The 53,623-nt window shown below is 39.5% G+C and overlaps 4 protein-coding genes and 1 long non-coding RNA gene across 13 annotated transcripts; 4 read left to right on the forward strand and 1 right to left on the reverse strand.

The window, feature by feature from the left end:
* The first annotated feature begins 365 nt into the window (after nt 1-365).
* dtwd2 (DTW domain containing 2) lies at nt 366-5,369 on the forward strand. Its single transcript, XM_036529918.1, has 6 exons — nt 366-555; nt 2,568-2,658; nt 3,431-3,525; nt 4,095-4,287; nt 4,524-4,652; nt 5,170-5,369. The coding sequence occupies exons 1-6, from the start codon at nt 368-370 to the stop codon at nt 5,338-5,340; spliced, it is 867 nt and encodes a 288-aa protein (XP_036385811.1). The 5' UTR covers nt 366-367; the 3' UTR covers nt 5,341-5,369.
* A 1,034-nt stretch (nt 5,370-6,403) lies between these two features.
* LOC118777381 lies at nt 6,404-10,078 on the forward strand. Its single transcript, XR_005004960.1, has 4 exons — nt 6,404-6,466; nt 6,616-6,669; nt 9,591-9,690; nt 9,965-10,078. It is a non-coding gene; the product is annotated as an uncharacterized LOC118777381 (long non-coding RNA).
* A 494-nt stretch (nt 10,079-10,572) lies between these two features.
* LOC118777399 (tripartite motif-containing protein 44-like) lies at nt 10,573-21,210 on the forward strand. Of its 9 annotated transcripts, none has more exons than XM_036528239.1 (11): nt 10,591-10,740; nt 11,758-11,811; nt 12,461-12,490; nt 12,776-12,808; nt 14,809-14,841; nt 15,839-15,865; nt 16,135-16,173; nt 16,785-16,892; nt 18,750-18,767; nt 18,945-18,977; nt 20,985-21,210. In XM_036528239.1, the coding sequence occupies exons 1-11, from the start codon at nt 10,689-10,691 to the stop codon at nt 20,996-20,998; spliced, it is 441 nt and encodes a 146-aa protein (XP_036384132.1). In that variant the 5' UTR covers nt 10,591-10,688; the 3' UTR covers nt 20,999-21,210. The 9 variants fall into 9 exon arrangements, with proteins under 9 accessions (XP_036384139.1, XP_036384136.1, XP_036384135.1 ...); XM_036528238.1 differs by having other exon boundaries at nt 10,593-10,740; nt 12,464-12,490; nt 16,782-16,892; XM_036528237.1 differs by having other exon boundaries at nt 10,596-10,740; nt 16,782-16,892.
* A 2,156-nt stretch (nt 21,211-23,366) lies between these two features.
* Nucleotides 23,367-36,484, reverse strand: LOC118777400 (sodium-dependent phosphate transporter 1-B-like). Its single transcript, XM_036528247.1, has 11 exons — nt 36,431-36,484; nt 32,764-33,489; nt 32,265-32,408; nt 31,887-31,972; nt 30,785-30,881; nt 29,549-29,668; nt 26,184-26,405; nt 25,077-25,620; nt 24,725-24,907; nt 24,448-24,532; nt 23,367-24,073 (listed from the first exon to the last, which is right to left on the reverse strand). The coding sequence occupies exons 2-11, from the start codon at nt 33,104-33,106 to the stop codon at nt 23,909-23,911; spliced, it is 1,989 nt and encodes a 662-aa protein (XP_036384140.1). The 5' UTR covers nt 33,107-33,489; nt 36,431-36,484; the 3' UTR covers nt 23,367-23,908.
* A 946-nt stretch (nt 36,485-37,430) lies between these two features.
* Nucleotides 37,431-49,155, forward strand: stard7 (StAR-related lipid transfer (START) domain containing 7). Its single transcript, XM_036529164.1, has 8 exons — nt 37,431-38,747; nt 41,245-41,408; nt 42,279-42,328; nt 42,469-42,579; nt 44,879-44,961; nt 45,060-45,159; nt 45,379-45,463; nt 48,950-49,155. Exons 1-8 carry the CDS (start codon nt 38,287-38,289, stop codon nt 49,126-49,128), a joined length of 1,233 nt encoding a protein of 410 aa, XP_036385057.1. The 5' UTR covers nt 37,431-38,286; the 3' UTR covers nt 49,129-49,155.
* Nucleotides 49,156-53,623: the final 4,468 nt, after the last annotated feature.

The raw sequence follows: 53,623 nt of genomic DNA on the forward strand, positions 1-53,623 counted from the left end.
ATTAAAGATCGATATGAAGGCTTTGTTGGCATTTACAGCAATAACAGGAGATAAATACTTTAATGGTTGTTGTAGATCATTTGGAAGAATTAGCACTTAGGCTACAGTAGAATTCAGATTCGGATTCATTTATTTGGGCATAAGGAATACCAGGGAGTAGATTTTTTACTAACAACGGGGGGGGGGGGGGGGGGGTAGGCTAAGGCAAGGCAGTTTTAATCAGCTGTCCAGTGCTTCGGCGATGAAGACACGTCCTTGACAAAAAATAATTTGTACAGTATCAACAATTAGCACCATCTAGCGTTCACGTGTGTTACAGTGGATGACGTGCGACTGGCGTACCGGCGTTTTTCTTACGCCCGGTGACATGGACACGCAATGTGGGGATCTCTCGGCTCTAAGTATCTCTGACAAGTCTTCTGAAACTCCTGCCGAATCGATTTGCAATGCGAGTACGTGTCGGGGAGAGCATGAGGACAATGCTGGCGGATTTGGGGAATTATCGCAGCTGCCTATTGAAATAAACGAGAGACGTCCCACTTGTTTACGGTGTGGGTAAGTAGAACGTGCTACAGTTGCAGCCCTTAGCTTATAGCTAGCAACCTCCTGTTAGTGGCCAGCTCTGCGTTTGATTTTACACCTTATTGAGGAGAAAGGGGCTGCGTTTCGAACATGAAAGTCAGTACCTGCAACGAATGCAGTCTCAGATGTTGGTCCTCCCCTCTGTTTTGTTAAAGGGGATCTGGAGACGACACATATGCGGTATAAAAGTATCTCATTTAGAAGACTCTTCGGCGGCGCTGGGTATAATCACTGATCTGAGGCCGTGTTTCCGCGTTGTGCCCACCGAGCGTTAAACAGTGTGGAGTAGTAGATGGAACGAGGAGGTGCGGGTTAGAAGCCCAGGAAGTAAAATCGAGTCAGCCTGCACCGCGCATGTCTATTTGCTTTGTGTCCAAAACACTGGGCTTTCCCTTAGAAACTAGTCAGTTGGTAGGCCATTCACTAAATGAAAGTCATTTTTTGTTTAACAAACGTGCTTAATGTCACGACTCTTTTAAAGTGATTTTTTTCCCAAAACCAATTTCCACGCACTATTGGTTTCAATGTTAAATGGACTCTTAACATCACTGGGAAACCACTTTTATTGTCACTTTCTGTGTAGCCAGTTGTATCTTTTTTGCCTTTCCTGTGCATAATTTAAAGTAACTGATTCAACCAATGATACCACACTGGCTAGCTACTGAAACATTGTGGACAGTCTTGAGTTTTGAGAATAAATGAGAACAAGATCAACAGAAAATTTGTACTGCTGCTTGTGTTATATAGTAACAAAAAACACATTCAAAATAGCACCTCATTTTTAAGGGGTAGCTTTTTAAATTGCCATTGATACTGCAATAGTAGAACCGCATGGCAATCAAACAAGCACAAAAGGCAATTTAATCAGATATGCTTATTTAAATGTAAACTTTTGCTCTCCCATGTGGTGGTGTCATTGGATAATCTTGGGACCCTATTAAAATCGCACCCTGCTTAATAGCACATAGACCAGCTGTAAACAGTTAGGCCATTTATACTGACATTTGTGCTTTGCTTTGTGGAGGGATTGCTTTTCCAGTGGTAGAAATCCCATCTTGAGGAGCAACACAACTTGCTAATTTCCTGTTTTTATCAGTTATCCTTAAATGCCCTCCCAGCCTTCTTTTAATCCATTAAGGTCCATAACAACTGGTGCCATGTAAGGGGAAGCAGCATTATTCAGCTGATCAAGTTTGACCAATTGACCAATTACATATATGTCACAAGCTGTTTAAATTTGTAGTAAAGTGATTTCCTGTTAACATTGGTTGTACACTTTAATAAATATTCATGGTGCAAAGAGGAGTGAACAGTTAAGGGAACAGCTATAATTTTTTTAGTTTTGTTTATTTCAGAGATAAATTTAGCCTACATTTAGTCATTGAGCACATGATGTTATCCAGGGTGATTTACAGATTAGTGCATATAACAAGGGTGGATGGAAAGTAGTATAGGTAGGAAAGTCACCCATAAGACAGCTAAAACAGTGTCTTTGTACAAAGCAGTGTTACAGTTAACATACTGTAGAGACAGGGAGTTTGAATATTTAGTGGCTGCTTCTAATTTAGGATAGTGAAGTTAATAGGATATGTCCTGATCACTTGAACTGGCTTGCACCACAGGGGCAACATAGCTTGTATATTCTTGTATATCTTCCCTAGTATGTATTTATGTTTGCATGAGGACATGCTGGTTAATGGCACAATTGCCTTAGTGATGAATCTTTGCTTTGAAACATAAAAGGATAACCAGGAAAACAGGTTGATTTAACATGGTCTACTATAATTTAAGGGTCATTATGCTATTCATCAACAGAGTCAGTCTGTACGTAATCTCTTGTTCCCCCTATTTTTCTTGTCCTTCTAATTGATCTGCTGGTGAGCCACAAGACAGTTTAATAAATCCAGAGTCTGATGTTATGTTCATGTGCATCAGGTGTTTCCTCTAGTTTGTTGCTCAGAATTGTTCTGCTTTCTCCTTTATAGCCGCCCCCAGAAAGTGTGTCTATGCCCGTTTCTGCCAGCATGTCATCTGGAGGTGTCCACAAGTCTTTATATTGTGCAGCATCCTGCAGAAGTGAGTTGGGTCGTGAAAACCACTTGTGAGAATAGAGTAGGGCTAAGGGAGTTGGTTGGGAAAAGGACTCTATCTGTCAGTGTGTCTATAGCGATACGTAGGGTGTATATGTGTGGAACCATGCTAAAATGTTATCAGAGAATTCATTCTGTACACAGTACAAAAGGATTATGTATGGATAAAATTGGTTATACTTTGTAATCCATCCATGAAGTACAAAATGAAGAGAGCTACAGAACAGATGCAGACAGACTGGTGATAGGTGTAGTTATTTCTTTGTTTGTATGTGTGAATCTTATAAAGTTGCCAAACTTTACCCTTCACCGTGTGCAAATACAGCCACCACATCTCAAAGGATATTGTTTGCGGTTTTGCTGAATGGAGCATCGAAACAAATCTAACCCATTTGTGTACCAGACAGCTCACGTAATACTTATCCAGGATGCTTGTACTTTTCCTTGATTTGTTTATCTGAGGAAGTCATACAAATACAGGCACCTATATGTAAATTTCACTGTGTAAATCTTGACAGATACACTATTTAAAAGTAAATTAGAAGCATTGTTTTCAATTTGAGGTTAAGAACCTCACAGAAACAAGCAGGTATTGTAGTAACTGGGTGAAAGTACACCTAGGGCCCTCTAGGGTTTTATTTGCATGCTTCATATTGTGATATGAAGAAGCATAACACAGTGAAGTATAATTATGAAGGCCTCTGCATTTGTTTGCTCCAAGCCTAATCACTGTTTTATCTATGTTTATTTCTTTGGAGGAGAGTCGAGTGCTTCGCACTGTTCCCCTTCTGGCAGCCTGTCTTCCTCCTGAAAAATGCAAAGTCTTTGTAGGAAGGAGATTTAATGAGGAGAGGTAGGTATCATATCATTTTTTGCATTTTTAATCAATACAAATTCAAGAAAAATCTAGATTTAACTGTTGGAGTCCTGTAACCCATTAATTAAAGAACTAATTGATGTTGATAAAGTTGAATATTAAGTTAATTTCTCAAAGGGTTGCTAATGATCAGAACATTGAGTAAATGCATTTAATTGTAAGTTTCTGTGTACATAAACTCGCATCAACCAAATTCACAAAGTGATATCAATGCATGTCTGTAGAATCTGGCCCCTGTGCAAATTGGACAATCCCAGTCCTTAATGACTCGTAATATAAACTGATAAAGAGCCATAAATGTTAGTGAATGCTTAATACATTTTCTCATTTCTTATGTTCTTATTTCTTTATTTTAATGAAATCAAAATAAAGGTCTGAATAATGTCTAAATCATGTAGCTCCTCAGTCAGAATAACCAAAAACATTGAGCAGTACAAATTACCTTAAGCAAACAACCCAGTGAACTTGAAGGATACTTTGCTTGCATTTTTAGAGTTTCATTTAAATTCAGTTTTGGCTAACTTCAACTGTCTTTCCTTTATCAGGAACCCTGAGCTGGCAGCTGTGTGTCAGGACCCCAGAACCCTGATTCTGTATCCAGGTCCCGAAGCGGGGAACTTAGAGGACATGAACGTGGACTTCTCTGCTGCTCCATACAACGTCATCATTATAGACGGGACATGGAGTCAGGCTAAGGACATGTTCCACAGAAATGCTCTCTTTCGCTTGCCCAAGCAGGTGGGTCAGCTTCTCCCTGCATTAATGAGTTATACATATTTGTTCTCTGTGTTCTGTAGTGTTGAAATAGATGCACGATAAAATATATTACACAGGTTGTATGTAATTTTATATGTGTATATTTTCTATTAATGTATTAGAACACAACTGAAATATTTTTCGAAGTTGTTTTTTTTTTTTGGCCCAATCTCCTTTGTCTCATCTGGTGACTTAAAGAGTAAGTTCCACTGTTCCAGGTGCAGCTGAACAGCTCTCCCTCCAGTCAGTACGTGATCCGCACCCAGCCCACCAACATGTGCCTTTCCACGCTGGAGTGCGCGGCTGTCACCTTGGCCATAATGGAGAAGAACAAAGCCATCGAGGAGGTGGGTTGAGCACAGTCAGTTATAGCCAGTCATTTCTCATAATGATCAATATTCATTTTTCATCAATGATTTGTTTTAATCCATTATATCCCTTTGTAAAGTATGCTAACTATTAAACTGTGTGTTATAAGGATGTACAATACCATATTGTTACCTAAGCAACAATACATATATATCAGAATATATCTAACAATTCACTTCAGTATGATACAATATGATTCAATGTAATATGATTCAGCATAACCTTAAAATAATTCTGTGCCTTCAAAGCAATGCAGAGTATCTAAGCATTAGTTTATTATATGCGATTGAAATAACACTTAAAGTTCAACAATAACTAGGATTGTTGTACACACTGTAGTTTAATCCAAGTTGCTGCATTAATATGAATAAAAATAAAAAATAATATATCTATGGTATGGCTTGAAATCATCAACTGAATCATTTGCTAACAGGGCAACTGACATGTAGTGATAAGATCAGAGCTGGAGTTATTTGCTGTGTGTATGTTCCCCAGCTGCTCCTGAGACCCTTGAAGGCCCTCTGCTCCTTCCAGCTGCAGCATGGTGCACAGGTGCATCACAGTAAGGAGCACCTATTGCGGAATGGCATGTACGACAAACCCATGCCCAAGAACAAGCGCAAAATTAAGAGGATGGAGCGGCTCGTCTCCAACCAGAACATTTAGAGAAAAAAGGGGGGTGGGGGGGGGGCAGCCAGGGCAGCTCTGGGCCTCAAGGTACCGGTTACGGGGGGGGCCTTTAAATTTGCATGCTACAGGCATGAGACTGTAAGGACTAATTAAGTCCCATTACCATTTTTATCACATAATTAAGGATTTTGAGAAAACAACACAAACCAGAACCCTCAGGCATTCTCAATGCAACACCTTTACACACAAAAGGGACAAACAATTCACCTCAGAAATCAAATGGTATGCTGACAGGTTAGAGTCACTGATGCTGAAGGATTTGTTACACAGTGTGCTTGTGATGAGAGATATGATGATGATGTTGTACATACTGTAGTTTTTTACCGAATAAAAATCTGTGTAAACACTGTATTCTTTGAATCTGTGAACATCAACCTTAAAATGTAACAGCAACAGTACAGTATTCTGATTATGTGATTGCATTCAGATAAATGCATTTTATTTTAATTGATACAGGTAAATTCACTGGAGCAATGGGAGTATCTGGATGTTTGTAAACAAGACTTCGGTAGAATTACCTTGCATCAATGTGTAGTCATGTTGAATATATATATATATTTTTCATTTAGAACTCCATCCATTTTCCTTTTCTTTGATTATTTGTGTTTTTTTCTTTTGTTTCCAGAAAAAAAGGACAGCTCAACATATCATTAGTTTGCTACATTTGACTATTAAAATTACAGATATATTTTGCTCAGTATAATGGAGCTTCTGCAATTCATGAAACAACAATAGCGTATCTGCCCATAACTACACTACAACTCAATGCTAGCACACAGCAGTTTAGCTTTTTGTTGGATTTATGATTCAGCTCTCAGTCAAATGCAGTGGAAGAAAAAATCCACTTGGTGGTGCTGTGGAACCATAATCAAGGAGCTAGTGTCACATGAATAAGGAAAGGTTATTCATTTTGCAGATACTTAAGTTCACCCATTGGGTGTATCATAATATGCTGGTTGAAGAGCGATGACGCCACTGAGCCATTAACTCCTGGCAAAGATGTATGTCACGCAACTAAAAGGTTGTGAAAGCAGCAAGTGTTCTTTAGTATATGCACTCCTCTGTGAATGCATGATGCTGACACAACATTTCCAAAATCTTGGTATGAATGATGAATACAAGGATGCCTTTGTGCACTAATGACACCATCAGTATTCTTTAAGATACACGCTGAATTTCTTTGTGCTTAGGACATATTGGCAGGTAGTCACTATGTTTATAATAATGACTACAAAATGGACTTCCTCACAGAGGCATCTTCATGCTCTACTATGAGACTGTCTTCCTATACACATGGTAAGAATGGTAAGTACCTCAGGGTTATGATATGTTTTTCGTTTACCACTGCAGCATGTATACTTTCAACATCCTTTCAAGTTTTGTATACAAGTACATGTGTGATTATGTGAATATGTACTTGGACTTTCAGTTGTAATTTTTTGGAATTTTAACTGTCCCACCTACCCCTTTTACAGACAAGCTAAAGCTGTTTACCATCCTGATAGATTTTGGAGTTATACTTCCTCATACATTCACATCTATGTATTTAATTGAATGTAAATTTGCATATTTTATACCTGACATGGGGAGGTGATGAAATGGCTGTTTTGCCTAGCAAACATTGCACTTCTTTTGGTGGGGTGATAGGGAAACCTCTGTGCTCAATAGTGCCCCCATGTTTCTCTCAGGTGCAACAGCACTTTCACAAGTATACTGAAAACACTGCAGTCAACAGCATGGTCAAGAAAAACAATTAATCCTGTTCATAATAAATCTATTTTCTTTCCTTTACACTCACTTTGGGGGTCTGAGAGGTTGCATAAGGTTTATACCAACAGGATGGGACAAATTCTGCAATGTTGAAAAATGCACACAGTCTGTGCTGACAGATAACCATATCTGTGGCCACAGAAACATGTCTGCAAAGGGAGTTTTCTAGAGTTGTTTTTAAAGTCCGGATTCTTTTCTGGAGTGTTTCTCTTCGAAGTTCACAGACTTGGAGATGCAGTTTCATGTTGCCTTATCTCAAACAGTACATCTGAAATGCAAATGGATTATCTTGTAGTGGGGAATTGAAGCAATTGGCATGAAGAAGGAAAGATAGTATGAAAGCACCCCTTTGTTCAATGGAAAGAGAAGGCAGTCAGTTTATTTAATCTTGGTAAAAACAGTTTCAGCACATATACACGGCAAGTCAAGAAATGCTAATGAACATGTATACAGTGGATAACCTTGAAATGAAACCTGTTGAGAGGACAGTTCTGACACTTACTGGAAAGGCTGGGGTGGCAATTTAATATGAAAAGGTCAATTACTTGAATGTAAAACTTGAACAAAATTAGATTTTTTTGGTAAACCAATAAAATGGTGTACCACAAAATTAAAATGGACTTTTGCCATATAAGCAAGCCCGCATTGCTTACTATTACAGAATGGCAATATCATTTGAAAATTTCTTATCCTCTTCTTAAAATGCATACATCATTGGTAGGTTGACAGGTGCACTGTGTAAAAGTAAATTTGAAGCACTGTGTTCAATTTGACACATGGTCGAAGGTTGAGAAGGTCACAGACACAAGCAGGCGTTGCAGTAAATGGATGAAAGTACACCTGGGGCCCTCTTGGTTGTCACATGGAAGCGAAATGCACTGTACAAGTGGTACTCTTAATAGAGGCAGCCATTGATAGCTGTAGTGATGATATTGCATGTATTTGAATGTAGCCACATGTTTTTATGTGCACAATTACTACTTTCACAAGAGACAATGCAAGGAGACACAGCATATCTAATAAACCAGAAGGGAATATTGATGTGTCATACCTTTGGAAACTTGGTGAAAAGTGGTTCAGTAATACCTTAAGTGGGACACAGATGGTCAGGAGCTGGGTTAGGTAGTTTGTACATTCATGCAGTTGACAGTGATCAAATGCTCCTGGAAATAACACCAATATCAAAATGATCTGCATCAGCATGGAAGATGTGTTCATAACAATGGAATATTTGTACTTTGTAGACCATATGTGACTTGGTGGGGTTTTGAGTAATGTGAGTTATGATTTTTATGATGATTAATTATGATCCCTGAGTACTATTTATTTAATATAAATTGTTATTTAAAAGATTGAGTTGTTTTGAATAGTACAACAGAAACAGGAAATAAAATCAAATTAAATGAATGCATTTTTCCACATTTAATTGATTAACAGGGTGTATGGTAGGATGATTGAATTGTCAGTAAAACCACGTTTCACTGAGACTACATGCTTTGTGTACGGTTTACTGTCAAATACTATCAAATGAGTGGACCCATGAACACACACAGAATGAGAGAGTGGTGAAGCTTTAGCAAAACTGCACTTCATTACCAAATGTTTGGCAACTTATTTTCCTATCTCGTATTTCAGGTTTCAGCAGCCACATATTGTATCTATACGCTATACACATGCACTACACTTCACAGGGTGTGTCATCAATGAAATTAGAGAAGCCTCCCACAGCCTACACATACTCCAATCGGCACTTTCTCATGGCCAGTTATACATCCAGCAAACACAGAGGTTCAGAAGGGGTCTCTCATTCAGTCTAGAATGCATTGGTCATTAGGTAGTTAACCACCAGGGAGGAGCAGTTAATTGAAACAAACTGTAAAAGGCACAGACTATGAGAGAGTAGCAAATACAAGTCACAAGACTTTTTACATAATGGTACACAACGGATCCATCAGTGGTTTAAAACATTTTCATTTGTAATGAAGCATTCTATGTGTACTTTTTCAAGCAATTTAAACCCTCTAGCACAACACAAACAGGGGTCCATCTTCATCAGGGGGTTTAGGACAGCCGGTATTACCTGTATTTTGTTTAAAAAAGTAAAAGCCTGAAAATGACAACCTGCCGGCAGGATTACAAGAAGCTATAGGTGGAGGAAGACTGTGACAATTTCCATTTAATGCGTCTGTGAGTGTTTTGAATGCTTTCATTTTAGAAAACGTCAGGTAATATATATGAGTCTAAATTGTTCCATGAATATAGACAGCGATGTTCGTTTTAAAGTTAAGCATTCATGAGTGGCTAATCATGAACAAGCCCAACACCCAAATGCAAATAATGAAACTCATCTATCTGCCTTTCTGCAACAAAGCAAACTTTCTCTGCTCACATCACATTTGCCTACTAACTGCCAGTGCATTTCAAAGAACCCTTTTGCCTCGTTCCATGGCCCACAGTTATCACTTCACGAAGATCACTCAACTTGACTTTATGGTTGTTCCTGTCCTATACCCAGGAAGAGGTTCAAACACATCGGCAGCCTGCTTGTCCTGAAAGGTACTGTGGCATTTTCCTAAATGTACAGGTGATGTGCCTCACCTAATGGAAATTCAGCCCTTTTAGTACGTGTGAACTTCCCCCAGCTTCTATCGGGCATAGTAAGAATCAAACACGGCTCTTAACATGTTTCAAACATTGGATTCACTGAACTCCATGACACAAAGACATTACAGCAATGTATATTCCCAAAATTCTCTCAAAATGTCTCCCCTACTCTTCTTCTCCCATCCTGCCCTCTCAACGTTTGCCTTCCTATTTTTGCATCTTACAGTGCAGCACACCTTCACTGATTTCTTCCCTATATTTTCCTATACTTCTCTATTTGGTTTTAGTCTCTCTCCTTCCCTACAGAATTTTTTTCAGTTGCTCTACTGTTTTTTCTTCAGTTGCGCCACCAAATGAAAACCAACATTTTAGATGCAAGCAAATCGATAAGTCATTGTTTTGCAAACTATTGCAATTTCACCCAGGAAAAATCCACTTTGAGAGCAAAACAAAAGCTTTATGCCAAAATTATGACATCATGTCTCTGTACACAATCAATCGATTGTCCAGTCAAGTCTTGCATTTGAGCGACGAATTACATCCTAAGCATCAAACATTGTTGTTGTTCATGATTAAACCAACATTAACCCATCATTTGTTTCCGAGAACGGAAATGAATCCCCTATTTCCTATAAAAAAATAGAGGCAACCCCCCTCCCCAATCCCCCCCGAAATTCAAATAACAGGGCATCTGACACAAAGGAGCAGTGGACACCGACAACCCAACCGACAATGGCTCCCATTCACAGCACAAATAATGACACAACTGTCCCCTTCGCTGTGACATGGGACCCAGCTGCCGCCAGGTAGGGAGGGACAATGGAACCACGTCTGTCCATGCAAATCATGTGATGGAAGTGGTGCTATAAGAAGCAGCACACAGACGTGTCCTAATTTATCTTTTCAGAAGAGCACCTTGCACCTTGCACACACCCATAGTGCCAAGTACGATGAGAACTAACACGCTATTCATTTTTTTCGCCACTGTGGGACTCCAGGCTGGTAAGACGATTTCATAAACAACTTTTTTTTTAAATTTTGTGGTTTGAATTTGAATTGCTTGACAAAAATTGAGAGAACTTTTCTTTGAAGTATTTCCCAGCTTTTGTATATTTCTTCTATTGCTGTGCACTGAGCTTATGAATTTGCTTGGTCATTAATGTTCACTTTAAACATGGTGGTATGTTGTATTTAAATGTTATATCTCAGTTATCAATGAATGGACTTTCATTTGAAGAATTAAATCAAGGTAGACACAAAAGCATGGTTTAGCTGGGAGGGCGTCACCAATTTGGAAGCATTCATAAATTTGATGTGTTTTAGATTTAGATGTGTTGTAAATTCTTTTTAAACAAGTGAAGACCCAATTTCCAGGAAATGTATATTCAGTGCATCCGTGTCCTCAAACTTTAATTTCCAGGAATATGCTGGCAGTGTTTTAAAATATCTTACCGTAAATAATCTTCTGTCTTATTAAGGACAAAATGACAATGTGGTATGTAAACATCAATCTTAATCAGCTAAGGGAGGCTAAAAGTACAACAATCCATTCAAAAGTATTGGTTGGACTCAATTGCTCTTACATTCTGTTATTTATCAATTGTAATGGCATGGACTGTAGCATCCAATTCAATTTTAAGCAATGATTGCATGATGTGTTCGCTTCCCACTTGAAAAGTAAACAAATAAGTATGAAAAGTATGAATATATTAGGATATTTAACTTAGGCGCTTTAGGAGGAAATCCTTGGATTTAATCAATTTTATCTTTCCCTTACTCAATGTTGCTTTTCCCACACAAACACATATTTACATAATTAATTTTGGAGGTTTCTGAACATGCTGAACTGTATTTGTGAATAAATTAATGATTACGTTTAAAGATGAGGATACGTGTTGGTTGAATTGAGGGGAAAATGTAAGAATGTTTTGCAAACTGATTTCATATCTGTCAACTATTTGAAAATTGAATGTGCTTATGCAAAAACTAGATACATGATGTTACTTTTTCTTCTCCCAGCAATAGCAGCATCAGTGGCATCAGATGAACGAAATGAAGAATTAAGTGATGCAGGTAATTTTATTGTTTGTCTTAGACCTAAAACTTTTTCAAGAACTTTTTCATGGACTCTTAGGAGCACTCTTTAACCTCAATAAACAGTAAAAGTATCACGATGATCAGTTTCTCAGTGTTCATCTATGTCTTCCATACAATTTGACTGAGGTATAAGAAATTGTTACTTTTTTCAAATGAATTCTTCTCTATGACTATGGTTGTTATTATGTTTGCATTTATTGATACCTACACTCGGCTGTTGCATCTGTATTAATGTAATGAAAAAATTGTGTGGGCAGTACATTTACTAACTCTGAAACCTCCAAAATACAAATCTTCCTAATTTATTTCAAAAGAATATTAAAATTGATTTATTAAGATGTTGGTCACTCTGTCTTTCTTTAATTCCCTTTGCAGTTTCTCAGTACAGCAGATCAGACAAAAAAAACAGTATCTGACAGCAGGAGAAACCCTGGAATATATTATGCTGACACAGTTGACTTGTTTGTCAGACTTGCTTAACAGAATAGCCATTGGTTCTTGGTCTAGCTCTCACATATACCCTTAGATCATGTCTGGAAAAAATTGCACTGAATTATGGGATAGGATTGGAATAAACTCATGACATAAACTCTGATTTATATTTTCTTATTCATTGTTCTTCCAGCAGAGGATGTCAGTGAGCTGCAAAAAAGAGGTATTGTATATCACCTGTTCTCATTCTCTTCAGCACCCCCCCCCCCCCCCCCCCCCGCCATCAATGTTCTTTTGTTGTCCTTGCCTTCTTGATCTTCAAGCCATCTATTTGACGGCTCTCAGACACGTTGGACATCGACAATAGTTATTGTTGCACACTTCCAACACCACACTAATGAAGACCTAGGAGATATATGCTAGGCAACAAGAAAATGTGTTGTCTTTTCATTGCAACTATCCATTGTCTCTCTGGAACTAAAACAGTCTTCCATTCCTTTGTCCTCAGATCAGATGGAATTTGATATGGCTGAGATAGAAGGTAAGGAGCCCTGTAAGAAGAAATGCAGAGAGTGGAGCCAAAACTTGGGCCAAGATTTGTGGTGCAAACAGGGCCATGCAGCTAGATGGCATCTGTTGACAAGTAGACAAGATGAAGCATTGCTATGGCATACGTGAATTTGTATTCCTTAATAAGAAAAAAAAAATCAGAAATTAATCAATGTTAATAATTATATAATAATAATTGTATAGTAATGTGAATATGATAATGTAATACAAACAAAAGCAAAGCAAACCCACACAGAAAAAATGAACGTTCACAAGTCAGTGTTATGTAGGGCTTTTATTGATTTTGATGGAGCTCAATGTCACTGTGTTTCCTATAATGTCAGCATGCCCTCTCAAAGCTGCACTGGCAGGAATACATGGTGTCTTTTCCTGGCACAGCATCTGCAGCATGTATTCCCAACAATAATTCAGTAGGGGGTTTTAACTGAGCAAACAGACATACCCACAGCGACAGGACATTAGCCCTAATACCCTTAGCTGATCATGTAGCCAAATGAGGTAACTGCATACACTGCATATCTGATAAATTCATTATCAGGCCACACCTTTGCATATATAGCTAGTCATATACTTTTGTTGTTGTTGTTTAACATAAATTATGTCTTAAAACAGCTCTTATTTAATATATTTTTATTGATTCTTAATATGCAGCTAGATGATGCATGTAAATCTATTATTTGAAACGATCACAACATCATTCATCTATTAATTTAGCATTTTTTATTGATTTACTAATGTCAGTATAGCATAGTAGTAAGGCGCAGGGCTCATAACCAAAAGATTTCTGGTTCAATTCCCCGCTCAGGCACTGCAACTGTAAAATTTCCGTCTGTATAAATGGGTAACATTGTAAAAATTGTAACTTATGTAAGTTATTCTGGATAAGAGTGCCTGTTAAATTACACTTAATGTAATGGTTCATTTGTTTTGTTGTTGTCTCCACAAAAAACACATTTATCAATAGCTTAAAATTATGTGTATTCTTTTTGATTAGATACCAGCCCATGATTTAGGTACTTTCCTTTGTTTCTTATTTTCCAACTGCTGTTTTAGATGAAGGCTACCCCCCCCCCCTCCACAAAGCAACCTTTATGACTTAAGAAAGTGTTTTAAGGCTAACTAAATAACCAATAGTGGGTGTTCAGCTAAGTATAATAGTCACTAACTTGATAGTCAGCCAAAAACAAGTTGTTATAAAATTATATCTAATGATAGTTAATGATAACTGTAACTTTCTGTAAATTTCTGTTGCTAGCCATCTTATTCAAAAACCAGATAAATATACCAGCTAAGCTATCAGCCCATGGTAAATAATATCAAAAACAGTATGAAATATATGCTGTTTAATTGGAAATTATTTTTAATGATTGCATATTAGTGTGAAGCAATAGCTGATTCATTGCAAATGGCATTATCTTGAGAAAACAGGTTCTGTTTTTATTGACTGCATTTGCACCACTGTTAAACAGCAAGCTTACCTTCATCAACTGTTTGAGTCCACTTCCCATTCATGTGTGCAGTCAGACAGACAGGCTTTGACGCACAGACAGAGGGGTCAGTCTGGAGCATTGGCATTCAGGCAGTGACATATTGGCAATGACACGGTTCACGAACAATCAGACATGAAGTATTTTCACAGCAGTAAAAGCAGATTTTAAGTACCTTCATCATAGTTAACAGAATGGTAATTGTATTAACCTGTTAACGCTCATATCAGTGCAATAACCAGTTAATGCTTTTGTATGTAGCTGAACTTTTAGGCAAAATTAAATGTTAAAGCCTTATAAAAACGGGATAAAATAATCATAGAAGTAATGAAAGTATTTTATGCAGGCATTGTACTGCTGTTATAATTCAGCCAATAGGTCATTTACTGCCAGCTATGTCCAGTGTAGTTAGGACAGAAACTGCTACAGTTAGTTATCAATACTTATTGAACATAAACCTCAAAATAGTTTTCTCTGTCTGCAGAGGATCAGAGACTGGAGGATGCTCATTACCTGGGTAAATGCATGTCCTTTTCATCTTATTCTTAGAGAATTTTCAACCATCTATCATTAAACGTCTTGGTATATGTTAATGAACGAATATTGCAGCAAGAACTGCAACAAACTGATCTGTTGTGTGATTTCCATTAAAAGAAAGATGAAGGCATGAGAATTCAGTTGATATTCAGTTTGACATTGCCAGAGATCAAACTGTAAGAGACATGATGTTCCTCCTCACCAACACTAGCTCTGACTGGGGTTAGTGGGTGGGACCCTGGCACAATTTGCCATTTGCTTATGTAATGACCTTCACAACCCAATGAATAGGACCACATAGATCAAGTTCAAGTTACTTCAAAGCCTGTTTTTTATGTGTACAACAGATCTGATTAGTTAAAAGGCACTGGGCTTAAGGTGTGCATCCTTACTTGTCCTGGGGTTTTATTGTTGTTGTTGTTATTATTATTATTATTATTAAGGCTTATTTCATGTGACTAAGATGTCAAGATACATTTTATGGCCACACATCACCACGTGGTTTTCTTTTTACATGAGCAGAGGAAAAGAAGCATGTGGCCACCTTTGTTTTTGCCAGGGCCAGTTTTGCTGGCAGGGACCAGGATGTTCCAGCACATGGCAGGCTTAAAATGCAGTGCCAAGTCTTCGCATTCTCCTTACAAACGCGTTAGCTGCATTCACCTTAGCCACACACGGTGGAAAGCTTTCACCATATGGAGTGTCTGTCCAGAAGTGTGCTCTGAGCTCCCTGAGCGTCACCACAAATAATATTCATGTTGCTATTTGTTATCATTTGTATTCTTCTTCATTAAGTAAGGGTTTTCCTGACAAAATTCCAAATCTGATATTGGAAAGGTATGCAACAGTAGCCCTTGTGTTAAAATGTTTTCAATATTTTCAATTTAATAATGAAACACACTGCCAGTGATCAGCACCTGTCAGAGCACTGGCCATAGTGTTAATTATTTACACATTTATTTACATGTTTCTGACAGAGGCAGTTGGGGATGAATTGACTGAGGGTGAGTAAGGAGTTTGATTGCTGCTGAACTTAAAGAGAAAATCACTTTATAAAGAAATGACATATACAGAGAAACAGTAAGTTTCCTAAGTTGGTATTACATCAAACACATAAACAAGAATGTGCACTGCAGTATAGACTTCTTGTTAACCATTTCTTTCCAGCTTGAAAGAGTGAGTAATTATCTTTTGTGAATACATCCTATGCAGTCCCTTGGGAACAGGACTTAAACCAGTGATTAATTTCTGGCGTAATTCTTGTTTTTGGCAGATGAGGACAGTGAGGCCCAACAAGGAATGGACAACATGGGTAAGAGATCTTTGTAATAGGTAATTGGATTACAGCTTTAAAAAAGGAGAGAACTCAGATCACTTGTCCCTGCTTTACCTAAATCGGGTGAAGGAAGGCTGTGAAGGAGGGCATGGTATAAGCCACTTCAGATTCTTACAATGCAAACTTAATACAATACAAAGTAATCAAATTCAATGTAGACATAGTAAAATACACAGTCCCGTACATAAAGGAACTGTGAAGTAAAACAAACGTCTACCCTAGTAGCATTCATCACCCCCATTGGCAAACAGTGCTGGGTGATTTTGACTTGAGCCTTGAGATGATACTGGGCTTCCATGCATATTTGGGGATCAGATAACCTCTTTGTTGACCTCAACAGATGAAATAAGAGTGGGTTTTGAGTTAATAAGTGATTGTCGTTCAGTATGCACAATGGTGGACAAACCCCTCTTGTGTAAAACAGGTGCATATCTCAAATAAGAATGCACTTATTGTGGTTAAATCCCATGCAAGTCCCACCACTTAATGCAGTTAAATATCACTGAGTAATTCTTAGCATGAGGCTAAGTGAGCATATTATTCGAGAAAGGTCTGGATATGCATAATCTTGTATCTGCTTATAGAAGAAGAGGCAGAGGCAGAAGCAGAGGCAGAGGTAGAGGCAGAAGAAGAATCAGACTCAGAACTGGAATCTGAATCGGAATCGGAATCAGAATCAGATGAAGATGGTCACCGTAAGTAATCTTTTAGTCCTCTCTCTCTGTGAGTTCTCTGAATTTTTTTACACTGCTGCATGGAGGTAAAAGGAAAACCAGAATCGTTGAAAGAGAACATACCACCATTTTGAACTTGACACTTGCAGCCCAGCTGATAATTGATAAATAGTGCACCTGGTGAATATACTTACCTTCAGATGTAGTTCCTTGATTTCATGACTCCACACCACATGTACATTATTAATAGTTGTGACAATTTTTTGGGTGGTAGTCAATTAAGTCTAAAGTCAATTACCATTAGATGGTAATTGACTTTAGGAAGCGCAAATCAGAAATGGAAGACAGGCTGACTACGAATACTTCGAAGCCGAGGTTGACAATAAATTTACATTTGAGGCAAGTTTTAAATCAAAGTATAACAAAATTCAGCAATGACTCTTTTCTTAATAGAAACTGAACCATATCTATCCTGCAGAGTGTTTTCAGTTTTCATCTCATGGGTTATCTGGGAGAAGGCTTGGTTCAGCATTAGAGTAAAGGAGAATGTGTGATCAGGCAGGCAAGTAAAATAATTACAATCAGCAAAGTCTCAGAAGCAGCCCTAGACAAAAACTGCCATATAACAAAGCTGAACAGCTCATAATAGATAGCTATCACCCACACCACACAAAGGTGTACAAAAGTAATAGTCATGGCATGATTGACACTCAGGATTAGGATCGAAAGACATGATCACTTAGTCATTCATGCCACAATTAGAATCGCTAGTGTAGAGTTATAGGAACCATATGAAACATATTTTATTTATATTGATTTATATTTTAAAATATATTTATTTATTTTAACCATTGGTATTTTAATATATCTTGCTTTTATATATCATGGTATGTGCTATGTCTTACATTTTAAAATATGCATGAGAAATCTTTATGAAGGACCAAATAAATTTTCCCCATGAGGGATAGAACAGGCTTATGCTCTTGACTTGATTTGACTTGATAACTCAGGCTGCTTTGTTGGGGAAAATCTGGGTTGGCCTTTTTATTATCCTAATGGTAAATGATACACAATATGGGGCACATTTTCACACAGTGGTTTTTAGACAGTTCCTATGAGATAATTATCATGTGAAAGAGTCTCAGGCATAAAATTTCCTCAGTGTGTATGATTTTTTTTTTAGTTATAACAAACAAGAGGACCACTCTATTATGAATCCAAGGCCACTGAATTGTAACTTTATGAATGAAGCCATTCAAATGACCTTTTTAAAATAAATACATGCACAATTTACTTGTGAACTATTTATGCAGTTAGATTTCTGTCATTGTTACTATCTTAATAGTCGCCCTTGTCCAGATGGACTTACCAGTACAAAGCTCACATTTTTAGAGTGTTATCTGCTTGTACAGCTGGATATTTACTGAAGTATGTCAGATAACTTGCTCAAGGGTACAACAGCAGTGCCCAGATTAGGAAATGAGTCTTCAGTTGTTTGTTTAGGAGTCAGTTTTTTAACCACTATAGAACATTGCCCTTGTACTGTGGAAATGATGATACCTTACTAAGGGGTATAATCATCATATACCATTCGCTATTGTTTCAGTCACATGCCCTTGACCATGTACTGTACCTCAACCCACTCGCCCACAGTGCTACTTTATTACTGTGTATTGCCTCCCTAACTGATAGACCCCACATTTATCTCACCATTCCACAATCTAAACCCATTGTCCTACATTGTCACTTCACTGCTCAAGCTATCACACTTGCAGGTTCACTGTTTGTTGGGTATGGAGCCATTTGACACTGCTCAGACGAGGCAACCAGCCTTCTGACAAATGGTCCATTAATCTTTCTTCTTTTTTTTTTAACCAGCTCATGGGGTTAAGCGAGGTAAGTGTTGAATAATGGTTCCATTTGGTCATTTACTATAGTACAAAGTTCACTTTTAAATGATAGTTTTATAATGGTGGATTACTTTGGGAAAAAAAGTTGAAAGTTACAAAAGTACAGCATTGAAGTAAACAATTTTGGATATATAATTTGATTTGTCTTGTTTTTTGCACTTAGATAATATTGAAGCAGATGAGGAGGAAAACATAGGTAGGTGCCATGTTTCAGTTTTTCTGTCTCCACATAAATGTGATAGTTGACGACATCTATTGCTGGAGACAGTGGAATACTTTCCCTGGCCGATAATCTGCATCTCTGTCAAATATTTTGTAATATGTTGCCTACTGACCTCTCACCCAGTTCTTCAGAAAGCGAACAGCCCGCATACCATAAGGTAACTGACTGAATGTTCAGAGCTGTTCAGAACCTCTGCTATACACTGCATATGCAGTTTGGCACAGTGTGTATCATGTACACAGAGATTACAGTTGGATCAAAACTACAACAATGCTCAGAGCACAAAATGAATGGGAGGGATGTGGAGAAGGCAACAGAACTGCTAAACTGGTCTGTAAATTCTGATCAAATCCAAGGTGAGATATAAGATGCACGGAGAGCATAAACATAGAGATCTGGTGATATCACACCATCACTTCCCCACACATGACCTCAGTGAAGATACAGCCAGGGGAGAAGGCAGCTATCTTAAATGTGATGCCTCCGCTAATCTCCAGTCACAGGGCGGTACTGTACTGTTTGTGCCCTGTGTAAGTATCAATGAATAATGAATGAATGAAAAATGTCTGCATTAACCACTTCTATGTAGGACTTGCAAGTCCAGTTATTCTTCACCTTTTCATGTTGCACATATTGCATTTGTAACTCATTTCCTTACAAGGCTTTGGTCCTATTGCAGTTAACCTCACATGCAATAAACAGTGCCACATGTAATAGAATTATGCAAACAGGAAGGACTTGGTATGTGGTACCAAATGTACTTGCTATTCCTGTACAGATGTGCCACTGTTATTTCTGTGTAAGGAAAGATAACAACCATACAGGGAATGATTGGATAATCAATCATCCAAATTTTTAGATTTCTTTTAATTACCTGGATGCTTTTTTCAGACAATTGTACCTTTGAGGAATTCAGGAAGGCTGAAAAGAAGAATGGCTTGTACCTAAAATAACAGGAACAGAGAAAGTATCTGATAGGGATGCATTTAATAATAGATTTTACCCTGCTGACTGTACCCTGATGAAAGTATGTTACTGCTCACAGTGAAATCCTTTGAATTAAGTTCAACTGCAACAAGATACTTTTAAGTAAATATGCTCAAGGGCTTACTGTCTAAATCACTGCATGGAGGCAGCATACAGGCCACAGACTACATGGCCACACTGTTGTCAAGTTACAAGCACCATCAACACTTAACTCCCCAGAATGTTAGAATGGCATTAGTGCAATGATTGCTTTCAGTACTATACAGAGTACCAACACGACATATCCAATGTGCCACAAACCTTCATCACTGTGTAATGTGAGGAACTATCCAAAGACAAAGAGATATTTAATCTCATAGGTTTTACATTATAAAATTTAAGCCATGATCTACACTTTTTTCTGTTTCTATGCTTCCAATGATTAACAGTACAGGATCAACATAAATTTGCCATTTAGACTGTTGACACCAATCAGCGATGAACACTGTCGTTTCACAAATGCTCTAACCTGGGGTTACCTACATGGCAAGAGACTATTACAACTAGTTTTATACACACCTGAGGGGTCATTGTAATAAAACTTGCACGTCCTTGAAATACTTCCTGGCAGGCTTGGATGTAATCTGATTTGGGTTCGTTTGTACTAAAGAGGGCAAGAACGCCACCTACATAACACTAGCATGCAACCAACTCCCATGGTTTGATGCAGATCTTTACTTGCTGCATTTTCAGTCAATTTTGTTCTCATTTCAAAATTGCATTTGGGAGAGTGGTAATCCTCTCCAGTGGAGGGACCCATCACATACAGACTCACTACCAATTCTTTCCACATCTCCAGTACTACATTAGCACATGCATGTGTACAGAAGAGTTTAATGTACATACCTTTTTGTACAGAATGTGTGAGGATTTATACTGCTCTGCAAAGGGGCTTTCTAATGTAAAATTTAATTTCATATGCTAACACCAAGCCCATCTCTCCGTCTCTGCCAGCTCAAGAGGAGTAAAACTACAGTACCCAAAGGGAGGAAGGCCCAGTGCACTTCCAGCTACACATCCATCCAGAGGAAGAAGGGAGTGGCATCAAGATCCAGTAAACTACCTTTTCAGTCAATAAAGATATTGTCTGACATACCACCAGTGTGACATATTGCTCCATAACCTGAAGCATTTTGTTAAGGGGAGACCATATGATAATTAAAAATTTTGATCATTTAAAAAATTTAATGCCACAGCACCTTCAAAAATTGATTCAGTTGACAGATCAACCTGCAACAACAAAAAAAAAATTCAAACAAATGGTGGCTTTCAAAACTTTTATTTTTCCTCCGTTACATTTTTTTTTTCCCTCATTTAAGTCGAGTCATTAGAGAAGATTTTAAATTATGTTGGTACACAGCTAAAACACTCCAGTCTGTTCTTTGGTACCTAAAAATAAGGCATCTACAGCAACTAATGCTTAAGTGATCCCAGCCAAGATAACACATAGTGGTTCCACACCAGCAACGTCTGGCCCATTCCAGCAGAACAACTAGGATTCACATCCAGTCTGCCCAGTGCAAGAATAAAAAGCATCAACAGCAACCATGTTCACAATTATATACTTTCATTGTGCTAAACCAACTTGCCACAAATTTAGAATGCATTCACACAGTTCAGTTTTTCCAAGAAATTCTCTATATTTTCCACAGATGGTACTAGGAATTACATGAGCTGGATTTCATTCAATTCAAGTATCACATCTTACAAAGAGTTTCAGCAGAAGATAAATACAACATACCTACGGTTTGGTGTGAGGTTTTCATAAATTTTAAAGTTGTGTGTTTCTAAAGCACATTGAACCATTTTTCCCCATTTCATTGTTTTTAACCTGAAAAGGCTGTCAATGTCTCAATAGTCAAATTCAGTTTTTTTGGTTATATGAACCAATTAAAGCCTCATGCTTGCAAGCATTATGACTACAACAGTAAAGCCTATATAGATAAACTTATGGTCTTGAATTTCTCTTGCCATGCTTATTGAAACTGTCTTCCTTCAAGCTGTCAATGAAATAAAGTTTTAATCCCCACTTTGCCCAGTTTGAAATTTTTAGTGCCTTTAAAATTGCTTGTCACCAAGTTCATCAACAGGTACTGGCTACTCATCAGAACACTCATATGTGTAACACAATTCTCAACCAATATTGTAGGGTGGCATGCTTTAGAATTTCTTTTGTTTGTGCCTTTAACAGAAATACCCGTTTTGATTGATGCTGCTCCAATCTTTGAATGCCAGCTTTAAATGCTCTGGCTTCAAATTAAATTATGCCGGACCACCCCCTCCCTAACACTTATGAAAAGCTGCCCATTTCACTTATTAATTTATTTAATTCACCAATACTAGAGACATATCCATACATGGATCCTCTTCAAAACAAACAGGAAGGAAAGCAGCACAGAAGAGCCACAATGATCAGGCAGGTAAGTACTGCTCCTCAGCTATGACCTGATGACCTGACCTGATAAGAAATTTCCCCTCTGCCTTTTTGACACATTTAAAAATTTGATATTTCCCATGTTTTCTCTATACTTTTGCTACAAAACCAATACATCAATTCCCTTGTCAAAGGTGTTACACTGATCTTTTTCAGTGGGTTTTGCATCAGTGTACGGTGTAAACACGTTTCACTAAAACTTTGCTTAACTTGTTGCTCATTACTAAAATACTGTGAATACTTTAACAATGGTGACAGAGTGCATGCCAAAAAAAACATTTCAAGAAAAATTCAAGACCCAAAGTATGCAAGGCTTACATCTGTATCATTGGTAATAAATAAATAAATAAATACAACTCTAAAGCGAGACTAGCCATATTACTTATCTGTGGGTTTCTCCCACTGTTAAAGTTACTCCAATTTCAGCTCAAAGAGAAAATCACAAAAGCACAATCTGAATTTATTATAACCTAAGCATTGCAGTACTAACTGTTATACTGTCCACTAGCCTGGGACATCCCAGCAGCAAGTATATAATATTTTGTGAAGACATAGTGCTATATCCTGCATGACATCAGATGATCATGGGCAATACTTACAACATTGATTTACAATCATTAAAGGGTGTTTCGCTGTTTTGGTTTTCAAACAAGCCATGTACAGTACAAAGTTTCAATTACCAGATATGTGATTTGAGGTCACATAAGGAGGATTCACACGCTAGTCTACACTTATGATCATCAGCCACCCAACAATACTAGGTAACAGGGAGGGAGACCTGCCCACTACCTGTTGGAGAAACTTTGACATTTGTGATAGGCTAACCCAGCATACGACACAAACACCTACACACAAGCACACATCCCTATTTCTCCCTCTCACACACAGATGCACCCACACACACACACACTACTGATCTATGCCATCTAAAGGTATATGCCCCTATGAACTCACTAGCACCTAAAAATACTGCTTATTTTAAGTATTAGCAAGTTGGTATGAGGAAGTAAAAAAAGGCTAATATTGCATTGTTATTGCTCTTTTGTCCAACTTGTATGTGTATAAAATGAAAACTACCTGAAGAACTAACTTGTATATATACATAATTACACCATAAAAATGTAAGTAATGACATACATGCTAGCCATTTAAGAGATGGTTTTAATTGGCTATATACAGCATAGTAAAAAGAGATTCACATACTAAGAATATACAAACAGGATGACAAAACAATGTTTTAAATAGAGCCACTAGATTACCCTCCTCACAAATCACCGAAGGTCTTCTGGGGCACAGATGGAATGCCGGCAACACTAATATCATGTGGAAAATGCTGCTCGACAGCTCCTATCACACAAGGCTCCGAGACTGATGGCTATGGCAGGAAAGAGGACATGCTTATCCCTGCCCTCTCCCTCTCCTGGTCCAAAGTGAAGATGCCTCCTCAGGATGATGGGAGGATGACATAAGTGAAGAGGGCCATGATGGCGGCGCTGATGAGGCCAGAGACGGGCACAGTCACAAACCAGGCCATGAAGATGTTGCGGAACAGGCGCCAGTCCACCGCCTTCTTGGAGCGGAGCAGGCCCACAGCTACCACCGAGCCCACCTGCACACACGGCAGGATTGGTCTTTAAGTCCCAATAACAACACAACAACAGTCTCCCCTTTACTCAAGTCTCCTGTTGCTAAGGATCTCCCTCTAAACTGAAAAATGTGTTATCTGAATCAAACTGGTACAGGCTTTCACTAATGGACATGACTGTACCTCCCTTTGACTTTGTCTGGGTTGTTTCTATGGAAGCTGGCTACTGCAGCCAACCCCCACAAACCAACATATCACCAGGGATCATTACAGCTTCAGACACACTGATAGACATACATGCATTTCCTTATACACTGTACATTAATCTTGGCTTCTCCGTAAAACGACACAGCTCTAGGAAGGAGCCTCCCAGACTGCATTCTCCTTGAAGTGCTTACCTTGCAGTGGGTGGTGCTAATGGGAAGGCCGACGTTTGAGGCAACAACCACAGTCAGGGCAGAGGCCAGTTCAATGCTGAAACCACTGTGAGGCAAACAAAAACAAAAAAAAAAAAAAAAAAAAAAAAAAAAAAAAAAAAACATTTCTCGAGTCACGCAACAGTTTTCCAGTGGACTGCAGCAAAGGCCAATCGAAATAATGAGCAGTACGGTGGACTGCAGAAGAAAATGCACTGAATGTAATGGATAACAATCCACAAAGCATATGGTTGTGTACCTGGAGGGGGTGATGGGGGTCAGGTCCTTGCCCATGGTCTGGATGACCCTGCGACCCCACACCCAGAGCCCGGCGCAGATGCCAACACCTCCGTATAGCAGCAGCCAGATCGGCGTGGAGGTGCTCCTCGTCGTCCCCGTGTCGTACACCAGCCAGACGGCCACCAGCGGCCCGATGGCATTACTGAGGGGGAGAAGGAGTGTCGCAACTTCAAACACGCGCCCTGCTCTGTAGGTGTACATAATCCATCTGCCCTGCAAATCATCAATTATTCATCAAGGATTAAATATGCTAATGGGGAGCAACGAGTCAGAGGAACACTGCGAATGCCAAACAAGTTCCCTCTCCCTACCTGACATCATTGCCGCCGTGGGCGAAGGAGCCGAAGCAAGCGGTGAGGATCTGCAGGAACTGGAAGAGCAGCGACACCTCGGGCCGGTCGCCCTTCGACCCCTCGTCCTCCAGCGGGTCCGGGTTGGCTCCCCGGTCCAGGACCTCCAGTGCCACCTCTCCCTCCCCGAGGCCCTCGAGGGCACCCTTCTCCGCCATGGAGTTGCAGTAGCTGGTGTAGCTGTCGATCCGCACCCGCTTCTTCTCCTGCACCACCGCGGCCCGCTCCTTGTCCAGCTCCTCGCTGGGCTTGAACTCGCCCTCCTTGGGCCTGAAGTCGCCGCGCATGCCGCAGATTGCCATGGTGTAGGAGGTGTAGCTGTTGTTGCGCCGCATGGGCCGCTCGCCCGACTCGCCCATGCAGTCGCCCACCTTGGCCAGGTGCAGCTTGTGCAGCAGCTCCTTGTACAGGCCTGAGTCCTTGTGCACTGTGTGGTACTGGCTGTAGCCGTTGCTGGGGATGTGGGCCGGCCCGTTGCTGAACTGAACTTGGCTCCCATTTTGGACTGTGGGAACAACAAGCAGCAATCGACTAAGTAACAAGAGGGGACCAAGGGCACATAAGGATATACCAGACTTTAAATGCCATGCATGATAAAACCAGGGATATTTATGTCGTGAAGACATTTCACAGAGTGACTAGGGTACGCCTCAGAAAAATATCACCAAACTAAGGTCATATTACATTTTCACATTAGTAGGAGATGATTGACACCATATTAAATTGAAACTTGTTCATATTGAATCAATGACTCATCGACAAAGATACTGATAGGAAAAACATGTTCAATCACACAACTATAGTGGCCCACATTCAACAGTCATGCATGACCAAAAGACATCCAGGAGGACAGATGGGGAAGTCACATCAGGAGCTGAGAAAGTTTCACTCTTTCTCACTGCTTGGATTGTTTTATAAGAGATCTACAGCAGATGTAACATGCCTGCCTCTCCATCCAAATTCTTTAAACCTAATGCTTTCATTCTCAAAATTCACACCCTACTTTTGCACCAAGACTGAAAATGGCACCCATGATGATTAAACACAGAATGTTAACGTGACACTCACTGTTGTTGTTGGTGCTGTCAGAATCTTTGCTCTCCTTGTCATCTCCAATGTCCCCGTCTCCGATTTGAATGGTCACTCTCCGCTCCTCTGTGGGAGGTGGCTGAGCGGGGGGATCAGCAGAGGCAGTCTTTGGGGGGGCCTCTGGCATGGCCATCAGGCTGGGGCACTCAGGTTCTTTCTTCTCCATCAGCGGGCTCTCCGATGGGCTGCACTTAATCTCACCTGGAGGGCACACATGAGTGTTTGTGTTAACGTACGAGTAAAACCATTTTCTTTGCTGACCTGTGGCTCCAAGTCACACAGCATACTACTGGAGAGCTCACACCAACTGAAGGAGCAGCTCATCTCTGAATGACAACGATCACCTAAAGCAGCTGAGAGAGTCACTAAGAGGGCAAAATACAGCAGTGGCCTGAGAATCCTTGGCTGAAATAAGACCGGTCTACTCCGGTGGATTCCGGCCTGTCACAGCAGACTGGTGACATCATAGTAAGGTTGTACGTTGGTATATGCCTCAGCCTGTTCAGCCCCTTTGCTAATAGAGAGTGCGCTGATGCAATTTCATGTCCTGTGTGTGGCAACTGTAGTTTAGAGGGGAAGTGACAGTTGTTCTCAGTTTAATGAAGCTGTTCCATCTAGATAAGGAAAGATCCAACAGCCTTCTCCAGGCTGGCTCCCTTCAGCCTTTTGTTTTCTTCATGCACTATTCCAGTTGAACTGGTTTTCTTGTTGTCATGCATCTTGGTTACTCAGATTTCATAGGAATAATGTCTCCTTAGTCCTCCTCTGACTTACCCGTTTTATTGACAATTAAGATGTCACTGACCAACAACATTATCACTGACTGCTTTAGTTTGTTGTAACAAACCATTCTGATATACCTGCTAGGAGTTTTGCGAAATGCTGTACTGTACGCTATGAACTTCAAAAAACGAGCATACGTCATACCTGAAATATAATCTAGGAATCTTTATCAATATTACATTAAGTAGAGAAACTGGCTCATAAAAATTTGGGCTTCCAAGAAACAAAAGAAAAATACATCATGAAGTGAAGAACTTAACTTAATATGACCAGTGTCTCAAATACAGTAGGAATACAGCCAGTTATGCTGTATCTGTATCTTTTGCTGATGTTTTTTTTGAAGATATGGTCTTGCCCAATTCCATCTTCTATATTTTAATGAGAAAAAAAAAAACATTCAAATGCATTCAAATATATGCAGTGGGAATATTTTGTTGGCCACGCTGTACATTTTTGCCATACAACTTATTTACTGCCAGTTTAAACCAGAGCCCTCTTAATGTGGATCAGCTCAGGACACCAGTAGACTTAACCCATAGTTATATCTCCCCGCCAGCATGTTGAGGTAAGCACAGGCTATTCCTGTCAGCAAGGCAAGGGCCAATCAGAGACTAACTCCATGACCCAATTCAGTTGTCTGTTGGACTTGGATTCCCCTGCGCACCAGACCAGCTGCCTTCTCTCCACTCATTTTGATTCATTACAGTGTGTTTTTTATTTACCATTTACCAAAACAGATTTTTCCGAATTAAGTATATTCTATTATTGTTCCATTGAAAGGGAGACTGTTGCTGAGTTCCATTAAACTGCCAAAAATGGGCAAGTTGTGAAATTAAAAAACGGGATGGGTTATGGCCAATATGGGTCTTAGGCATAGGTGTACATGCCCAAATTTCCACAAAACATTCAATAGTAAAAATTGGTTGAAAAAACATGCAAGTGTCTAAAATCCCAATCTCTCAGCACTCTCCATCTGTGAAGACTGGAATTCTGCATGATACATTAACGTCAGACAACCACTTTATAAGTATAAATCAACTGGTCAAGCCTGAAAACAAATAGCACAGAGTTTGAATGAAATAGTTCAAGGATGTGAAAAGACCTTGGTCAGAAGGGGGAAGTTGTCACATGAAAGGATATTTCGAGGTTACTTACTCAAGTACACACTCAAAAAAACCCCGTGTGAACTACCTCCTCACTAGCAAGCACTTAAGTATTGTGGTGCCATGACAGCCAACCACAGCATCTAGCCGGTAATGGACTTGGCTCCTTTACAAAGTCATGCCTGATATACTCACGGCAGACACTGCAGATCCTCCTCTTAAGCCAGACATGGCCTTTAAGCCACTCTGATCCCAAACCGTATGTTGGAATAAAATCATTTTTAAAAATAAATAAATCATCTTTCAGATATAGCAAATGAGATTGGCTGTCCTTGTCCTGGTCTCTGCCCCCAATTTACGCTCATGGTTGTTTTTCAGAGAATCTCTCTAGCAGAAAAAACTTGCAGTTCTTGATTTGAAATGTTCTGATACAAATAACCGCATTTAGTGACTGATACATAACACATTTTAAATATAATATCTGAGATATTTCGTTTAGTACGTAACATTAGTTTTAATCTAGTCAGCTTTGAAACAAGGACATAATACAACCAACTTCAATGCCGACTTGCTCTTATTCTAGTGGTTTATGATGGGGCCACATTAACAACTTCTGAGAGCTGGGCAAGGTAAGACTTGGCTCAAATTTGCTGGGTAGTAAATGAAAAAAGCTTGTGCACCAAAAGCAGTAATATTATTGGACAATTCTTTTAAATACAGTCTTTGCCCTAGCATCCTTGACCTCAAATTGTCATCCTCCCATTAGAAACCGGGTGCGCAGGAGGCTTCATGCATCCTGGCATAATCACCAACTGGCTAAGAGCATCAAGAAGGTAAATGGTCCATGCTGTAGTTCTGGGCTCGAATCCAGAATCAAATCTGCACCCATCTGTCAGCCATTTTGGAACACTTTGCTCATCAGGTAGGAAGCATACATTATCTAAATGTGCATTTCTTTGCTGGAACTGCTTGCTTCCAGTGACTGCATGTAAACTTAAGCTTTTAGTAATAACGTAGAAACATTAGCTGTATTAAACTCCACTGAACTAGATGACATTCACGATAAAACTGGTCAGATGCATTAGGATATTTCTAAAAACAACTAAATTGGTTAGCTTTGAGACAGCTTTTGTTGAAGATTCACTAAACTTCACCATCACTTAGCTGACTTTGTAGTGGCTGGTATAGATCCATTAATATTTCAATTCAATTATAAACAATCACTCAAGTCCAGACACTTGTCATGTACAAAAATCATGCACGAATATTCAAAAAAAATCATGAATTTTAAACAGTACAGCCCTATCATCTCAGGGCAGGTGTGAAATTCATAATTTGGCCGGTCTTCTCTTCAAACTCTGTCTGATGCCTGAATTTAAGGCCTGCAAAACCAGTATGAATTTGGAGATTTGTGACAGCACAAAGACAGACAGACAGGGTACTAGAGGCAAGTCTTACGTTCGATCTTCTTCTTGAGGTGGGGACAGACGAAAAACCAGACCACGGCTGCTGTGACGGCTGCACAGGCCAGCGATATGGAAAGTGTGATGTACCAGGGGACATTCTTGAATCCCACCACTGCAGAGAACAAGGGGAAGAATGAACGAGAGGAATGACGTGTGCTGTGATGGAAGAGCAATCAATTACCAGGCTGTCAACTGCTCAAAAAGGTAGAACGAGTTGTCCAAAATAACAGTTAAAATTCAACTAGATTCTCCTAACAAAAAAGGACTGGCATTTTCACTTGCAGTACAAAAAAACGTTATATGATTCACTACGATAGCGCATACCATCGACAAGCAGATAAAAATGGGAGTAAGGAACAAGCAATAACTACCGGTAATGAGCTTTGAGCTACTGGTAATGAGTAGGTAACTAGTTTATGGGTGGAAGTTCACAACTGAATATTCAGAGCTGATTCAAGAGTTTCCGATATGTGGAAGAGGTAACGCTGAAGTTTGCTAGCAAGACTAAATCTGAGTAATAACTCTGAATAATATAACAAATGGAACAAAAGCTATGATTAGCCTTCCAGAGAACTGGTCAGCAAACTGACCATATGCTTCTGATAAGCATATTGTGTGGTGTGAAGGACTCGCCAGAAGACTGTCAAATTTTTTTTATGATTTGTCTCTTAACATGGGCAATATAAGGGCTGTTACAATAATATTGAAGGGAATATCACTACATAAAATAATACATTCAGAACATCATTAATTCCTGGTTATGCACTATTGATTCATACCTTAATCTCTCCATCAAATCACTCTTACTTTTCCTGTATTCCTCAAATTAAGCAGCTTTAAGGTCCCTTACTCCAAGCATGAAGTCAATCCACCTATACTTTACATGTCATGCACTAAGTCTGGCCAAAAAACTGGATTAACCTAATCTTTGTTTTAAGTAAGGCCAATAATAGGCAGCTATGCGCGTCTGGACATGTGTATATGGCATTATCACAAACAAATGGACGTGCTCCTGTCTGGCTTCTAAGGCATATGCAAAGAGCACCTGTGACCATTTAGGCATTAAAATGAGCCTTTGTGACATGCAGTCTCTTTTGCATGTCTTTACGTGAGCTTCCCTTACACAAACTGTTTAAAACTGTCCTTCCTTCAGGGCTGTAAGCATGCATTTCAGATTGTAAATTAGGTTGTTTAGTAGAAGGCATGATATGTGGTGCATGATACTCACCTGGAGCTCCTGTCAACATGATGGAAAAGAGGTTGATTGCCATGGTAAGGGCATAAAACACAGGCAATGCCTTCAGGCCATTTGGTACTGGATTCTCCTGAAGAAAGAAGAAAAAAAAAAAAAGATTACGTGAAACTCAGCGCCAAAACCTCACCACAAACTTGGGAAATAAGGCCAAAATAAAAGATCCCAATGTTTTCTAGCAGAAAACAGGAAGAACATTAGAAACCTATTTCAATAGAAAGATGAAAGATGAGCCCCATCTAGTATATGAGATAAGCATGAAATATGGTGTCCTACTTAGTTAGGTTCGGTTAAACCACCTTTTTTACAAACCATTACAATTATGTCCAACATTAATAGGTTATTTTTTACATACTAAAACTGCTGCTGGCTCAACAGCAATATGTGAGTAATGCAGCGAACTAAGCTCCATTACAGGGAAGTTGCAACATTTTAAATATATAAATTATGCAGTTAAGATACTGTGGCATCTAACCGAGTGACTCTTCCTTGATCAACAAATGAAACAAAGAAATTTATTTTTTCAGTTTTGCAAACACAAACAATGCAGCTTCTTCATTGATTATGAAAATTGGTCTGACATTTGTCAGGCACCTACGAGTGGTGAAGTCTTTACTGATAGCACACTGAAGCACAATATCCCCTAATTGGCATTAGCTCTATACTGCGGTTGCATATACTCGATTCCTATTCAAGCACTAGAAAAACAATTCTCCAACAACTGCTGGTAACACTATTATTTTGTAAATATTTGTATTTTTTTTGTAAATCTCTTTTTTTTTTACAAGGTAGGGGGTTATTATTGTTGTTACTGTTACAGAAATTATAGCTCCTATTCTAACATTCATGTTTCTTATTTGTCCTTACTTTAACACATATCACCTGATTCCTGCAACATTCAGCAATTTCTGACATTAGTACTGTAGAGGGATGTTCTATTTAAAGTACTGTAGTGTATTTTTGAATAATGGAGTACTTACAGCAGTATTAGTACTTTACAGTAAAGTCAAGTAAATACAAGACATTGAATATTACAGTCCACTGAAAAGTAACGAAAACAGGACTCTTGACTCCTTACCTTTTTCAAGATAAAAATATTGAGAAAGTAGAAGAGAATTGCAGACATTATCCCAGACAGGAGGGGAGACAGAAACCAAGAACCAACTGTAAAGAAAGAAATTATTCAGTATTAATGAATGCTAATATTAATGTACGTGACTGGCCCATTTCAACACTCACATGAACTGTGATCTAAAGAACTGCATCACAAATGAATTCTTTATGAATTTGACAAATATGCCAACTGTAATGGTAAAACTTTAAGTGGAGTATGACAGTGGTGAGAGGCACGTGAAGAAAAGACTAACTGTTTAAGACAGATTTCTACCCTCTTAAAATAGTTAAATCATTACATTTAAGCATTTCATCACCCTGTTAAAAAATCGTGTGGACATACCAATCCTGAGCAGCTCCATCCACTTCAGCCCTTGTTGGCCCTTAGGTACAACCAAGTTGTAACCGATGGTGGCTCCCACAATGCAATGAGTACCAGAGATGGGGAGCTTCAAAAATGAAGCTATCAACTGCCATACAGCAGAACCTGAAAGACATCCCAGAAAAGATTAGCTGGGACCATCTACAGGTAGAAACATGCTATGCCATTGTACTAGCATTTTGGCTTCAAAAACAGCAGTCGCAAGCTCATAGACAACCCTTCCTGCAGACAACACATTTTACAGCATAATTAAGTCCACTTGCTTAAAATGTCACAACCAGAGTCAAACAGCATATTTAAACAGTAAAGTCAAACATGAAAGTTCAAAGTACATCAGACTTACGGATGACCATCTTTCACTTCATTTTAGAAGCATGAGCACAAATAGCTTGTCTCCTTATTGGTACGATAAGGTCCGAGTTCAAACTGAAAATAACACATGGACCACACTGCTACTCACCAAACATGGCACTGACGCAGCCAGCCATCAGCAGGTGTTCAGAGCCATCGTACATGCTGATGTTAACTATGCCATTGCGGATGGTCTCGCTAACCTTGCTTCCCAACAGCACAGACCCCAGCGTCTCAAACACAGTGGCCAGGATGCAGGCCTGCCGAAGTGTGACTACCCCAGAGCCTACTGCTGTACCGAAGGAGTTGGCCACATCATTGGCTCCTACCGAAAAGGCTAAGACGAAGGCAATGATGAAGGCCACCACCAACAGCCATGTGTATTCAGTCATTGGTGCGTGGATGGCCAGAGCCACAGTTGCGGCCAGTGTTACAGTAGCCACAGTTGCCATTGTTTAGAATGTAGTAACTTAACACTTTCTATTTAATGATCTTACTTTTAAGGCAAGAGTATCTGATATTAAATAGTATTTTAAAGACAAAATGTGTCTAAAATTTAGCAATGTTGAATCTATCAAAAAAATCTGATAATGCTTTGATTTTAAATTTGATAAGCGGCCCAGGCCTCCTCTGTGCTTCAATCAGAAAAATTCTAATGTAAATAAACTGATATGCCTGGTTCAGATTCAAAAGGCAAAGATGGGAAGAGCTGGGGGTAAAATGGAGATTATGGCTATTCTCAGTATACTAGCTTATTTTAACATTTCTCTGCTGCTGGGCAATCGAGTAGATTGAGCAGACATCCATTGTGCAACACTGTGAATGGCAGCACTTCCTGGAAAAGGAAAAGGTAGTTCTTGTTACTCAACAGCTTTACCCACTTCTCACATACAGCCCTACAGATGTATCACCAAAAAAAGATTAACTTTTCACAAGGTACAGATTACAGAAAACAGATAATTAGACTGCCCCATCTCCCTCTCGATAAACACTGGCAGTTGAAGAACAGGATGTAGCTAAATGGAGCCAGCCAGCACTGCCTATGCTCCTCTATTGGTAAGATGAGAACATTGGATCTTGTCATTTACTAAATTCATGCCACACTGATGGCAAAACAAATAGGCCTAGTTCATGACATTACTCTTGCTGTCAATGTGGCACCATATCTTTCCTTACCAGGAACAGAATATCAAAGCATTTTTGTTTGAAACTTTTTGGCAAAAAGAAAAAAATATATATAGTTGTATTGTCCTTTTCATAATAGCAATTGTACTGTATGCGCAATCAATAATCTACGCGTCTAGACTCAGGATTACATTTCAAAATTGCAAGCAATCTTGATTTACTATATAAGAAAAAAAACTGGCAAGAAAGTAGGCTGATGCCAATAAATTACTTTTGATTTAACCTACAGAATAAAATGAACTCTAACATTCTTTTCACAGTCTCTGCATGAACATGGCAAGCCTGCTGTTTGGTGGAAACTAGATCTAGCTAGTTAAACAGGGATTAAGTTATTCAGTGTGTCACTGGTGCCTGCTAAAAGTCCATTGAGCAACTTCGTTCTGGCTTAGGGAAGCCACTTTGCCCCACAGCCACATCAACCCCACAGCCACATTTGACTCCATTTGTGTATCCATGCAAATAGAGCAAAGTGGCATGATCAATCAAATAAACAAAAAAGGAACAGGGTATGCGCAAAGCATGGTTTTGGCTGCGTTTCAATTATTTGGGGTTTGGGTGGAGGATAGTAGCATATTCACATCACATTTACTACAAAAAAGATGCTGCGAGTAATTGCTCAATTATACATTTTTGGAGTGCTTGGCGTAGATCTATAGTCTGATATGAGAAATTGCAACCGTTGCAGCTATATTTTTTATTCCTCTGAAGACTGTTCAGTCACCCTTAACCTATTGGCGACAAAAAACCTATTAGTTACCAACACAAAAAGCGCCACATTTTACACTAACCTTACATATAAGTATTGGGGTGTCAGGTATGCCATACACTTGATTACAAGATCGAGGGACATACCACACCTATACTACATCGAACAAATAGAGACAGGCAGCAACATACATTTCTTGGAGGACTTTAATGAGTGATCGAAGATCAGACTGAAGACACATCGCGTTTTTAGGCTTTCACAGTACATAACGTTCTGAAAGTGAAATCAACCAGGTGTTGTGTGCACTCTTCCTCCGGAGTGTCGAGCTCATGGCTGCTGTAATTTCTGCAAACCACCAGATGTCACTGTGTCTGTCTTTGATGCTTCGTTCGAAGCTTCGGATCTTTTTTCGGCACAATCAGGAAGACGCTTCAAAAGCCTAACAAGGCTTTGTCCGCCCATCACTAACGCCGGCACATATGGTCTTGTGAGCTCTGGCGGTATAGGCCCACATACGTCACAAAGTTCCAAGAAATTGCCGGAGCTAGCTTGCTAATCACATGTCCCGCCATTGTTCTTGCAATTTCAACATTGGTAACCTTACTAGAGCCGGCTAAACAATACAAAACCAAACTCTTGCTTTAATAATCATCTTCTACCTCATTTGAATATATTTGTGTTTACCCAGCTAGCCATCCACCAGGAGATGTAACTGCCGTTAACATTAGCTAGCTGCCTTACTTAGCAACGCACCATACCCTCAAATGAAATGCAGCAAGCGTTATGCAATAAGGAGGACATCGTGAGTGATCGGGCGGACTTGAATTTTTGTTAACCCGCCAAGTCATTAGCTACAACACGACGTTTAATTTCTATTCCATTGCAACTCATTGGCACTGCTAATCATCTTAAAATGTGACATATAGCTAACACTAGGTAGCTATCACGTTGGCTGATTGCGCCATGCTAACAAGCCCCTCACTTGCAAATAAGGATTCTTTCGGTAACGATAACGGCTATTGAGTTGACCCACTAGACAGTTTAGCCAGCTAGGTGAAATAACTATTTATTAAGATCAGATCAGTAACGTTAAACTTTGTAACCAGGGACACAGAGAGCTAATATCTTATTTAGTCGGAATTCTAGATCCGGCGCTAACTAGTTGTAACAGCGGCACGTGTCGTCATGCAGCGCTATAGCTACTCTGTAAGACAAGTTAAATCAGCCAGTTAGCTATCATATTGGAACATTTTCTCTAACTAGGTAACTAATCGGTAACTGTTACTGTAATAGACATGAGGGAAATTATTTGCAGACAAGCCAGCTACTTACCCTAACCACAGTTCGCATAACCTACCTACCTATCTATTCTGACACGACCAGAGCCATTGATCAGTGGTCACAGCCTTGGCATCGGGCAGACTAGACAAAACCGGCTAACTAGCTGACCGTTCTCAGTATTTCGCTACCTACAGTAACAATACCTACATAAATGGATACTGTTACGCGACGAAAACTTCGGAGTCAGCGGCAAATCCAAGCGTAAATTAATTTACAAAAAAAAACAGCCAACTTGGTGAGATAAGACATTACACAAAAATTGAAAATTACTGTGGAATTATGATTATCTCCTCGTAACCCTCCACAGCAGTCCCGCCCGCGCTGTCTGCAGGCAGATAGGGCGCGCGCGGGATCGCAGAAAACCGTGTCGCCGGTATTCTGAATGTAACCCCAAGATCTGACAAGTTCGTGTGGAAAAATAATTCTCATAATAAAAAAAACGCCGTACAACTATAAATAACTTTAAATCCCAGTTTACTTTAAAGATAAAAGTATTTAACCTCGCTCTGCCAAAGTAGTGTTTTCAAAATTACAAACGACTCACCCTTCCTGGTAGAGATCCACGGCAGCAGCGCACTGACGACCGCAGCGAGCACACTTTGATCAATGAAAATGGGCGGAGGCGGAGACAGGACTCTCCCTGCGTCACATGACACATGTCACGGGATCCGGATTACACTGGTTATAGCGCTGATCTGTCACAGTGAGATAGGGGGGTGCAATGACCAAATGACTCCGCCAGGTGGCGAATGCGGACGGTTGTGTAATGCGCTGCGCCATCTGCCCAAGAGAGTCTGAAGACAATGGTGACTTAGAAGTATAGACCATAAAATGTATTTCATTGGATATAAGATTCACTGAGAGAGCGCGCAAACATAGTCTTAAACCCCCTTACAAAGGTTATTATTTTATATGTAGTTGGCCTCATGTGTCTTTACATTTATTGATGTAACTTTAATTTTTCTTGGGCAATAAAGGGGGGAGGCAGTTGCCTAGTTCGCATTATTTTGTATCCAGGCATCGCTAAAGACGTCCTCTCACCTTTATATATGTTATAGGCTAGCATACGGGCCAGGAAGCGCTGTAGTTGGAAGACCCACGCTATATGTGGATGAAGTTGGCGTCATATAAACTTGCTAGCTAGTGAACTTGATGAACTCAAAAGACGGGCAATGTCTGCTACCAATAAGACCAATACTCAGCTCAAGCAAGGCCAATAGGAATAATTCATGAGAGGAAGTTGTAAGTAGGTGTACAATATTGAGCTCGCTAGTCTTAGAGAGCATGCGAGAACACGGGGTATACTGTGAGATGGCAAGATAACCCTTCGGTAATTTATACAGCTAACGCTATATGTACTATCTGACACATAGCTGTGTTACATGAATATAAAATATACGTTGCGATTTTATGCTAGAACCCAGACCATTTGTATCTAATTAAGATACATATTTAACGCGTGCTAAATAGCTACTGCATTTTCTTACTAACCAAAGAACGTGATAGCAAGTTAGCTTGACAGAAGGCTTGGGGCTAACGAATTTAACGATTTGCTTGAGATTTGGAAGGGAAATTTGCAAACGTTAGATTACTATATCTAATGTTTGCACCCTAGCTGTTACCTCGTGTGTACTAAATGATTGCCTATGGGGATATATCTTATCTGATCAGGTGCACGCAGGTTTAATTTGGTTTCGGTGGCAGCTCTATCGTGCCATTGATAACGAGTTTATTTGCACCACTTGTGTAGGTAGCCAGTAGTCCAGCAAGGTAACCGCGAACCTGTCGCATGGTGTTTTCGAAAACTGTCATTGCCGAGGACATCCGGTGTTAAGCCTACCTTGTTCCGTTTTACGAATCTGTATTGCGCTATGGAGGAGGCGTGTGTTAGCTACCGTGCTTGCTAGCTAGCTAGCGGGCTGGCTTGCTTGCAGTCGACAGATAGCTAGATATCTAGCTATATAACGACAGCAGTCCAGGAAAGTACGGATTCTGATTTAATGTGGTGGCTGGTGGGCTTTCATTTGTGAATGTGATTCGATTGTCTAAAAGGCACGTGCGTATTCAGCTAGCTATCCATTTGCTTCACTGCCTTGTTAGCCAGCAAGATAGTATTGTAAGGCTAATAAGTTAGCTAATGATAGGTGTTTCTTATTTTTGTTGTTTTCACGTTTGTCAGTTTGCTGAGCGATAAACCTATATTTTAGACGTCAAATCTGTTTACACAACTTGCTAGGTAGCGAGCTGACTGACTAGATAGCTTGCTGTCTTGTTTGGAATACGTAGCTAACTGTCCAGATAAGTATGGCGTGCTACTTATAGTTAGCTAGCTCAATAAACAATTTTTGTTCTGACGCTGAAAGGTTGATACTGGTTTACTGGCGAGCGAGTTAGCTAGACATGTTTCAGTCCATCCAACGCCGCCCGATCTGCGGAATTGGCGCACAGACTGTTCGGCTTCAGAGCCAGCGCACGGTTAGTAGTGAGGGTGTTGGGAAGGGCAATGGCACTGTTGAAAACGGAGTGGCTGCATGGCTGGGTCGACGCATGGGCGTCTTGCTATCATGGGTCTACAAAGCAGGGGTACGCGCAGGTGAAAAGGGGCCCGAGAAGACACGGAAAGGCATGGTGTCCATACTTGCAAATCAGTGTAGTTTTGTGACAGGCCAAAGGTTCCGTCGTGCTTGCCAGATTGGCGAGCTGTACTCGAACATATACTCCGAACGTTCCCGACTGAGCCTCATGAGCACGTTATGGCGCCGCTTCCAAAGCAAGCACTCACGCACGGGCAAGCTGGTGGCCGCTCTCGCCGGAGTCTTCATGTGGGAAGACGAGAAGATTAAGGACGAAGAGCTGCAGAAGTGAGTAAACTGCCAAATAATGTGTTTCCCCCAGTACAGTCTGTCTCTGTGGCCGTTGTGTGTCTCCGACATGTGCCTACACGGAGGACTGGTTTGTGTACACTAGAGGCAGTATTCAAGGGCACTTCTTTTGGAGGACGTACAATGTTGAGGTGAGAACGTGGTGTTGATTGCCAGTTCAGCAATATGAATCGCACAGCCGAACACACAGAATACCTTGGCGTTGGGATTGACATTGCAAACTGACACTTCAAAAAAAAGTTGCCACTCTACCACGTGCAATTGAGAACACACAGTTCCTGTTGATAGGGCTCTGTTGTAAATAATAGGCAAATATAAATACCAAATTCCAATAACACACACCTGTAGTACACACATCCCTTTTGTCATGTCTAGTGAAAGCTAAAAGTCCAGTGTTGTGTGTCAGAACTACAGGGCTTGTCAATAAAGACAAATTTGCACAACCCACAAAGGTGAAGCAGTGGTCTAAGGGTGTGTATGACCAGATGCATTCCATGTTATGTTATACTGCTTTAATGTGCTGTTTGGGTAACTTTCAGTGCAAACATTATCTCATGGCTGAGTGTTCAACATCTCTTTTGCCAAATCACTCTCAAGGCCACATGGCCAACTCAATTATTGCTAACGTAACAGGATACTATTCCACAAATGCCATCATGACAAAGAATAAACAAGAAGTAGTGTTATGAATATTTGTAAATCCTCTTTGTTGCCTTTGCCAACAAAGTAATAAACCCACATTGCACACACAGCTATACAGTAGCTTGTTGGTACAGCTAGCATAATTCTAACATGACATTAGACTACAGAGGTGCATCTCTTGAAGGGATTTACAGTGAATGATAGAATGCAGTTCCTCAAATTACTTATTTTTCCAAAACTCTTAATTGCAAGGCTTAAAAAGGAAGCCACATGTTTGAATTTCAGAGATGCAACTGAAGTTGGAGTAGACATGAGTTAACAAAGTTTTAAACATCTTAAACAGTAATACCACATGTGTGCACACCAGTTTTACTAAATATAGCATAAGCATTGAACAAAATTAATTTAAATTTAAGAGGATTTATATGCACTTTGGGATTATGGTTTTGGGTTGTCCATTATTATGACCTCTGTCTTGGCCAAATGGATTTTTGTTTTAGCTTGACACGTGTTGTCTGTAGTGCTTCCCTGTCTCCTAAGGAGTGTCATGTCACAAGGTCAGAGGTCAAGGTAGCAGTGGTTCCTGATCAGATTTTTGATTTCCTATTTCTAACTGCATGGATTTATGCATGGATTTTGAGGAGCTGTGATGCAAATGTTATCATCATTGGTCTGTAGTAGCATGTTATACCATTTCAGTTTACAAGGTCAAGAACAAGGTCGCAAAGGCTCCTAGAAGGCAGTGTCTCTGTAAGATGGCGCACATTTACAATGGTGTACACCTGTTTGTCTAAGAGATAGTGGAGCCCATATTTAAAGTAGTTTATGTTCATGCCTCCTCTCAGAAATAGTTTAACTTTGATTATTGCAGCATGCACATAAAAACCAGCGATCGTACTACCGCAAGCTCATAGTTGTTTCGGTAGATAAAATGTAACCTTTTTTGGAGTTTCTGACTCATAAGATCAAAAAATATGTATTTACAGAGTGTAGGGGAAGCTCAGCGATGATAGCGGCCATTTTCAGCACCATAACGAAATTGAACTACTACTTTAAGGGAGTTCTTTGTATGAGGTGCTGTGCTGTCTTCCTTAAGACAATGCTTTAAAGGTTTTCCAGTCTTCTATCTCTAACCCAGCTATGTATGTGAGGATTTTAATGCTTTGCACAAATGCTGTTCTACTTTTAAACCTTTAAGTGTGAAATGGAGGTCTTGTATATATTGAAATTATTTTATCAAATGCAGACATTTTGTCAGAGTTTAAAATCTTAATATCTCTTTTTTAAGGTACTCAGTATAATGGTACTTTGTGAGGGTATAGGGTGTATTTTTCTTAAGTCGAGTTATTTGCATTTTTGCAGAAAGACCTTTTGCATGGGCATGAGAGGAATGTGTTATTAAATTCTTTAGAGATTACGTCTGTGTTTCAGTGGGACAAAGTCATTAGTGCAACCTATTTTTGTTTCATATTACTGAAATGTTGGAAATTATTGAACTTGTTGATGTAATAGTTAAATACCCAAGCTTTTACAAAATTACACCTTGCAGTTTTTTTTAATTGGACATACCAAACCTGCACTGATCAGACTGCATTTTTAAGGGAAAATAGTAGGCTCCAGTTTGCATGGGATTTATTTTGCAGAAAATCACAGGTGACCTTTAATTGCCTGGAAACAATGTTACAATTAAGGTAACTTAAGTGTGTACATTTACCGTATGCTAGTTGAGGATATTTTCTGTATTTTCGCAATCCCTTGCCTGTCTGTTGCCTTCAGTGTGCAGCATGTGTCCATTTGCCCCAGCACAGCGCGGTGTCTTTGTACCGTTGTACAGGTGCGCTGCCGAGCTGCAGGCCGTGGAAGTGGTGACAGATCAGCGCATGTCGCCTGAGGCAGTTGCAAGGCATGGCGATGCTGGCTGGGAGGTCGTCATGGAGAAGAAGAATTTCTGGGTCTGGAGACGACCCATCCAGGACAGCCATCTATACGAATACAGAGGTCAGCTACCCACTCCCAGTCCCGCATTCTGTATGCTCCAGTTTAAGGAGGAAATTTTTTAAGAATTTTGCATGTCAAGATGCTTCACTGAAAGGAATGTTGTATTGAATCCCATGTGGTTCATACTGAAAGGTGAATGCCCTTATTTTAAATAAGAAAGTATTCATTTAAAATTCTCTCTTGCGTATGACACATACCGCCATCTTTCGTTTTTTTGGTAAGGCTGTCTCATTTAAATGGTTGGGGTACACAACTGCAGATCATTCATTCATGCTTGTAATGCCTTTTTAATGCTTTGAGCTACAAAATCAGACTATGACAGTTTAAATCCCTTACACCCCAGCAAACCGCCACAGATAAAAAGAGAATAAAATGTTGGCAGTTTGAAGAAGAGGTAATGGTAATGTTTTGCTACCTCATGTTAAGCTGTATTCTTATATAAAACTTTAGCTAGGCATTTGTTAAAAGTCACATCTTAATCATATTTTCAGTCTTCAGCTGTTGCGCTACAGTACAAGTACCGCACAAAACTGAGTCACAAGTTCCGGTACAACTTCCTGGAGATAAATCTTTTTTGCATCGTGTCGCCACAACAGAATCATATAGTGCAGGTGATAGAGCAGGGTTATTTGCTGGTTCGCAAGCGCTGTTGGCTTACTTCCCAACAGACACCCACTAAAGCTGGGCATTCACATAGCAGGGAGAAAGACTGAAGAGGTGGTGTGGAAAACATCAAGTATGATTAATATCAATATTTTTATTCGCGTCTGCTGAATATTGTTAATAGCAAACGTCCACAGAACTGTTACGGTTTGTTTGTTGTTGCATGAAGAATGGAATGCAGTTATGCTATTTCTTTTCTCATTGCAGTATTGGGAACATACACCGACATCACCCCCAGACAGTTCTTCAACGTTCAGGTACTCAGGCTCTTTTGTGTTTCTAGGCCCTCATGCCAGTGTCTTTGTATCTGCCTGTGCACAGGGGATAGATCTTCATTCTTTCAGGGCTGTGTTCCACTGTCCCCTCCCGTCTCACTCTGTCCACATTTGTGTTTCAGCTGGACACTGAATACAGGAAGAAGTGGGATGCCCTGGTGATCAAGCTAGAAGTGGTGGACAGGGAGGTCAACACAGGATCGGAGGTCGTGCACTGGGCCACATACTTCCCTGTAAGACATGTATAGCACAACTGCTTTTGTTAACCTAGGCTGCATGCATGTTGAAACTGAGAAAATTTCCATCTGGTTAGTGCAGATATTCCCATATTGTTTGGATATATTCAGCAGAGTACACTTATGTCCCACACATAATGGCTGATCATATCAACCAGTATATGGCACCAAGGCATAAAGAAATTCCCATGAAAAAAGTAGACTGATGTGCATTCAATGTTAAAGGAGCATGCAGAAAAACACATACCTACCATAACCCAGACCAATATACTCGTAAGGCATATTCACTGACAGGAATGTTTGTGTCAGAAGTGCAGGAGTGGGTGCGCTGTTAGGGATTGTAACACACAGACGCGCACACGCTCACATGCAGACAACACACTGGCTTGAAAAGTAGCAGGTTATGACCCACAAAAAACATCTCACACATGTTGTACATAACCCGTGTACGCTTCAGTCCACAATAAATAAACAGCTTTATATTGGAAGTGCAAGTGTCGAACACGGACATGTTGAAACCAGAGAAGGTTTGGATTGTGAGTTGGTGCTATAAATAGCACGGTTACAGTTTTGGTAACAATATTTGACTCCTGACTGGAGCTCTGTGTCACGATACCCTTGATGTTTTTGTTACTGCCAGATTGCAAAAGTGTATTTGATTTATGCAGATAGCAGTGCTGGTTACCCCTTGTGACAGCATAGACTGACTAAATATACTTTAACATGTGCGCATACAGTACATTTTTACAGGCTAGTTATGTCTGATGCACCTCAGGCCCTCTGGTAGTATAGTTTCTATAGACATAATCACGAGTAGGCCTGGAGCTGTAAAGCGGAACTTTTGATACTCTGTTTTTGTGCTTAGTAATTTTTTAGTAATCATTTTGTGAAATATGATAAATAATGTGCAAATGTGGTTAGACAGGTCCAGAAGAAATAATTAACAAGACAGTTTCCAGCAGCAGATTGGAAAAAACACTCACTTACAACCCAACATTTCCCATCTGTAAATGTCAGGCTAAGTTCTGAAATGCAGAAGTAGCTGCCTGTGTGCTTAAACTGTAGACACACAATGCTGGAGTGCAAGAAGTCTATAAACAATGCAGTGCAATACAGAGGACATATGCACAGTCGAAGTGATATTGATATGGCATCACATCACCAGGTGTCTTTTTCTAACTAGTATGACACATCAGAAATTAATAATCAGTTATTGAAAAACACAGTTCAAGGAAACGTGAGCACAGCTGAAAATGGATCTGAAAAAGCTAGTGATAGTAGAGTAATACAGCTACTGAGACAGCGTAATTTCCTGGATGACATTCAGAATTTTGACTTTGAACAGGCAGTCAGTACAAGGGGATAAGGGAGGAAAGAAAAAACAATGAGAGAAAAATCTAAGATGAAAAGGGAAGGTTTTGGAGGACTTTAAATGGATTTAAGTGGATGCTTAGCACTTTCTGTCCAAACTGTTATTCATATTTAGGCATACACATAGTATTAGTTTTTTTTATTTACTCTTCTGTTATCAAGAGCTCATAAAATTTAGCTTCTATAGAATAGTAAATTTTGATTTGATTTAACTACTTTACAGCATTTATTATTTTCTCAGCAAAAGTCAGCTAAATCAGTTACATAAGCAAATTGTTAAGCAAATTTTTCCTAGAAGGAATACCGAGAAATGCTTTGCATGCACAGATTTAAGAAGTAGCACGGACAGAAGTAGTATGCACTGACGTACCACCCCCCCCCCAACCCAAGGAAATGCATTTCAGTAAGTTACTGTATGATATTGAAACAAAGAATACTCAGTCATAGTTGAGGCAGTTGCTCTTGAAGTTGGATCACGAAGTTTGAGCTAATCCAAGGTATGCTATTTCCCAAGACATGCATGTTCAGATAACTAATGTTGCCATTTATTTAGTGGGGTAACATTACAGTAGCTGCAAGCTCAGACGGTACTGTAGGTGTAGTTATGGCTGCCAATGGTATGTAAATACGTTTTTTCTGCACAGTCTTTTTTGCATATTGTAGCGTGCAGCAATAATTATGGTGTAATGGGTGTATATGTCCTAGCTGGCTGCTGATTTAACATTTTTATAATTGTATTTTAGCACATTTATTATTACATCTCCCTCTGCTCCTTTGAATAGGTTGTATTTTTATATGGACAACAGTCACTAAGATCCTCTAAGACCAGCTTTTAAACTTTGTGGCTCTTTGAGACCAGAGTGAGTTGCCCTTATATTTTCAAATAAGTCTTTTCCTGCTTTTTACTTTAATTTTTATTTCACAGTATCCCTTGTATTCAAGGGACTATGTGTACGTGCGACGCTATGATGTGGACCTGGAGAAAAATCTCATGGTCTTGGTTTCAAGGTGAGCTTCACCTCCTCTTCAATGCTGGACATACCATCATAACCACTTTTTGTTGCTTCTCTGAGTTTAATCCTTTCAACTCTTTTTTTGGCATCTAGGGCTGTGGAACATCCCAGTGTCCCCGAAACTCAAGATTTTGTAAGGGTTCATTCCTACCAGTCTGAGATGGTCATTCGTCCGCACAAGTCCTTTGATGAGGTCAGTGTCAGCTTGAACTAGACTGGTCTGTGAATGTGAGCTTTATGCATCTGGATTCACTCTTCTGGGATGCATCTGCCACCTCTCTGTTTTCAAGCAGAATTAAAGGATCCTGGGATGGGTTTCAGTCAGTGGGTGTGTGACAGGTTAGGGTTGGGTTCTGGACAGTGTGTGGCAGTTAGGCCAGTGATTGATGAAACACTGTGTTGCCCTATACAGAATGGCTTTGACTACCTGCTGACCTACAGGGATGACCCTCAGACTGTTTTTCCTCGATATTGTGTCAGCTGGATGGTGTCCAGCGGTGAGTAGACATTCTCTGAGCTCCATCCTTCTGCTTTCCTATGCATGCCACCAGCACAGCAATGGTTTGCCCCATGAGTTTCATGCTGTTTGCAGATTTTAAGATTTTCCATTACAAATGGTCCTGTTGGGGACTGAAGTTGTTGAAAGTTTGACTGCTCCTTCGCTGTCCTGTGAGATCAGTTCTTGCCAATCATAGCTACTTTTCATTAATATTAAGATGATCATTTAATATATGTGGCTGACATATTGAAGTAATTTATTATTAGACATGTCATAGCTTGAATGTTAAATGGGGGGAGGGATTTTAAGAAATCTTTGCTAAGATAGGCTTCACCTGGAAATGGGCAGATTTAACAAACAAGTGTGCTACGATTACGATAACTACCTGCAGCTAGTGACAGTAATTAATATCATGCTATATCATGTGCATTAACTTTCAAGTCATAGCTGTTAGATAGCTAACTTGAAGAAAAAAATTGACAGGATAAGTTGTCTATACAGTTGCACTGGTGTTTGCAACATACTGTCACACAAGCTGGAACTAATTAACGAGACTACAGTTCACCTGAACTTTCCATATTGCCTTAACTTCACTGTAAGTCTGCATTGTTCCACAGACAGGCAAAATTATAAGGATGAATGTGGGAAGCCCCTATGTTCAGTTGGCCATTCTGTTGTTTTGTGGTAGCCAAAATACCCCTGTATTTCTGAGTTATATTTGTTGGCTTTTCACAATTAAGCTGTTGTAGTAGCAGCACAAGTTGAACATTTGAATTGCCACACAACCCACACATGCAGTTTGGCATTGTTATTAATTTATTCATTTTCTGACAAAGCAATGATTGGCATTATGAGGATGTACAGTACTGAAGACTTGAAGCCAAGACTGTGATTTTAGTCATAACAAGGAGTGTATGTGCATTGCAAAGCAATACAGTTGTACAAAGTACATTAACATTACATTGCTTTGTATGAACATTTTAAACTATTATTTATTTTTATTTCAGGTACGTTGGTGTGCCTTTAATTTTATGTTGCAAAGAATTGTTAACTGTAGGATAACCATAAAGAAAAATACTGTTATACTGTAACTCCTAACATGTTGAGGAGGCTGTCCTAGATCAAATAAGCTAATTATATTATATTGCGGCAATCAAAGCTTATGATCAGATACTTTTTAATGAAGCGTATCCTGTGAACTTATCCTTTATACCTGTAAAATTAAAAAAATCAATATTTAGAGACAAGCCACTACAATCAGTTTGTCTGCTGCTGATAGGGTAAGATGGAATATTATAATACCCCCAAACATTCAGTTTTCAACATATTCAGCAAATGTTTGGTATTAGTGTACTGACATGATCGTCTTAAAATGTGCACTACAGCCATGCTAACGCTAATGAGGACCAGGTAACAACAAGAAAAAAAGCACAATGTAAAAATCATTATATTGCTAACTCCCTAGGCACAGATCACAAATACTTGTGGTCTGGAGAGCATAGGAAGCCAGATGCTATGACACACAAAAGCAGATAAGAGGCTTAGACATAAGCATGAGTCTTAAAGACTTAATGTGTCACTATAGTCGTTAATGATTTAGCCAAGTCGCTCTGTGTTGTCTGTGTTCTGTGGTTCTCCTCAGGTGAATGCTTGTTAAGAGAAAGCTGATTTTGTTGATGTCGGAACCCATTCCATAGTTGCGTAGTCAGTTGAGACGGCATCAGTTTCACTGACATTCTTGATACTAGTAATAATCGGTATATTATGGGCATGAGATGAAATGTCATAATTCTGAATTTTGCAAAATTGGAAAATAATGTTTTGTGGCTATGAGGAGAAATATCTCAAATTCAAGGTACCACATGGCTTAGACTAGAACTGGCTAGAATGCAATTTACTTTTTCCCCTTAAAGTATCATGTCAGTGGATTTTTTGCTTACTTTACTCATTCTGTACATTACTCCTCAACAGTGCAATAAAAAAGTACCTCATTACATTTTTAGTCCCTACCATTGTTCATACTGGTCAGTTTCCTTTCCAGTTGTGACAGTATTCACCAATATACTTTGTGGCACTGTAGCACAGTGTAGCATTTTGGTTAAAGAGCAGGACTCGTAACCAAAAGGTTGCTGGTTTGGTTCCCTGCTGGGACACTGCTGTTGTATCCTTAGGCAAGGTATTTAACCCAGAATTGCCTCAGTAAAAAACATTGTGACCTATGTAAGTCGCTCTGGATAAGAGTGTTTGCTGAATGCAATTTAAATGGAATTTTCATACATCCCTTGAATATCTTTGCGCATTGGCGAACGTACATATTGACACTAATCCATTCCACATCATTAAGAGCCAAGTTACCAAAGATGGAGATGTTTACCATCTCTTTCGAGAAGCTACTACTACTTGTGGTAAGGCAGAAACTAAGTGTACTGTTAATTGTCTATGATATAAACAAGGATGACCCAAAAGCCAGCTTGTTAGCTGTCTTATTCACTAGCTAGCCAATGATAACAGTAGTAAAGTAACTATAATGGATCCTTTTCATAAAAGTGATATGGCACTCAAACCCATGGTATGTCATGAATATTGGCATGGAATGGAGTTTGATATCTGAAGAAAGGGAAAAAAGAGAACCTGTTCAAGGGTGGTATTTTTGTTTTCTTATCAGAAGTATTTCTTGGTGGAATATTGTTTTCCTAAATAATTTCATCTCATGAACTCCATTTCATGAAATATTTTGTATCATGAACTGAATGTATCGTCTCATGCTTAGTATATTAAAATGAAATTCTGTTTGGCTTTGCATGGCCATCTCTAATATTGTGTTGTAAGTTAGCCAGTACACAGTATAAATGTGTTTGCATTATTTCTTTGGAGTTTTTGGCATATGTATGTGATCATTAAGTAGTAAGGTGTGTGTGTGTGTGTGTGTGTGTGTGTGTGTGTGTGTGTGTGTGTGTGTCTATCCACACACACTGCATACATTCAGCAGATATATTCTGTCATTGAAACTCCCCACCCCCTCAACACGCATGGATTCTCACACACGTGAGCTCACTGTGTACTTTCTAGAAATGCGTGCATTTACGCACGCATTTGAACTCTTAATCATGCCATAAGCACCTGTATTGTGTCATGCATACTGTTGTCATACCTGCTTAATGTCATGTCATACTTACATACTGCTACACTTATGCAATACCATACCGATCAACATACTGCTTGTGTTGACATGCCTTTGCAGTGCAGTGTTTTAGGCAGCGTTTTATTTTTTGTAAAGCCGTCAACCATTTTAGTTTCCAGCTGTATTTTTTATTTTCATAAATCATTCTGGAAATGGGGGAAAAAAGTTCCCCAGTCTTACACCGCATTTGTCCATTTGGTTTTGATACGCTCTCAGGACACCACCACCGTCCTGATCCTTTGTAGTCAATATTTGTATTTATCCATGCCTTGATAGCATTGTGCTTCCCTCTCTTGATCTCAGGAATGCCAGACTTCCTGGAGAAGCTACATGCTGCTGCCCTGCGTGCCAAAACCCAGGAGGTGGGGATGCAAGACTACATTGGCGTTGTCAAGTCGAGTGACAAGCCCCCCCAGGCCAACCCAGATCGCCTTGCGGGGGACAATGCTCGCACAGGTGGCCCTGGACAGATCTATGCTTAAAAAAGGCACAGGGAGAGGTGGGGGGGGGGGGGGTTAGGGGGGGGGACGACAGCAGACCCTCTTGTCAACTACTGCCCCCTATGAACTACACCTACTTTTCAACTGCTCATGTACACTCGCACCACCACAGTAAACAACAACCGAAATGGCTGCACTTTCCTAAGACAAGATAATGTTGACCGAGTGAGAACAGTTGAAGCAGAACCTGCAGTGAAGGTGTGGATGTCAGGAGACCCAGATGGCTGGATGGAGATTACATTTCATTGACTGATTGGGGTTGGAACTCCCTGTAGAAAACAGACCCTTTTTTTTCCATCATTCTCCCTGTCCTGAACCTGGAGGAGAACTTCAGCGATGACCTGCACTGAGTGAAACTGAGTTCCGTTCCGTCCCTGCCTCACTGATATTACTCATCCATGCAGTTGCCACAGCAAGTTGTTCCATGTTATTTCATTCCCCTCCCCCCCCTTTTTTTTTTTCTTCAACAAACTTTGGTAACTGAATGGTGTCAGCTCACACTCTCACATAGAAGGCTTGGACACCAGCACCGTTTCTTTACTAGTTGAACACTGAATAGCAAAAAAAAAAAAAAAAGACAATACTATGGTACTAGCCCACCAGTGGGCAGACTTCCTGGCTAGATGTAAAGGTGCTGAGGGCTTCTGAATTGAACTCCAATAAAACTGATCTTTTGCTTTGCAAATCAGATTTCTAGCTGTGGGGATGTCGAACAGCACTGTCACCACCAACAGCCTTCAGTGAACACCAGCCCTCTTTATAGGGTGTGTCTTACGGCAACCGCAGCATCCTCAATGTCTACCAAGCCTCTGTGAAAACCGTGGAGAAAAATATGCAACAGCATCACAGCTCTCACAGTTAACAACCCCCTTAACCTGTATTTCTAGCTGAAATATTTCAGTCTTGCTGTTCAATTCATCTCAGCGTTGTAGGTCTTGGATGAGTGTCATACTGCTTCAGATTTGAGCTTTTACTTGATTTTATGCTGTCGTGTAGAAGTGTTTCAGCTTGCAGCTGGAGGATTTTTGCAGATCTACCATTTTTCTCAGAGAACATAACTTGATTTGCTAAATAGGTCTTGATGAAGAAAATGACATTTGCATTTAGTCAGCATGTTCACGTGTGTTCGTTAATTCACATAAAATTTACTTGCATTTCTTGACAGCAGAACTGAAGTAAGGATAGATGCTGGCAGCTGTGCTTTGTTACTGACAGGGCCAAGCTTTTGGCTTGTAAATTGTTTATGTGCAACCAACTGATTATCCCCGGTCAACATCCAAATTGTGTAATGATCAACTTCACACAGGAAGACTGAATATGGCACTAACTGAGTAATTTGTTCCAGCTTTAGGCACTTTTACACTTTATACTTGAGTCCATCTACATGGGTCAAGAGGGAAGTGTCAGTAAGAAGCGCTTATGATCGATGATCAACCTGAGGCACATACAACATAGGCTGTGGCTGCTCGGTGATGAGCCAGTCCTTAGACACAGAATATGTCAGGGCACATGACAGCCCAGCGATTGTCCCAAACATTTACAAATTATGGCGGCCATGAAAACGGAACATGAAACAAATTTAAACATTCAGCAGCCACCTTTTTTGTGGATGTCAGGCTTTCAGAGCATGAATAACATCACATGTGAAAAGCATGTAAATTTGCCACATTGTATGTACCTTGTGCTGTGAAGTTTTGTCAACACATCACAGAAAATAAAAGAATAATGTAACAGGTCAAGCAGAGGAGAATGATAGACAATCAGAAAGTAAACACCATGTAAAGAAATATAATTTGCTGTGAATTCCATTTAAATGAGTTTGCAACTTTTGAATCAGTGGTTTCAGACCGACCGGTTGGTTTTAATTAGACTAACTGTTATAGTCCACATGGGCTTAGTTAAAGATATTATAAAAGTGTTTTAGTATCATGCTTTCAGTTTCAAGAGAGGATCAACTGATTATCATCTTTGCTTCCCTGTACATTGAACTACACTTTGGCCACTTAATTGACATGTGATTGCAGGCTTTGTAACACCAGTTTGGGCAGACACTGTAATTCAAGAGTCAATACCTTAGCCACAATGAATGTGAAAACTTTTTTATTGCAGTTTTGTAGCTTTGTATTGCTGCACAACTTTGTCCGTTGTCTTTACAAATGAGAGCAAAATTAGTGATTTGCAAAGGTTTTGCTAATCTATTTGTTACATTAACATTCAGATGCTAAAGAGCATAAAATTATACTTTCATGGTTTAATTGTCCACTAATTACATATGTGAAATCAAATATAAATACAAATATTAAAATATTCCCTTCCTGCGAGCATGAGTGAAAATGGATCTCAGCATTTTTCATTGTGTTGTCCTTATGAACATATACTGTAGTAATCAGCGTGTGAATTTGTAACATTTTCTACAGCTAAGTTTTTTTGGTAAGGTAATTCCCAAAGAAAATCTGATTCATTTAAGCCAGTATTACTCTCTGTTGTAACATTTGTTTTGGTTTGAAAAGGCAAATTGATTAGCCATTTTTTTTTATTTACCTGTGTGGACGTTATGTTTGCCATATTCTAAGCTGAGGTATTTTTCCCGTGTGATAAACGGTTTGTTTTGTTAGACATGGAAAAAAACTGTTTAAATGCTTTAATTTCACCATATTATAGTTTTATAGCCAAACTAGTGAACAGACCTAGCAGTTGTTTGTTACATTGGTCTTGTGCCACTTAGTATTGCAGTTTTGGAATGATATCACTGATATGATGGTTTTCAACATTTTGAAGTTGCTGTACTGTCAGTAAATGCGATGTAAAATGACTGCTTTCCAGGGGAAAGGAATGTTGCTATCCTTCAGTTATTTTACATGAATTTGTTATAACAGTATGACCATGAAGGAACTGGGACTTGAGGAAAAGATACTTTAAAATAATTGAGCTTTGTGTTTAGACCCTGTAATTGGTGGCTTCAGCTGTATAATTGCTGTGTGTTCACTTACATTTGTTTTTTAAACAATTGGGGTTCGGTAAAAGTATTAGGTAAAAGTATAAGTCCACTTAATAAAAAGGGGGACCAGATACATGAGATGTAACATCAGTGGCAAACTGTGGTAAAATGGGTGTTCTCTGGCCCCATCCCCTGTTAAAGGATAAAATTTCTATTCAGAGTTGTATCAGAAATTAATCAAATATCTCAAAATGTACTTCAGTGCTGATGACGACAGGACGTCCATGTGCTCTCTAATGCATCTTGCAGACTTGTGTAGGTCAAACATCTTTCCTCACAGGCAGCATTCAGAGATATTTGTCATTGGTGAGCAACTGATGTAAATTTCCAGTTTGCCCCCAAAAACTATTAGACAAATATATGAGAATAGCTTTTCTCTGAATGCCATTCCAAAATCCACTAATTAGCTGTCTTTTCTCTCTCTGATAACTTGCTAAACTTTTTTTGGTCAGTATTGTAACATCATGTACATTTGTACTGCTTATTGGTCATAGCACAAGCACAAGCTCTGCCTTTGATCTCCCCAGTAACATTCCCTTACACCTCAAATCATAGTGTGATTGGAGGATTCCCAAGCCATTTTTCCATGGGGTCTAACATGAGTTGAGCATATGGGGTCAGACCCAAAGGAAAAGCAGTGATTGGTTGCTTTCTTGTACTATGTGTCCAAAATGTATATCTCCATTCAGATGAAAGCCAGTCAAATAATATTTACTTTTAAATACACATGACCCTTCAGAGAATATCTTGAAGTGTATGACAGATTGCCACTGAATAAGCAAGGAAAAAAAGAAATTGCTTTCAGGGTAAATTAAGAAATTCAGAAATTAAGATTTGTTTTTTTTCTCTCCAGGAAAAAATGTCTATGCATTCTTGTAAGTGCATATGAAATTGAGTAGATTTGAAAGGGAATTAAGCAAAAAAAAGAAAGAAATGGGTTCTGTTTGGCCATAGTTTTGAGATATTCTATTTAAAGAGCTATTACATTGTTGTGGGGTGGAATGCAAGTAAGAAATAGTGAGGAATGTATTTGATGTGTGTATTTGAGTAATGTATGCATTATTTGAGAGTGCTTAGCTCGCCAGTGTAATCCGTTCATATGTCTGGTGTGCTGCTCTGAGAGCGCTAGTAATGCAAAGATACCCAGCTAGCGACTCAAAAAAAAAAAAAATGAAATCACTTCATTTCCACTTTTGCTTTGCAGTCTAACCATTTTAGAATGTCCCTGTTCCATTCTTTGATTTAATTGTTCTTTTATAAGATGCACTAAACAACACAACTGGAAACTGTTGCACAGTTTAAATCCTTGCTGTGATCATGTGTATTGGTTGCAGTTTTGTGTGTAAATGTTAACATTAATCATCCAATAAATAATTATGTCAAACCTGAAATGAAGCAGAGCCACCACATTTGCAAAAGTTAATCAGTTTGTTGAAAATTGTATTCACTTTGACCATTAAACTGTATTTGACCAAATTT

The sequence above is a fragment of the Megalops cyprinoides genome, chromosome 5 (assembly GCF_013368585.1).
Source record: "Megalops cyprinoides isolate fMegCyp1 chromosome 5, fMegCyp1.pri, whole genome shotgun sequence".
NCBI lineage: Eukaryota > Metazoa > Chordata > Actinopteri > Elopiformes > Megalopidae > Megalops > Megalops cyprinoides.

Bases quoted from the DNA above. Each gene is read 5' to 3' on its own strand.
- stard7 (XM_036529164.1), top strand. From the start codon at position 38,287: ATGTTTCAGTCCATCCAACGCCGCCCGATCTGCGGAATTGGCGCACAG. The intron at 42,580-44,878 runs GTAAGACATGTA...TTTATTTCACAG, and splicing joins ACTGGGCCACATACTTCCCT to TATCCCTTGTATTCAAGGGA. The intron at 45,160-45,378 runs GTCAGTGTCAGC...TGCCCTATACAG, and splicing joins CGCACAAGTCCTTTGATGAG to AATGGCTTTGACTACCTGCT.
- LOC118777399 (XM_036528237.1), top strand. From the start codon at position 10,689: ATGAGAACTAACACGCTATTCATTTTTTTCGCCACTGTGGGACTCCAG. The intron at 11,812-12,460 runs GTAATTTTATTG...TTGTTCTTCCAG, and splicing joins TGAAGAATTAAGTGATGCAG to CAGAGGATGTCAGTGAGCTG. The intron at 12,491-12,775 runs GTATTGTATATC...CTTTGTCCTCAG, and splicing joins CAGTGAGCTGCAAAAAAGAG to ATCAGATGGAATTTGATATG.
- LOC118777400 (XM_036528247.1), bottom strand. From the start codon at position 33,106: ATGGCAACTGTGGCTACTGTAACACTGGCCGCAACTGTGGCTCTGGCC. The intron at 30,882-31,886 runs GTAAGGAGTCAA...TTCTTTCTTCAG, and splicing joins ATATTTTTATCTTGAAAAAG to GAGAATCCAGTACCAAATGG. The intron at 24,908-25,076 runs GTAGGGAGAGGG...TCTCCCCCTCAG, and splicing joins CACGGCGGCAATGATGTCAG to TAATGCCATCGGGCCGCTGG.
- dtwd2 (XM_036529918.1), top strand. From the start codon at position 368: ATGGACACGCAATGTGGGGATCTCTCGGCTCTAAGTATCTCTGACAAG. The intron at 556-2,567 runs GTAAGTAGAACG...TCTCCTTTATAG, and splicing joins CCCACTTGTTTACGGTGTGG to CCGCCCCCAGAAAGTGTGTC. The intron at 3,526-4,094 runs GTAGGTATCATA...TTCCTTTATCAG, and splicing joins AGGAGATTTAATGAGGAGAG to GAACCCTGAGCTGGCAGCTG.